The 72089-nt window shown below is 41.2% G+C and overlaps 1 long non-coding RNA gene and 6 other non-coding genes across 7 annotated transcripts in view; 1 reads left to right on the top strand and 6 right to left on the bottom strand.

The window, feature by feature from the left end:
- The window catches only part of LOC121195376, a 23738-nt gene extending 15241 nt beyond the window's left edge, over window positions 1–8497 (top strand). The window contains exon 4 of the long non-coding RNA XR_005895471.1: window positions 8371–8497. This is a non-coding gene — a long non-coding RNA (uncharacterized LOC121195376). The remainder of the gene's footprint in view (window positions 1–8370) is intronic.
- A 51309-nt stretch (window positions 8498–59806) lies between these two features.
- Window positions 59807–59921, bottom strand: LOC121196185. The gene has a single exon (XR_005895660.1). It is a non-coding gene; the product is annotated as a U5 spliceosomal RNA (small nuclear RNA).
- Window positions 59922–60279: 358 nt separating this feature from the next.
- Window positions 60280–60470, bottom strand: LOC121196681. Its single transcript, XR_005896123.1, has one exon. It is a non-coding gene; the product is annotated as a U2 spliceosomal RNA (small nuclear RNA).
- Window positions 60471–61039: 569 nt separating this feature from the next.
- On the bottom strand, window positions 61040–61203 carry LOC121196434. Its single transcript, XR_005895896.1, has one exon. It is a non-coding gene; the product is annotated as a U1 spliceosomal RNA (small nuclear RNA).
- A 1159-nt stretch (window positions 61204–62362) lies between these two features.
- Window positions 62363–62477, bottom strand: LOC121196244. Its single transcript, XR_005895716.1, has one exon. It is a non-coding gene; the product is annotated as a U5 spliceosomal RNA (small nuclear RNA).
- Window positions 62478–62867: 390 nt separating this feature from the next.
- Window positions 62868–63058, bottom strand: LOC121196700. The gene has a single exon (XR_005896139.1). It is a non-coding gene; the product is annotated as a U2 spliceosomal RNA (small nuclear RNA).
- A 577-nt stretch (window positions 63059–63635) lies between these two features.
- On the bottom strand, window positions 63636–63800 carry LOC121196445. Its single transcript, XR_005895907.1, has one exon. It is a non-coding gene; the product is annotated as a U1 spliceosomal RNA (small nuclear RNA).
- Window positions 63801–72089: the final 8289 nt, after the last annotated feature.

The raw sequence follows: 72089 nt of genomic DNA, 5'->3' as shown, positions 1-72089 counted from the left end.
TTGGTTTCCTCAGTTAAACCCAGCACAGAGGCTCTGATGGTGACTTTGGTTGAGAGAAACTGGTCTTACTCTGACTGAGGGACCAATTGTTAAAATAAAAACCGTCACAGAGTCACAGAGTCACAGAGGATGAGAGCCTGTGTTGAAACTTTCAAACAGCACAGTATCAGGTGTTTTACCTGTCACAGGTGAAGCAGCTGCTGTGACATCACTAACAAATGCTTGACAAAGAGGATATTTGTGTTTCCCAACTTTAAGGCTTCAACAACACACTCACACAACCTAACATGTCTTGAAATGCAGTTCCCAACATTTCTGAATTTTCAGTAACAGTGTCATTATTCTGTGAAGTTCCACATTAATATCTGTTCTTGAAGAACTTGTATTTGGAGGTTTTAGTGAGGGAAATGTCTCATTGTGGACTGAGGGGAATAATCATTTCTACCAGCAGTGAGCAGACAAACACTCATCAAGTCCTTCATCCCTACAGCTCTGAAGAATCCATCAGTACCATGACTCACGACTGTTACTCACCTAAAAATGACATTTTCACTGTGCGTCTCTGAGCTCAATATTCAGCTGCTGAATATTGTGGTGTCAGTTTTTGTGCAATGTAAGAATCCATCTATGCTTCACCCCTCCTCACCCTTCTGTGCTTCACCCATCTGTGTGTACTTCAGTGAGGTAAATTCCATTGGTGGTTGCCCTTGCAGCACTTGTTGCTGCCTTGTGTGCCTCTGCCTGCTATTGCTGCATCACAAGGGATAATCACTCATGCTTTGCATGCATGTGTTGGAGGTTTAGAGGCACTGGAAAGTTTTTTTAAAAACCCAATGGAAAGAAGCCCAGATTCCATTAAAAAACAAAGTGTGGTTAGAGTGTGGTTGTTAGGAGGGTGTTGTGGTACACGTGAGAAAAAACTCCATTAGACATCAGGCCTGCAAAATACCAGGAAAAAAAAGATAGATGCACACCAATCAAATGGAGGGAATTAGAAAGGGATATGTCCAGTTACGTACAGACCTTTCCTTGAACCTGGTCAACAATCTGCCACTGGTCATGTGTAAAGGCCACGTACTGTACTTTTTTGATGTAAGATGGGAAGGGCTAAATTTTAGACGTGAGTAGAATCATGCAAAAAATAACTAATGAAAGGGAAAAAGGGATGTGGTCAGACATGTCCCTTGGTCTGTAACACACCTACAATTTACAATATAAAAAGTGATGCACAGATGGTAAAAGTCATCAGTCATTTTCTGCAGGGCGGCTCAAGCTTTTGAATTCTGTATTGAAGAATAAAGCTCTATGGATTCAACTTCTCTGGTCTCCAGCGCTTAAGATGTGCCTCTTTGAAAAGAAGAGTTGAACATTTGAATGAAGAGTAAAAGAGTAAGGTGTGGGGACTCGGCCAGACTTGGACTCAGCTTCAACTGGCCCTTAGCTGGGTCTACAGCCTGGCCTGAAAAATCCACATCAAAAGGAAACAGCAAAGGACAACAAAGGACTGAGCTTTATCCACCTGCCCACATCAAACATTATCATTAACAGGAGTCTTAACACTGGAAGCAATAGCAGAAAATGTTTGGTTTGCACTGGCAGTAACATCACACACCTCTTATACAGATTGGAAATGATCAGTAAACCATGAGATCAGGCTGAGATCTCAAAGTACAAACTATAAACACAAACCATAATGTCTGGTAGACAAGTAGAGCAACCAAAAGAAGTGATCTGGACTTTCCTGTAGTTTCCTCTTGTCCTTGTAACAGCAGTAGCTCCTCCCTTCCTTGTCAATAAGTGTGCAGAAATATCTGAGTGGTTCTTTCTTCCTAAATCATGAGCAAGTCCTGTCCAGTCCAACTGTTTCTGCTCCTGTTTGACTTCTGAACTTGTCTCTGGCTGTGTGTCCACTTACTGCAGCCTGTGACATCAGACTGTAGAATGTTGATACATCAAAGGCATCAAAGGACAAACACACACACACACACACACCCATATGCAGATAGATAGATCGATAGATAGATAGACAGATAAACATAGACAGATAGATAGACACCATCAACATGAGCAGAGGTGGAAACATCAAAGGCATCAAAGGACAAACACACTCACACACACATGCTGGTACTTATGTTGACCTTCTCTTAAACGCTAATGGTCCAAGATCTCAGGAGATTGCTGAAAAGCAATGAATTGCCGACATGCTACCATACATACGCCATCGTAAAGCCCCGCCCACAGGTGAGAGCACAAACTGCATCAGCCAATCATCATTCCACTCACTTTCCTCTGACCCTTCTCTGAAATTCCCAGTGGGTGAACTTTGAATTTCCTGAATTATTTTACTGATTGTGAGAATGATTTCAGCACCAAACAATACAAAGTCACATTAGTTCATCAAAATTCTCACTCTTTGTACTAAATTCTGTCCCTTTTTTACATTACCAATTCATTAAACGTACAAAATTACATAGCTAAATCTCATGTAACAACCCAGAATCATACACAAAAGAAAATAGTGGACCAAAACTGTCCAGCAATGTTGTCAGGAACAATAGCTCAACAGGTTGCAAGAGTGAGTGGAACGTCAAAGACTGTGAGTTCAATCCCAGGGGATGTGTTGCTTTCTTTATTACCACGCGCTCCAAATTATGATACATACAAATACTATTTTTTTTTCTTTATGTACTATGTGAACACTTGATTTATTTTTTCTCTGTCTACAACCAAGAATATGACTTTTAATGAATGAATACTCTGTATGCAGGTTGCATACTCATCCTCTTAAGATTTAATGGAAAACTATATATTTATAGTAAAATTGGTAAGAATAATACATTTCTTACTTGCTAAGAAAAGCTTGTTTTGTTTCCACACATATCACTCTCACAATATAATAAAATACAAACTTTAAACATGATTCAATGTTTTATACTAACATGAATGAACTCTCTTTACCTAAATTCTCTGCCTTACAACAACATTGCTGACATCTTGGATGACATCCCTGAATTAAACAGAATCAGATGCATATCACTTCTTTTACAGCTCTCAGTCCATCCATACAAAGCAACCATCTGGATTACTTTCATTTCCATTTGTATAACTTTGCCCATCCCTGACAAACAGCTCAACTACACACTGAAAAGACCTGACTGATCACACCTGGCTGAACTGTCCCTATCACTGAGCTACCTCAGTTCACATTTATATCACCTCTTGATCAAATGACAATACACCCACACACAAGACACTGTCTGCACAGCTAGTAATTTATTTTTTTCATACATTCATAACCACAGAAAATGAGCTCTTACACACACAAAAACCAACCATGTTTCAGTAACTGAGAATATGAGCACAAACTGCCCTGTGAAGCAGAAAGGGCAATAGCTCAACAGGTTGCACGAATGAGTAGAAAGTCAAAGACTGTGAGTTCAAAGCCAAGGTGATGCCATATGTTCTTTATGACCATGCACTCCATGTTATCATACATTATTACTATTTATTCTAGTTATCACTAGTTATTCCAAACATAATAATTTTATGCTTTATGTACTACAGTCAAGCCTGAAATTATTCATAACCCTGGCAAATTTTGACTTAAAGTAACTTTTAAATGTAACTCAAAGCTGAGAAATATTTTTTTCCACAATGATGCCTCTTGTACATCGTCTTATTATCTTCTGGCAGCCTGTGTCACTTCCAATCAAGAAAACACTTGCTGGTTGAATAAAAGTAACTTTAAGTCAAAATTCGCCAGGTGTATGAATAATTTCAGGCTTGACTTTATATGGACACTTGGTATATTTTTTCTCTGTCTACAACCAAGCATATGACTTTTATTGATGCATACTCTGTAATACAGGTTGCCATTCTCATCCACTTAATATTAATGGGAAACAACATATTTCTTTCATAAACCACATATGGTGAAACTCACTCATACTCTCACATACCAAAGACTGCCTGACTTAACTTTAACCTACCTTAACAATGCAGCCCTGAGAAAAAAAAATGTCACATTGTACATTGATGCTTTGTGCATAAAAATATGTGATTAAAAGAGTGTCTGCTCTGTCCACAAACATGTGGACGCACTCCTAACACAACTCAGCCAACCTATTGTCTATGCAGTTTGAATACTTGCCAGATAAAATACACACCTCTACATGTAAATTCACTCACACAAACACTTCACCTTTACACAAGATAACCACCTACCTGTAACTTTCACTTGTTCAAATACATTCTCAACAGACCCTGACCTGACCCATTTCCTCTCACATTCTCTACTCTGACCAAACTCTGCATTTTCACACACTAAAAACAAACACCATGAAGGGGAGGAGCCACTCCATGTTTAAAATCAAATCGTGTTTGTCCTTTGATGCCTTTGATGTATCAACATTCTACAGTCTGATTTCACAGGCTGCAGTAAGTGGACACACAGCCAGAGACAAGTTCAGAAGTCAAACAGGAGCAGAAACAGTTGGACTGGACAGGACTTGCTCATGATTTAGGAAGAAAGAAGCACTCAGATATTTCTGCACAATTATTGACAAGGAAGGGAGGAGCTACTGCTGTTACAAGGACAAGAGGAAACCACAGGAAAGTCCAGATCAGCTCCAAGGTTTTCAGTAAGTCAATACATGTTAGTAGTTCATGTCAGTGTTTAGTTTAGAAGTTAATTTTTTGAAATGTTTTTTCCAAATGATGTTTGTGAAATTGGAACGAAAAGTAATCATACCCATAAGCCTTGTGGTTTGATTGTGTGCTTATCATTCATGGACGTTTTTTTTAATGCTGATCATGACTGTGAGATATTCTCATGGTTGCTCAACTTCTTAACTTTGTTTTAGTGTGATGCTCTGTAGTTTGTGTTAAAGGAAAGGATTTCTAGGAAGTCTGTACTGTCTGCAACAAGATCCTTTCTAAAGAAATTCTAATGGAAATGATGGAGCATAAAATCCACAGTCCCTGTCCTGTGGAAAAGTTGACTTCCAGAGTTGAAAAGAAGCAAACATGAGGCTTCAACAGTCTGAGTAGATCAAGTTTCTATCTTCCAGGTATTTTTAGTCCAAAATTCCCCTCTTTGTGTTTCTACACCTAATGTTTCCTTACAAAGCTGTGGTGGAGAGATGGAAACACAGAGAGGAAATTCTGCACTAAAAGACAAACATTTGAAGATACACACTTGATTCTGTTTAACAATGCTGATGAATTTTAGAATTACTATTTGCACAGAAATAGGACTGTGGATTTTGTGGCCTATCATTTCCACAGAAATTGTTTAAAGAAGGGATCTCCTGGCAGCCAGTATGGACAGCAGGAAGAATTAGATCAAACACCAGTGCTTTGAATGTGGAAATGGGAATGTGAGTATATCTTTAAGTGATTTGGGTTTTTATGCCTTTATTATGGACAGTAGAGAGATGACAGGAAATCAGGTGGAGGCAGAGGCATCAATGTTTCCAGTGGAAAGTGAATTAGGGATGTTGTGGTAGATGTTCAGAAGCTTAAGGTTGTTACAGAGGTTCCCTGAAAAGTAGCATATTATGGGCTTTTTCCATTAGCACATAAGCTGTGATGGCATGGCTGTGCCAAATTGCACTGTGTTGGTCCTGCTTGGTAGCAGAGCTGACCATTGCCAACCTATGACATTCTCCTCCCTTTAGCTGTGTCTGCAGTCGCTACACTCCTGTGTGTCTATGCTGTAGACTAGAGAGAAAGCTCTATTCTTAATTCTCTCTGTTTTCAGCTCTCAAGACTTTTGCAGCTTCTACCTGAACCTCTGTGATCTGGGGTTTACTTTCACTCCTCTGTTCCAGTTTGGACTTTCAGATATCAGCCTTATTTCACTGTTTACTGATCATTTTCAGCCACATCACAGCTGTTATGTTACTACTAATGCAAAGCAACATTTTGCTGTTTCTTTTAAACTAGGAAAAGGTTGTAAGAAACTGAAATGTGTTTCTCAGTGAGTTAGCATCACTTTATTAGTGGTTCAGATGAATAAATCAGTTTGCTGTGCAGTAAAGTGGAAGAAACACTTGCAGCGTTCCAGCACAGCTTTAGTGATAGTGGCTGTTCACAACATGGCTTAATGTGAGTACACCTCCACAATGGAAAACGCGATTTGTTAGAATGAGAAGTTGATTTTAGATGTCACATTTCCAGGCCACTCACCTTCCCAGTTTAGTACTGGGAACCACAAACATCAGCCTCATGGTGGCACTGGAGGAAAAGCCAGTGGATCACCAAAGTCATTGGGAGTCATCACCCGAGGATCATAGAAGTCTCAAAAAAATTTCATGTCATTTCAGTAGTTGTGAACCTTCCACTGTTGGTTATTACAGAGGTTCAATGGCCCATGAAAAATCTATAATGTAGAGAGGAAATGGAAGACAAAATGGACTTATCTGTATAATATTCCCCAAAAGTGATTTCACCCTCCCTCCATGTATCGCTGTTTTTGAATATATGTATCCTGTATTAAATAGCAGCGTATGAACCTCAGATAGTAACTGACAGTTGTTTCTACTCTCTATTCAGTTCAATTCAATTTTATTTATATAGCTCCTTCCACAATCAAAATTGTCTCAAAGCGCTTTACAGAGACCCAGAGCCTGACCCCAGAGTAAGCACTTAAGGCGACAGTGGCAAGGAAAAACTCCCTTTTAATAGGAAGAAACCTTGAGCAGAACCTGGCTCAGATGGGGGACCCTCCTGCCGATGGCCGGGCTGGGTGAAAGCAGGAAAAGGAGGAAGATAGGACAGCTAGGAATGGAGGAGAGGAGGAGAAGGACATGCAGCATAATACAGACAATGGACAATGTTAGAGGGTCAGCATTTAGATTACAGTTAGTGAACAGTTAGTGGATACTGTGTGCTCAGCAGATTACAGTTATGATAGGAAACAGAGCACAGAGGCAAAAAGCTGTCATGACTGCTAATTATTTACATTACAGTCTGCAGAGAATATTAATCCAATATTTATCTGTAGCAGAATGGAACATTAAACATAGTAATGTGTTAGAAATGGATCATTGTAAACAATAAACAGCAGCAGGTGGGTGGAGCCAGGACCACAGACAGAGAACATGCAGCTCCGGAGCCAGAGGTACCTGCAGAAAGGTACAGAGAAAGAGAGACCAGAGAGAAACAAACACAGGACTACGGGACAGAGAGGACACAGAGTTAATGACATGTAATAAAGGCTAATAAGTTTGAGAGTGGGTCTGAGGAGAGAAAGAGAAAGAAGAAGAAGTGTGCAGTAGATCATGGGATGTCCCCCAGCAGCCTAGGCCTATAGCAGCATAACTAAGGGATGATTCAGTTGCCTGAGCCAGCCCTACTAAGGGCTATATCCTTAACTGTAACAGTGTCTATAGAGACAGACAGCTTTTTGCCTCTGTGCTCTGTTTCCTATCATAACTGTAATCTGCTGAGCATACATTATCCAATAACTGTTCACTAACTGTAATGTAAATGCTGACCCACTAATATTGTCCATTGTCTGTATTATGCTGCATGTCCTTCTCCCCCTCTCCTCCATTCCTAGCTGTCCTATCTTCCTCCTTTTCCTGCTCTCACCCAGCCCGGCCATCAGCAGGAGGGTGCCCCATCTGAGCCAGGTTCTGCTCAAGGTTTCTTCCTGTTAAAAGGGAGTTTTTCCTTGCCACTGTCGCCTTAAGTGCTTGCTCTGGGGTCAGGCTCTGGGTCTCTGTGAAGCGCTTTGAGACAATTTTGATTGTGGAAGGCGCTATATAAATAAAATTGAATTGAATTGAATTGAATTGAACAGAACTCAAGAGTGTACAAAAAGAGCTGAAAAAGAAACTAAGGGAGAATAGAAACAACTATAGGAGAAAGCTGGAGGAAAAACTGGAAAATAATAAAGCCAGAGCAGTCTGGAGTAAATGAGGGAAATAACTGGCTGACGACGCAATTATATATCTACTGCAAAGGGCCTACTCCTCCCTGGACAGACCTAACACCACTGTTCGGATTATGTTCTTTGACTTTTCGTCCGCCTTCAATACCATCCAACCACGACTGTTGAAGGAAAAGTTGGAGAGCATGAATGTGGACCCTTCCCACATCACGTGGATCACCAACTAGCTGACGGGCAGACCTCAGTTTGTGAGGTTGCAGAGCTGTGTGTCCGTCTGACCGTCTGATCAGTAACATCGGGGCCCCCCAGGGCACTGTGCTTTCTCCCTTCCTCTTCACCACCTACACTGCGTATTTTAAGTACTGTTCCGAGGTGTGTCATCTGCAAAAATATTCTGATGACACGGATATAGTGGGCTGTGTGGAAAGGGGATGGGAAGAGGAGTACAGAGGACTGGTGGATGACTTTGTTAGGTGGTGTGGGGAGAACCATCTACAGCTCAATGTGGATAAGACAAAGGAGATGGTGGTTGAGTTCAGCTGTAAAAAGGCTAAGCCACTGCCAATTTCCATCGCAGGATCAGATGTGGAGATTGTAACATCGTACAAATACCTCGGTGTTAATTTAGACTACAAACTGGAGTGGTCCACAAACACCGAGGTGCTCTATAAAAAAGGCCTGAGTCGACTTTATTTCCTTAGAAGGCTCAGGTCCTTCAATGTCTGCAATAAAATGCTCCACATGTTCTACCAGTCGGTTGTGGCCAGTACCATCTTCTTTGCGGTGGTGTGTTGGGGAGCAGGAATCAGAACAAAGGACACAAACAGACTAAATAAACTCATAAAAAAGGCTGAGTCAGTTGTTTGCTCCAGCCTGGCTCCATTAGAAGTGGTGATGAGAGACAGAATGCTTGGAAAGATCAGAGCAATTTTGGACAATGTGTCTCACCCCCTTTAACACATCTTGGACAGTCTGAGGAGCTCCCACAGTAACAGACTGCTGCAGCCCAGATGTTCTAAGGAGTGCTACAGCAAGTCCTTTCTACCTGAGGCCATCAGACTGTATAATACACATGTAGCCTCCAGAACTGTGCTCTGAATTTCACGTGAATTTCACTTAATCTATTTATAACTATTTTGTATTTGTTGTGAATGTGTGCTGCTGGAACAAACTAATTTCCCTCTGGGATTAATAAAGTCTATCTATCTATCTATCTATCTATCTATCTATCTATCTATCTATCTATCATGTTACCAATTTAACATTCTGTGCTTGCCTAGCCAAATGGCTAGTATAACTGTCAGTGGCGTTTGCTCTAAAAAAAGAGAGCTAAGCTCCTTCACTGGCTGTTATCATTATCATCAATGGAAAAGAGTAGCATAACAAAAAATAATCAGTCCACCACCCCTCTCCACATCCAGACACCGACTGAATTAGAGCCAGATGACAGGAAGAGCTGTCGCTCTCTCTCACTTGTCGGTCTCTGCTGCTAAGGTGGGTCAAAGTGGTCTGACAGACAATTAACAGGGATGTTCACAGGGAACATTTCAGTTAAAGTGCACCATATAAAGAGTCAGTTAATGATCCAGTGTTCTCTAAGGGTCAGGCAGAAGGAGAAGCCAATAAAGAAAAGGGTCAACAGCCAAGATGTTTCAGTCAGAGAGATCAAGGAGATCCAGAGACAGAAGAGCTGCAGAAAATGGATGTACAGGGAGACGCAGACCAAACTGATCCAGACAGAGAAGGACACCAAACAGATCAAGAGAGGGAAAATGACCAAGTAGCTGCACCCACTAGTGGGTTTAATTTAGGTGATAAAGACACAGGACCCAGGCAGGTGAAACTGCGCAGTTACCCTCAAGATCATTTTGGCACACAGAGCAGGGCATTTCACCATAGCTGGTTTGAAAAGCACAGCTGGTTAGAATATTCAGGTAACCAGAATGCAGCTTTCTGCTTCCCATGCAGAGTGTTTGGCAAAAACATCAGACATGATAATTTGGTCAGTAGTGGCTGCAAGAATTGGAAGAAAGCTCTGGCTATCTTCGACAAGCATGAGAAAGCACAAACACACAAAGAGTGTTGTCGCATAGAAAAGCTATCAGGCTACTAACAGACAAGGAAACATTGCACAGCTGATAACATCTGCAAATGCAAGTGAGATAGCAGAGAGAAGGGAGTATCTCAGGTGAATTATTGCAGTCACTTCTATGTTACATTCAAAAAAATCATTTTGCCAAAACCGTAGACTTTAAGTATTTTAATTACATGTAAGTTTTCCATGTAATTTTATTACATAAGTTCAATGTGAAGGTCCTATTTACTTCAATGTGTTTCTGTCATACCAAGACAATGTGAATAAATTAAATAACTTATCCAGATCTGATTAAAGTTAATGCAAACTTATGCATAAACTTTATGTGTTTATTCAGTTATCATATATACAGTTAAGGGGAACTTTCACATAAACTCTATAAATTTATTAAAGTATCATATATACAATAGTAATGCATTTCTAATTGGCTATTCTGTCTTCTGTCATAAATCACAAAGCAAAACACAGCATAGTTGTGACAACTTTATTGCCAGAAACAAGTTCAAAATTACAGCAACGTTTAAATGTGTCTGCACTGTAGAGATGCCACTGTTCACCTATGTGCCATGTGAATTTAAACATTCTAAAAAGGCGTCACAGCTGGCACATATACCAGATGCCCCACTCAATTCATGCGTGCACGCCTACCTCAACACATGGCCCACACAAACACAAATAAGTAAAAGAAGATCAATAAACAGAAATGATGAATGCCATTCAGTCTTACACTGAATCATATTGTGATATATCACTGTCCATGCTGGCAATCATTTTTAAACTTTGAAAACTACCATGGCTTTTGGCCTGTAAGCCAACCCCTTTCCATCATGTAAGAAGCAGTGCACCGGCGCAATATAGCACAGTATAACATTAACAATGCTACAAAAATGTTTAAAATACAGCACCTTTGAACATTTAGGAACATTAATTACATTTGACATTTTGCAATTAGAAAAGTGAAAAGGTTTTCCAGTAGATTATACCAATATGGAATACAGGAACAGGGCTAAGTTATGTATTGTACCCAAAACAATATTACATAAAAGATGAAAGGCTCTACAACGTTACTACAACAGATAAGAATGAAAGTACAAGATTTGAACCGTATCAAATATTTTGCCTCGCTCACGAGTGTAAATGGAAAGAGCAAATCAGAAACCATCACTAACTCACATCATAAAATGGCCCGAGTGTATTTCACATAAAGGGTTCAACCAAAAAATACATCCAGTCACAAATACAAATATCACCATTTGGAAGTTCACTGCAGTTATCCTCAACTAATTTGAAAAATGTAAAACCAAATAAGAAAACACAAACATTAGAATTATTTTTTTTTTTTAGAAATTATTCAAGGTAAAAAAAGTGAACTTAAGTCATAATTCCAAGGACAGTCTTTTTTAGCCCCAAGCAAGCCCTGCTATTTGGCAGAAATGCTTAAAGTTTAGTGTTCAGTGATGATGTAATGAGGATGTATGATACAATCATCTGGATTACACTGGAAATGATGCAGGTTCCTCCAACAAATGCTCCATCCCTTCCAACAGCACATTATAAGAAAGATCTGCAAGTTCAAATAAAGTCAAAGTGGCAATAGAAGATCCAAATGGCAACGTCCAACAAGCCAAACTGTGGCAGGCTCAAATGTCCATCACGTTAACTTATGAGCTCATTGAAGCATCTTTATTTTAAGTGTTTGGACCTTTGGGGACAGTCTGTGACCATACAAGTTCATCAACACTTTCTGGAAGAACTCGAATGTGAACTTGTGTTCCTGGGGTAGCTCAAGTTGAGAGTGTAGATTAATCCGAAAAGCATGACACATCCAAAGGAAATACTTCCCAGGTTGCATAGCAGTTCCACACCCTCAATCACCACTCCAACATCCTCTGGCTTTTCCTCATCATCAGCACCATCTTTTCGGATCACATAAAGCCCCATGGTGGTCTGCGTGATCTCTCTCTCAGCTTCTTCACTGTTGACGTTCTAATGGTGAAAACCAATTTGACAATTTTGAAATAAACTAATAAAACATTAGAAGTTCAAGACTGAAAGGTCACAGTAAAATAAAATTACTGACCAAGTACTCCTTGATGAGAGTATTCCTGTCCATTGAGATAGACAAACAGACTTCGAATTACACAGTCCCTCTTGACTACAATGTCTTCACTCTACAAAAGAATTTATATTAAATCAATCAATTTTTCAAGACTCCTTCGACACCTTTTAAGAGGAAAGGTGTAAAGTTGATGATGAAGAGTGAGAAAGAAGAGTGGAAAAGAGTAGTAGAAAGATGAAAGACAAAAGAGGGGGATGATTAAGGTCAGATGAAGGAAAGGTTAAGTATAGAAGTTGAAGACACTAAAAAATGGGAAAGGGGTCCTACATCACTCATGCATGAAGGAAAGAAAGAATGGAGGCAAAGGAAGGAAAAATTAAGGAAATCAGACAGAGGGTTGATGGAGGAAAACAAAAGACAAATGAGGAAAAAAATTAAACAGTAGAAGGTTGATGGGAAAATGAGATTTTTCATGGGAAAAAAACATATTTGGCTAAATAATGCACAGTTTAATGCACTTGCCTTAGCTGTTGGAGCCATGAGGAGTTTGATCTTCCTTCCAGCAGCTCCTCCTCTACTGCTGAAGACCTTCATCAAATTAGCTGTGTATTTGTCAAGTTCTGCCAAGAACTGGGGTATGCTGTATATTTGAAGATCTGTTCAGCCATACCTTCAAGGATATCCATTCTTAGCTTTGGGGGAGGAGTAAGAAGAGTCCCATTTGCTCTGAATTCTGCATTTGCTCTTTGGAGTTGAATTTCAGCAAAATATGAAAAATAAGGAACAATGAAGAGTGGAGGCCAAAAAAAAGTTCTTGACTCTGGAGCTGGATCCAAAATGCTGGTGTCTGCGCTGCCAAACGAGTGGTCAGAAGAAAAACTGTCCCTGTCCAAGGATGGAGAGCTGAGGGGGTTCACAGAGCTGTGGGATGTAGTGGGAGAAGTCACTGGGGTGCTGCTGCTGCAAGGTGGTAGAGTCCCTTGAATGCTGGAGCTAGTTTCTTCACATGGAAAAAATACCACTTTCAGAGTATCCCTGTCTCTTATCTCACTGGTTGAAGTGAGATTGACATATTCATTTCCAAAGTCTGCATCTTTACACTGAAGCCTGAATTGCTGTTCAAGTCCAAAAACAGTCTTTATCTCAAGAACAAGCTGATCCACTGATGTTGGCATCCCTGACATAAGGGTAAGCTTTCTGGCGTCATCTCCGCCAAAGACGACTCTCAGATGGATGGGACTTGATATCTTGACATAAAATTTAAAAAAAAAAAAAAAATGGATTAATTCAACAATTTTTCAGATGGTTGACAACTGATCATGCAATTATTTGTCACACTCCTACTTCATAAGATTACTGAGAAAGAAAAGTGTCATTATAGACCTACGTTAAACTATAATGTGCCTTTTCAAAGTAACCATCCGTCTCACACCTACAGTGTAGTCACAGAGTGGGTAAGCATCGGTCAGGTTTTCAAGATCAACAAGCACAACCTCTCTATTAGGAGATGTAGTGAGCTCATAAGCTCTGAAATGCTCATGATACCATGCACACAGTATCCTTACAACAAAGCTCAGACTGTTTTCAACAATGCAGATTTGAAGAATTTCTGCAAACTCAGGCAGGCCACCAGTTGAACCATACGGAATTAGCATGCCAATTCTGTAGGATATTCCTTTGATGGTTGCACTTTTGGTTAGAAGTACATCATTCAGCTTGGGGTATTTCTCCCTGAAGCTTGCCACTACATCCTTGTTCAGTACATCCAGAGGAAGTGTGCAAACATTTCCAACCTCCAAAGCAGATTTAAGATGTAATGCGCTAATATGATATGCAGTCATTTGCTGATGTTTGGTTGCTAAGGTGAGTGGTATATTCTTGAAACAATTTGTATGACGAGCAACTTGCTTAAAGAAGCTATGCTTTGCCTCAAACCTCATAGTCCACTGCTCAACTAAAGGTCCGAAACATTCGATCATTTGAGGGTAATGTTCAAGAAAGTGATGCTTTGGTAAGAGTCGTGCAGGAAAAAGCTCCAAGAATCTGTCTCTGTATTCTAGGATTTTACAGTCCAGGTAGGCAATGGTCTCTTTATTATGAAGAGGGGCAACAGCGAGTTCGACAATTTCTTTTAAGTCAAGCAACACAAGCCAAGCAGGCTCTGCCTCTGGTACCAAGTCACCTATTATAAATGGGAGCAACCTCAACAAATTCCAATTTTCGTGAGCATTACCTCCTATGGTCTTTGTAGAGGCATATGTGTGTGGTATAATATGAGGTTTATTTATTTCTCCCCACAAAGTTCAGGATTAACTTGTTCAGAGTGTCAAGAGATGGAGATGATTTTTGGAAATTAATTCACGAATGCAGAGGGCAATCTCAACTGGAACAACACCCTCAAATAAGTCATGAACAATGTCAGGAGGGTAGCCCCGAGTGACATGAAAATAAGTTAAATTTTTAGTAAAAAAACACTCTCTCTTTACTCCACAACAGATTGCTGAATTCTCTCTTGCAGACTTAACATGTGTCTCATGTAGATCTTTTATCCGGAAGTTAAAATGTCCTGACTGAACAGACTTATCTTGAATATCTGATCTCTCACCTGTACAAAACCTGCAGAAGTAGACACCAGAGAAGCTTTCAGTGAAGTCTGCTATCCCGTGGGCTCCTAAATTATCTGCAATGACTGAGAACTCTCCAAGGCCTGAAATAAAAACACCATGTTTCTCTAAAATGACCAAGTCTTGTAAAAGGGGCTCTAAAACTTTTTCATACCCATATACCTTTACATCAATACTCTTGCATAATAGAGATGAATGAGATCCAGGTGGTAAATTATTCAAAATCCAGTACACACCACAAAGTTTATGAGTTTTTTTGAATGTGCCTAAGGGGTTGCAAACCTCAAAGTCATCAACATATAGTGATACTGATAACTTCAAATCCTTCCCAGACAAAAAACTATTTTCTTTAAAGTAAATCCCATCCCTTATTGATTTATACTGTACTACACCCAATGTATTTTCCTGTGTCCTGTGTGTATGGATTACACTTTCTAAAATGTCACTCTTAACAGATGCTGAAGAGAGTGCAAAAGAGGAACATACTGAAATGTCTTATTGGTCTTAGGGTCAAGAATGTACTCAACTGGGTTCATCACATTGAAATGTTCTTTATAATAATGTTTTCTTTTGTGAGCTGTAGCCAGTGGGCCATCTTCTGCAAAAGTTTTGGCCAAAGGAGAGGACTTGCACACTACTTCAGCAAGCTCTTTGACAACTGACTCATCAACTTGAACACGATGGTTTTTAAGGATGTTAGACAAGCTATTAAATGTGATTGGAACAGATACAGAGCTTAATAGATAATATAATTCCTGCAGTAATTCATGAATAGCTGTAGCTGGTACAAACAAAATATGTTCTAACTTCAATATAACTGAGGCAATATTCTGCTCAATAACTTTGGAAAGATCTTCGATACTGGAAGTATGTGCACTTATATCAGCTTCAGATTCTACATCTGTGTCTGCAGCACAAAAAACATTATCAGTAACAAAAGTGTCTGACTCCTGTGATCTAGCAACAACAGTGACAACCTCAGCTTTAAAATCGTTTAAAGTATGGTTTGCTGTTCTTATGGGTATGAAATGTACTATAGATGTTAGTTTTAAAAGCACAACCTTTGAACATGCAGGTTACAGTTTCATGTGTCCGTAAATGTTCATTTACATGACTGAAGTAATCTCATTCATTTGCAAGTTCATGACATAACTACATGCAACTGACATGCAAATACAGATAACTCAGACGGCTTTGAAGATGTGTGGGTTTTGTGAGTGCGGTATATATGGCTCAAAAGACTGTTCCATAGTCTAAATGTGCATGGACAATCAGAATATGGGCAGGGATGCCTGAACCTATTTCCATGATGGCCATGTTTTAGCTTGCAATGTTTAAGCAAATCATATCTACTTACTACTGACTTTCCACACACCTTACATTCCCATTCACCCATTCACATATTGAAAAGAAAAAAGAAAAACAGTATTAACAGATATAATGTTTCTGAAGAAAACTTTGGCTTAGTTAATAAGGCATTAACAATGCCAACATATGCACTCACCTAATTTGAGAGGCTGCCCATACAAAATGCGAGTTCTTTATTTTGTGTTGATTTGACCCTGTGATGATGTAAGTAATTGGAAAAATATTAAATTTTTAGCTTCCAATCAGGATGAGAAATAGACAGCTGCAGAGAGGTGTCCATTTGTTGTGCACAGTATCTTTCTCCAGAAGCTGTTTTTTTTGCAGCTTTAACATCTTACCATTCCTGTGAAAACAGTATTAAACACTGTTCTGAGGTATGCTCAGTAAATAATCAGATTTTTTACCATTTGGACTAGAAGCACAAGTTTGATGTTTTTTTTTTCAAATGTAATGATCTGAATTTTTAACACCCCCCCCCCCCCCCTCCTCCTCCAATCACTCAGAATCACTGAAAATAATGCTACTGGCACTGAATAAAAGAAGGCCCGCAGATAACTATGTGTGGGAGTTATTAGCTGGACAACACAATAGCACCACAGGATGAAACCATATGTAGTTAAAATTAAACAATTACTGACAACAAAACAACAGAAAATTAATATATTAATATTGCGCCCCCGCGTAGTGGAAACGGGAATACCCGGCCTCGTCTCAGCAGTGACGACACCCGCGGTATTTTAGCAAATAATGCAGCCTGACCGGGAGTAGCCCAGTCAGTCTTTTACATTTTGGTGAAATGCATTCTGCTTGAATAACCTGGGTCGGAACGGTGCTGCTAGCTCGTGCTATAAGCTAACTTCACCAGCCTCTCAAAATTATAAATGTCAAAACAATCTTTGTGAAAATCCAAAAATTTAAACATCAACACATTTTCCAAAAATCATTTTACTACCCTTAACGCAGTATAATGCAAATAATTAAACTTACCTTAAAACTTTAACACAACATCTGTCCCCGTTAATGAGCCAGAACCAAAGCAAAATCCGCAATGCCAAGTCTGCCCGTGCAGGAACTGGGCGAACCCGTAGGTAACGGTTGATGGCAACGTAACAGGCTGGCACACGCCCACTACAGGCGTGTGTGGTGGGCGTGTGCCAGCCTGTTACATGATCAGGTAAAATAAACTTTACTCGATGCATTTACATTCTGTTTGCAATAAGCATATTTACATAATGTTTATTTATTTTGGGCAAATAAAGTTGTAATTTAACACATTTCAGTTACATTTTACTTGAAAATATTGCTTCATGTTTATGAGGGCCAAGAATCTTTTTTTTGAGTGTAGGAAGACAGGGACTCCCTTTTCATGGCAATGATGAAAGTGAAGAAAGCACAAATGCTTGTAACTTTCTTTCATGCATGGAGCTTTTAAAGGAGTTTGATCCTTATCTTAAAAAACATAATGCTCCATCAAATGCAACCTATATCTCACCAGCATCTCAGAATGAAATGATTGACTGTTGTGCTCAGGAAGTTCTAAATGTGATTGTGTCTGAGATGACAGAGTCCAAAATCTATGCCATTATGGCAGACGAGGCAAGGGATGGACGGTCAGAGCAGTTGGCTGTTTGTGTTAGGGATGTGTCAGAGGGGACAGTGAAGGAACATTTCCTAGCACTAGCAGAGATAAAGTCATTTGATACCCAGTCCATTGCAAAAGAGCTGCAGCATCAGGTCCAGAATAATGGACTGGCAGAGCTAAAGTGTGTAGCACAAACATATGATGGAGCAGCTGTGATGAATGGGTCCACTGGAGGTGTACAGTACAGGCATATTGCTGTGTGAAACTGTTATTGTTGCTTTCTGTTATTCTTTGTTGTCCTGTTGTTGTCTGAGAAGGCTGTTTCAGTGACAGTATTCTTATATTTGTTGTATTCTTATGCATGTACGTATTTACTAATCTTGGACTGTAGTGTTTTGTTTTAATACTCAGTGTTTATTGTTCCTGCTCAGGGACTACAGATGAAAATTAGCTGGTAGCTAACTCTGGCATGGCTGAGAGCTATGCACTGTCCCTGTTAAATAAACAAATAAAATAAAATAAAAATAAATAAATTTTAGAAAGCTCCATCCTGAAGCTATATACGTGCATTGTTATGCTCATGAGTTAAACCTATTCTTGTGCAATACTTGTAGCTTGTTGGAGTGTGTATATTCGTTTTTCAGCACCTCCCTAGTCCATCATCATAAGTTCATAGAAGCTCAGTCCAGGCTTGGATTGTCAGCAGTTGAGCTTGTGCGACTTTCAAGCATTACCTGCCATTTTGGAGTGTCTCTCTGCCATTGGATCCCCCACAGCTGTTGGTCTCAGAGAAAAGCTCTACAAATTTTCAACAGTCTATGCACTACTGATGTTTCAGTCACTTCTGTCTGTAACTGCAGGACTCCACAATCTCCTGCAGAAAGAAACATTAGACCTGGCAGAAGCTTTTATCTGCAAGCAAGCTATATGTGACACACTGAAGGGCAAACGCACAGACGAATTTGCCACAGAGCTATATGAGAGAACTAATGCACTGTGCCACAAACACAGTATCCCAGAACCAGATACCAAGAAAAGGCATAAACAGAGAAAAATGGAGAGTTTTTGTGATGTTCAGGCACTGACCTGACCAGCTCAGACACCTTGAAAAGAGAGCTGCTTTTCCCTTGTGTGGATAGAATGGTTGGTGAACTTGAGCAAATTTTTTCAAGTGTAGATGCAGGGCTTCTAAAAGGGATCCAGGCATGCAGCCCTAAATCTGAGAACTTTTTGAGTTAATCACATTTGGATGAACTTGCAAAGCACTACAGCATTGACCTGAAAACAGAGGAGTGGCTAGAAGCTTTCTTGTCCGCAAAACAAAGGCTGGTTGTCCACCACCCCAAGATATGCTAACTGTGTACAGCCTTCTAGACACAGACATGTTTCCCTAGCTGAAGGCATCAATTCAAGTTGCCCTAACAGTACCTGTGAGCAGCTGTTGCTGTGAAAGGTCCTTTAGTGCACTGTGTTGACTGCATTCCTGGCTGCATAAAACAATGGGGCAGAAAAGGCTTCACAGTCTTGCAGTGACGGCAGTGGAAAAATGCATACTACAGCAACTGAGTCAGGACAGAATCATAGACAGGTTTGCCACACTTAAAAATAGAAGACATACTTTGATTCTTCCACCTAACAAGTAATTTTTCTTACTTTTGATTTCTTTAATTATTGCAACTGTATTGTCCTCAATTTCCCGCAAGGGAACATTAAAAGGATTTCTGATTTTGATTTCAATAAATAATACTGAATAAATTACTATTATATTTGCAGTTTTTCCTGGCAGTTATAAATGGCTTCTCCTCATAGGTGGCCAAGGCCCCTCTGTTTCCAAATCCTAGTGACGTCCCTGGCTCCGATGCAGCTGCGCCTCTCTGTCTGCAGCCACTCCTCTATCTCCAGCATTGTCCCGCCCACAGCACCATCTGATTGGTTACAAGCAGAGCTGATTGGCACGGGTAACAGCCAATGTGCAGTGAAAGGTGTGCATGCACAGTGCTCACACACATGGCAGAGAGGAGAACAAGTGTGGAGAAGCTCTGGAGCGCAGGTTCTCCCAAAATTGTAATAAACGCCCCAGTCCTCTACAACTCACAACTACTAGTAACGTTACTGTGAGTCCAATAACGTTATATAAACAGAGAAGCAACTCTGCTCGCTCGCAGTCCCTCCAGCCGTGTCTGTTAATCACTGGAAACGAGGTTGATGATAATATGGAAATAGTGATAGTGTGTGTGTGAGTGAGAAAGAGAGTAAAAACCAAATGAACTCACTTCAGTCCAGTTCTATTGCAGGGAAGCACATTGAGGTGAAGGCTGATTAGCTTTTAGCATAACACTAACCCACCGGTTCACTTTCTCCTCCTCAGGCTCCAGACACTCAGTAGACTGTAGCAATGGGCAGAATGTGTGTTATGGTAGAGAACAGTGTGTGTTTGTGTGGAAGCGACATGAGAAACTCTACAACTCACGACTACTAATGTTACTGTGAGGCCCAATACGTTAGCGGCAGCTGTCCCTATGATAAACACTGATTATAAAGGGAAGATGCTGTAGGCTGTTTAGTGTTTTTAACGGTTTAATCACTTGAAACAAGGTTGCTGATAATATTTATAGGGAATAGTCAGTGATAGAAGTAAGAAATTTGTGTGTGTGTGTGTGTGTGTATATAGGCCACATGGGAAGCAGCAGAAACGGACAGCAAAGCACAGTCTGAGAGAAAACTGTAGGGCAATAATGTCTAAGTACCCAGTTATTTTACTTTACCTTTTCCTGTGTTGATTGATCCCAAGCAGCAGAACAAGACATATTGTTAGATGAAGTGTGTCCTGAAGCTGTTTCTTTGATAGTTTCTGTGATGTTTGTTGTAGAGAGGAGCAGGATGTTGCTGTTCAAGACTTAAGACATAATGTAACTGCATCATAAAGCCTACATGAACTGCATGGTGTTCAGGGATGAACAGTCTCTCCTATTGCTATTGTACTGTTTTCAGCTATAGTAACATTAATCATTAGTAATGTAGCAGCCTAGTTTTGAATAACATGTTATCACATGTTATGACATGCTATCATATGTTGTTAAAATATAACATTTACATAATAAAATCAACTACAGGCTTCACACATGCTGTAATAAATGAAGCATGAGTTGAGCATACGTCAGCATGTGGCCCCACTTTTAACTCTCTCTCTTTTCTCAAACCCTTATTGCAGATGGATAGACTGAAGTCTTCAGTGAAGTCGCTGCAATTTATGAGAGCAAGAGAAGCTGTCTCACTGGAGAGCACGCTGAACAACTCTGCTTTTAGCACCACAGTCTGCAAATTTTATTTAACTTTGTTTTATTTACTTCATCCTTGCACTTTTTGTTCCAGTTTTAAAACAAAGATGTCTGTTGTCTAAGATAAAAAAAAAAAACTTTAACGTGTTACAAATCAGCTTTATTAAAAGCTGTTTAATAAACATATGCTTAAAGGCATTTAAACCAAGTTAAGTGTTGGAGTTTGTATTATTAAAAATTTTGACGCCAATATTTTCACTTTTTCTGCAAATGAATATCAGTTCCAAATATCGGTTATCAGCCTCCTTGACTACTAATAATCGGTGTCGGTATTGGCCCTGAAAAAAAAAATTTAAAAAATTAAATTATTAAAATTATTAAAAAATTATCTAGGGACAGTGCAAATCAACTTAGTTATTGACACAGGCCTGTCTTACCCTGTGGATCAATGATGATCTCTTCAAAATTCCTGCCTTTAAATTCAGACGGCTTTCCTTGTTCCAGGGCCATAAGAACCTTACTTAGCCAGCTGTAACGTTCCTTCTGGCAGCCTCTAATACTGGTGATGTACTCTGATGTCATGGCCAAGGAAGTCAGCAAGGTCATCCATTTCATTGTCCTTTAAGTTGAGGACCTTGGACATGGTGGCCATGCGCTTTCTTAATTTTGTGGAGGACAATGCTTCTGGATTGTCTCCCCCACAACTGTGAGCAATCTGACAGATGACATTCGATCCTCTGAAGTGACTGAGTGCTTGTGGTCTCCCAAACATGAACGGATTCACATTAGGCACATCACAGTTATGGTGAGTCTTGACAAGTAACTCCATTGATGCCAGCATTTCAGGTGTTACATCATACCCATGTTTGTTGAAGAGGTGTTCCCCTAATTTCAGTATGGTCTTCTCTTTGCGGACGACATTTATTATGTCATCTTTATTCATGCCAGGCACCAGTTTCCAAAATTGAGCATTCACACTGTCTGGGCATGGCTGAGCATATGCACAAAGGGCCTGGATTCTAGTTTTTCCTGGCTTTAAAGCTTTGACTTTCTTCTATAGTTGACATCTCTGCATGTCTCTCCATAGTGATTTCCTCTTGAGGTAAGCTTCACAGTTAACACAGTTCCTTTTCCATCTTTAATCACCTGATTATTGTAAGAACGGTTCCCAGTATTTCTCAATAAACCGAACTGTATTCTTCACTCCTTAGATCCCTTAGGAAATATAATTGCTGTTACCACTTCTGGTTTATCTTTGTGTTTTGATTCCAAATGGCGTGCCATTTTGCTGAATGGCTTAGAGCAAAGCATAGCGTCATGACCATCACATCCGAACTATGAGGTGAAGACAACTCTCCAGCATGATTTCCAGACGGTGAACTAAGACATCACTAAAACGTCTTCTCTTATGTGACTGGACACTTAATGCCTGAGAGTTATCCAGAGATGTTTTCTGTACCTTTTTCTTCTTACCCCTGTACTGTTTGCCATCTGCTGAACTATCACTTTCTGTTTCCTCCACAGATTGAGAAACATACTCATCTTCGCTGATATCAGAACTTGTCAGAGGGTCTTCTGTCATGCATCCTTCCATGTGCGTGTTCGGCTGGAAAAAGTTTTCATTCTTAAGTATTTTCTCAAAAGTATTTTATGATCAGAATTGTCAAGTAAAAGCAATAGATGGAAACTAAACACTTTTAGAAGACATTTTTCATGCTTGCCTCTAGTGAAACATTCACCGTGTGCATACTTTGCACACCTTTAATTGCCATGCACTCGACCGTATAGTTGCAGTAGCAGTAGTATAACCAGTAGCAGCACTAAAGCTTGTAGTATTAGCTGGAATTGGGATTGAAAATGCCAGCCTTGTGGTTGTGTGCACTTCCATTCATTTCCAATTAATTTTTTTAAACAGCTTAATACTGCAAAAAGTATGAGGTAGACAAAGGCTGAATAAAAGTATGTGCCAATAAAGCCCTTAACATTTTCACATTCTGGTAACATACAGAAATGGAATAAATTTAATACAACTAAAATCCTCTATGCTCTCTAAAATGTTAATCTTCTCCTCTGCAAATTAGTGCGGTCCCATTTGCACTCCACGTGCAGCAGGAGGACACAGAGAGAAACTCAGGGTTTGCTGAAGAAAACCTAGCATGGCAGGTTACTTTCACAGAGAAAATTATCATATTAAAGTCAGCTCAGTTTCTGGAACAGACTCTCTCATCTCAAGTTTTCATATACTGAGGATTTTCTATGAACCCCCTTTCTGAAACAGTGCAGGTCAGCACCACATCGGAGGTAGTTCCAGCAGTGTAGCTGCAAATGACAAAATTCCAACTAATGCAATTACTGTAATGGTATTGTTCAATGCAAGTTACACATTTGTCAAGATGGCAAAAAATGTTGCTGTTATTTTGCATTCACTGTGCTCTCTGTGGAGGAAAAATTGTGATAGTTGTGATAGATGCCATGACACTTGTTATGTTAACATCTGAAGTACACTGTCAGATGGAGTGGGGTCAAGGATAAAGGTACTGTCACTGTCACTGGGGTACTGGTCTACTTCCTGAAAAAGAAGCATCAAAATGTATTTTTTTCTAACAGTGACAGTATCTGAAGAGCACTCGAAATGAAAAAGAATACAGATCTGCAAAGATTGGGTTTGTGGAGTTGCATGCAACAGTATCACACTTAATCCCTTGACTCTGTTGCCCCTCTGAAAAAGAGGGTCATAAATCAGAGGAAGCTCCAGGATTTCAATTGTTCATTGCTGGTGTTCAAGTAAAACATCAGTGTGTGCATTCTTGCACATGCAGTCATTTTAAGCACACATGTCCCTTTTACCTGTGAAATAGAATTTTGTGGAAGTGTGAAATGTCACTTCACAAGAGGAACTGGGTTTTAATTTCTTTTTTCCTTAAATTTCCAAATGAAGCTCATTTTGAACACTGAGTAATTAACAGTGGGACTTTGTGTGTCCTCTTTGCTTCTTAAAGACAGAAAGATATCTGACATCATCGGTATCTAGTTCAGAAGCAGCTTTGGATTTTAATTTGTCTTAATGTTGTGAAGTGGTTGAGCCCGTGAAGGATTTAACACTATTTGGTCATAACTGTCAGGAAGCTTTGTTACAGTCAACAATATTTTAATGTGAGAACACACATCTGTTCAGTTAATGTTGTACTTAAGGCAACACTTCAGTGTCTACTTCACCTGTTAACCTTTGTGTTCACAGCCATGTTAACAATAAATATGCTGCTAATTTTAAACATTTATTTATTGGTCGCTCTTTAAATAGTTTGATAGTAACATGAATTTCCCTGTTTTATAAAAGCAAATACTTTTCTCACTGAAGCAATAATTGTGTGTTTATTCATTAATTATCTGTGTTTGTTGAAGGTAGAAACACATGGCACTAAAGGAAGAATTTCATTGTTAGCCTCATATGAATATTATAATTAGGTGAAGAAGAAGATCCAAAACAGCAGAACTCTTGTCTAAACTTGTAAACCTTAGTAAACAACGGTAGTTGCAAGTTGAGCAAATTCAAAAATCTCTTCCATTATGTTGCCTTGATAATTTGAGTTTTCTCAACATTTTAGTTTTTACAGTGTACCAAATCCCCTGCCTTGACCTGCTCAGCTTCCCTACTATCACCCCTACCCTCAACACTCAGATTCTGGTTTCTCCTCACCCTACCTCTGCTTCACAAAGACTCTGCGGCTCATGTCCCTTGAGTGACTCTTTGTTTGGAGTCTTTGTTCCTTGGTTTGTTTGCATTCATCATTTCCTGTTTTACTTTGAAATGACTTACCGAGTGTGTTGGTGTTTTACTTTCTGTCCCTATGTCTTTTTCCTGCTTCTGTGATTGTCTGTCCCACCCTGACGTGTTTCACTTGTTACAGAGTTCCCTTGTGTACTTAAGTCTCTGTGTTTCCTTCATTCCTCTGAGTTTCCTCATGCTTATACTTAGTTTCTGTTCATGTTTTACTGGCAACAGGAATTGTCATGTTTCATACTTTGATGTACTCGTCCTCGCAGGTTGATCAGATCCATTTAACACTAGGACAGAAAAGCACCTTGATTATTCTACATTGTGAAGCTTGTCTGAAGTCACAGTGACAGGGAGGCCCAGCCCCATTATGGCCTATCTGCACACACATCTGTCTTCATTCAAGATACAAATATGAAACTGGTGGAAACAATAAGTGATATTTATCCACATTAATGTGAAGCCTGAATGTTTGTGTTGAAGACATCACTGTTGAAATGAAGAATTTTGTTCCATTGGAGTTCAGATTATTCAACTGATCAATAATCAATAATAATGAAAACATCAAACAGCAGCAGAGTGTCTGTGTGTTCACACTGGGAGTCATGAGGAGGTTTCATGTCTTAATAACACTTCAGCATGTGAACTTCAGTCTGACTGAGACTCAGTCCAACCAGTCACACTGCATATTTGGATAATGAAGAGACGATACACACACACACACCTCTCTGGGCAAGGCCTTGGAGTTTACTTTCACTTTGACCAAACTTTGTGGCGCAGATGATTTTCTCCATCTGAAGGTAAATGTCAGCAGTTTTAATGTTTTACTAGCCAACACTCCCTGTTGTTACCTGGGATTTCTGACGTTTGACTTATTGTATTTTTTTTTCAGATTTTTTTTTTTTGTGTGTCAGTTAAAGCGCGCGCACACACACACACACACAAGAAGCTGAGTAAAAAGAAGCTTGAACTGAAGAACTAAGAGCCTTTCCTACACTGACAGGGAGAGCTGCAGAGGGATGAAGTTCATGGGAAAAACTGAGTAAGTGGAGCTCTTGATTGGTTTGATTTGTCTTCATTAAAGGGACATGGTTTTGTCTAGTTTGTGGAAAATGTTGACAGTGACGTCTCTAGTTCTTCTGGTTTTTACCAGTATTACCAGTGTTTTACAGTTGGATGGAGTTTGTTTAAATCAGGAGGAGGTTTGAAACAGTCGTCTCAAACTGAAATATCAGCTTGGAAACGAAAGCTTTAGACGAGTAGACATCTGTTCATGACATTCATGTTTGTTTATTTATTTATTTATTTAACTTTTATTTAACCAGGTAAGTCAGCTGAGAACCAGTTCTTATTTCCAACAATGACCTGGCCAAGAGGCAGAAGCATGAGGCATGTTAGACAGTAATTCAGTAAACACGATAAACAATAAACAATAATGGCGATACTGAACACTCAAGTAAACAATTACAGAGTCCACTGTCACAAATACACAATACAAACAACAAGAAGATCCCACAAGCAAATTAGAAGCAGGTGCACTGATCGGAAATTATAGATTGTAATGAGTTATTGAAGGTAGATAAAGGGATGAACGTACAGAGCTTTTGTGTTTTTTGTAACTCAGTCCAGTCGCTAGGGGCAACAAAATGGAATGAAGAACAACCGAAGGTGTCGTGTGTGTGTGTGTGTGTGTGTGTATGTGTGAGTGAGCAGGAAAAGAAACTGTGACAAGTCTAAAAAGCAGGTGAAAATCACTGAAAAAGTCCTGATGAACGTTACAGACGATATTGAACCATAGTGAAAATACAGCATATGGTCTGTAACAGACATGGACTCATGGGCCTCCTTCTCAGAGCAGGAGGAGCAGCTGATATTTCTACAGAAGAAATGATGGAGATGATGATTCATGTAAAACATCTGAAGTTAAGGTTTTAGTCTCTTGGAGATACAGAATGTTCACTGAATAAAAGCTTTGTTACACTTTTTGATCCAAGCAGATAAAAACACTGACCAACTTCAAGTTGACCAACTAAATCACCACAGTAACTGCAACTGTAACTACATTTTCTCTGTCTGAAGGTAAATGTCAGCAGTTATAATGTTTTATACGTCAGCACGACCTGCTGTTACCTGAGTTTTCTGATGTTCGTGTTTTTGTGGGGTTGTCGTGGAGTTGTTGTCAAACCTTAAGTTACTGTGCCAAACCCAAATCCTGCTTCGTGGAAAATGTTGACAGTGACTTCACTAGTTCTTCTGGTTATTTTAGCTGGAGAAACTGGTTTATTACCAGTGTTTTACAGTTGGATGGAGTTTGTTTTAAACAGTCGTCGTCTCAAACTGAAATATCAGCTTGGAAACTTTAGACGGGTAAAGATGGCCGTCTGTTCATGACATTCATGTGTGTGTGTGTGTGTGTGTGTGTGTGTGTGTGTGTGTGTGTGTGTGTGTGTGTGTGTGTGTGTGTGTGTGTGTGGTCTCTTCATTATCCAAATATGCAGTGTGACTGGTTGGACTGAGTCTCAGTCAGACTGAAGTTCACATGCTGAAGTGTTATTAAGACATGAAACCTGCTCATGACTCCCAGTGTGAACACACACACACTCTGCTGCTGTTTAATGTTTTCATTATTATTGATTATTGATCAGCTGAAACAGCTGAGCTCCAGTGGAACTAAATTCTCCATCCAACAGGAACTAGGTTCTTTATGTAAAATTGTACTTAAACGTGATCAATGATTAAATGAAAGAGATTTCCTTTAAAAAGAAGTTTTCAGATTATTGTAAAGGCTTTATTGAAAGTGTCAGTCTTTTATTTTGAAAAGCATGTACAAGTTGTTTGGAATCTAAAATTGTTGTAGTGAAAAGTAACTCAGTACTTTTATTGCAGTGCTGCACTGAAACTCCAGTGTTTCCATTTTCTGCTTCTTTATATTTTTACATCACAACTTTTCAGAGGGAAATATTTCACTGTTTTACTACATTTATTTCACAGCTACAGTTACTTTTCAGATTAAGATTTGAAATAAAAACCAAATGAGTCTGTTCTGCATGATCAGCACTTTGACTTTTGCCAGTTGAAGTATATTTTACTGATTACACTCGTGTACTTTTACTCAAGTGAAACTAGAAAGCAGGATTTTTAGATTGTGTCAGATAAAACCAGTGGATCTCAGTCTGTCTGTGTGTCAGTGAATGGAAATGCTTGTCCTTGGATCCTGTGTGTGCTGCTCTGCACTTCACTGCAGCTTCATGACCCCATCTAGTGGACTGACAGTGGAAGTACAGCAGCTGATGGCAGCTTCCTCTGCCTCAAACTGCTGTCTGACTGCATTCAACTGACACTGATATGAAAGAGGAAAGAAGAGCCAATCAGTGGAGGAGCAGCTGATATTTCTACAGGACAAATGATGGAGAGGAGGATTTCAGTTGATGTGCAGATGAATGATTTGTGTTTTCTCTCCACATGAAGGTAGAAAGTGTGTGTGAGCTGATGTGGATGTGAATTCAGCATCATGAATCAGTGTGAGGACAGAGAGGAGGGAGCCCCTCCCCCTAAAAGCAGTCTGTGTGGGGACCATGAGATCCAGACCAAAGCTCAGAGGTGAGATGAGGATCTCTAACTGTCCATGACTCTTCTCCATGTCAGAGCTCAGCACTCACATCACTGCACCATCATTATTCACACTCAAAGCTCTGTGTGTGTTGTGTTGAAGGCCAGAGCAGCAGCACACACCAGACTCTGCTGGACCTGGACCTGAACATGGACCTGAGCCCAGCTGTGTGTCCATGAAGAGTGACAGGTCAAAGCGTGGCCTCATTGATTTCAAAGGACAGCCTCCCTCTGCTGCAAAGAAGTGAGCTGCAGCTGAGTTTAAAATATCTCAGACAGCTGTCCTGTATAACTGGTCTTCTATGAAAGATGAAGTGATTGTGTTTTGTCTCCAGGCTTCATGAATGACACAGTATATGAACATGATCAGGCTGAAACACAGGCTTTAGTGACAAAGTTGATGTTTCTCTTTTCAAGAAAAGCACTTCTTATGTTCTTATATGTGTCATTCAGATCAGAACTAAAACTCCCTGTAACTCAGCACCTATCCAGTTCCAGTGTTTGTGTTAGTGTCCTGTAGCAGAGGTGAGACTTCTGTCAAACCCAGAGTGAGTCCTTAAAACTCATCATTTAAAAGGTGGACTTGTTGTGATGACTCTAGGTCATGAGGTGCAGAATTGATTGCTTGTTTCCTCTCATTGAGAATGTCACAGCACAGTAGTGTTTGCTTTAATCAGGACAGTCACCACAGAACATAAAAGCAGCTGTTGTTTGTGTACAAAGCATAAAACTCTCACAGATGCTGCAAACATAATGTGAGCTAATTCTTCATGATTCCTCCACAGAGTGGACCAGGAGAGCTCAGAGGTTCCCAGTGCTCAGTCTGCCCAGCAGCATCAAACACACCTGGACTCCATATTTATGGTCTGTACATGGACAACAACTACTTTGACGTCTGTTGTGTTGACAATAATCTCCATGCTGCACTTTTTACACCAGTGGATTGTCAGTGTGTCCAACATGGATCTGATGTTTGGCTCCATGGTTTTACTTTGATTGTGTCATTCATATAGTTTTCTGTTCCAGCTGCTGGAGGAGAACATTGTCACTTTTGTGAAGAAGGAGCTGAAGAAGATCCAGAAGGTTTTGAGTCCAGATTACCCAGAATGCTCAGAGAGTCAGAGGGAGGATGAGGAGGTGTTGGACGGTGAGGGTGAAGAGCAGAGGAGGAGCAGCAGAGAGGCTTTTGTGAAGATCACAGTGAACTTCCTGAGGAGAATGAAGCAGGAGGAGCTGGCTGACTGTCTGCACAGCAGTAAGAGGATTTCTCTAAAGATTCAACATGATGGACAAATGGGACATTTACTAACGTCTCAAGACATGGAGGGAAATATGTTCATGTGTGTTCTTTAGGGGGATGAACATGTCATGTTTTCTTTATGAATCAGTCATTGATGTTATTTCTTGTTTGTTCATTCAGGACATGTTGCTGCAGTTTGTCGACGTAAACTTAAATCTACTCTGAAGAAGAAGTTCCAGTGTGTGTTTGAGGGGATCTCTAAAACAGGAAACCCAACCCTTCTGAATCAGATCTACACAGAGCTCTACATCACAGAGGGAGGGACTGGAGAGGTCAATGATGAACATGAGGTCAGACAGATTGAAACAGAATCCAGGAAATCAGACAGACCAGAAACAAGCATCAGACAAGAAGACATCTTTAAAGCCTCACCTGGAAGAGATGGACCAATCAGAACAGTGATGACAAAGGGAGTGGCTGGCATTGGGAAAACAGTCTTAACACAGAAGTTGACTCTGGACTGGGCTGAAGACAAAGCCAACCAGGACATACACTTCACATTTCCATTCACGTTCAGAGAGCTGAATGTGCTGAAAGAGAAAAAGTTCAGCTTGGTGGAACTTGTTCATCATTTCTTTACTGAAACCAAAGAAGCAGGACTCTGCAGGTTTGAAGAGGTCCAGGTTCTGTTCATCTTTGACGGTCTGGATGAGTGTCGACTTCCTCTGGACTTCCACAACACTGAGATCCTGACTGATGTTACAGAGTCCACCTCAGTGGATGTGCTGCTGACAAACCTCATCAGGGGGAAACTGCTTCCCTCTGCTCGCCTCTTGATAACCACACGACCTGCAGCAGCCAATCAGATCCCTCCTGAGTGTGTTGACATGGTGACAGAAGTCAGAGGGTTCACTGACCCACAGAAGGAGGAGTACTTCAGGAAGAGGTTCGGAGAGAAGGAGCAGGCCAGAAGGATCATCTCCCACATCAAGACTTCAGGAAGCCTCCACATCATGTGCCACATCCCGGTCTTCTGCTGGATCACTGCTACAGTTCTGGAGGATGTGTTGAAAACCAGAGAGGGAGGAGGGCTGCCCAAGACCCTGACTGAGATGTACATCCACTTCCTGGTGGTTCAGTCCAAACTGAAGAATGTTAAGTATGATGGAGGAGCTGAGACAGATCCACACTGGAGTCCAGAGACCAGGAAGATGATGGAGTCTTTGGGAAAACTGGCTTTTGAGCAGCTGCAGAAAGGAAACCTGATCTTCTATGAATCAGACCTGACAGAGTGTGGCATCGATATCAGAGCAGCCTCAGTTTACTCAGGAGTGTTCACACAGGTCTTTAAAGAGGAGAGAGGACTGTACCAGGACAAGGTGTTCTGCTTCGTCCATCTGAGTCTTCAGGAATTTCTGGCTGCTCTTCATGTCCATCTGACCTTCATCAAGTCTGGAGTCAATCTGCTGTCAGAAGAACAATCAACCTACAACTGGTCTAAACTGTTCACGAACAAACCTGATCCAACGCAGCTCTACCAGAGGGCTGTGGAAGAGGCCTTACAGAGTCCAAATGGACACCTGGACTTGTTCCTCCGCTTCCTCCTGGGTCTTTCACTGCAGACCAATCAGACTCTCCTACGAGGTCTGCTGACACAGACAGGAAGTGGCTCACAGACCAATCAGCAAACAGTCCAGTACATCAAGAAGAAGATTGAAGAGACTCCCTCTGCAGAGCAAAGCATCAACCTGTTCCACTGTCTGAATGAACTGAATGATCGTTCTCTAGTGGAGCAGATCCAACAGTCCCTGAGTTCAGGACGTCTCTCCACAGATGAGCTGTCTCCTGCTCAATGGTCAGCTCTGGTCTTCATCTTACTGTCATCAGAAAAAGATCTGGATGTGTTTGACCTGAAGAAATACTCTGCTTCAGAGGAAGCTCTTCTGAAGCTGCTGCCAGTTGTCAAAGCCTCTAACAAAGCTCTGTAAGTGTATAGATTGGATTTATTGGATTTATTCATCATTATATAAAGACTCTGCTATTTTATTCAGCAGGAGGGAAAATAAATTCCTCTCTTCTTTAATTCCTTACCATCATCTCTGAGCTCTGAGCTTCATCACATTGAATCTGAATTAAAATAATGGATCCTACATTAAAGAGCCAAGTCTCAGCTTTAATGTGAGCAGGTTGACATCAGTAAAGAAAGAACTGTGTGGGAGTTTCAGCCGTTTTAGTCATTCAAAAGTAACTGGACAAATACACATGAAGTGAAACAAACTCCTCAGATTTAAAATTTAGAGTAAAATCCTTTGCAGTCATTGACTGTAGTATCCATTATTACATTTTAAAAACTTAAAGACATAAAGGCCTGGATGACTTGTAACTTTCTTCTTCTGAATTCAGACAAAACTGAGGTTATTGTGTTTGGTCCTAAACACCTCAGAAACAGACAATCTAACCATATATGGATGGCATTCATTTAGCCCCCAGTACGACTGTGAGGACCCTTGGAGTTATTTTTGATCAGGATTTGTCCTTTAACTCACATATAAAACAAGTCTCTAGGACCGCCTTCTTTCACCTGCGTAATATCAGTAAGATTAGGAACATTCTGTCTCAGAGTGATGCTGAAAAACTAGTCCACGCTTTTGTTACTTCTAGGCTGGATTACTGTAATTCCCTATTATCAGGATGTCCAGTTAACTCTCTAAAAAGCCTACAGCTGATCCAAAATGCTGCAGCGAGAGTACTGACTGGAATTAGCAAGAGAGATCATATTACTCCTGTATTAACTTCTCTTCATTGGCTTCCTGTAAAATCCAGAACTGATTTTAAAATCCTTCTCCTTACATATAAGGCCCTCAATGGCCAGGCTCCTTCATATCTCAAAGAGCTGATAGTACCATATTATCCCAACAGATTGCTTCATTCCTAGAATGCAGGTTTGCTTATGGTTCCCAAAATCTCTAAAAGTAGAATGGGAGGCCGAGCCTTTAGCTATCAGGCCCCTCTCCTGTGGAACCAATTGCCAGTTTGGGTTCGGGAAGCAGACACCCTCTCTAATTTTAAAATTAAGCTTAAAACCTTTTTGATTGACAAAGCTTATAATTAGTTGTAGTTCCAGTTTGAGTTACTATGACTAAACCTATAGTTAGTCACAATTATCTTCATAGACACTGTTACAGTTAAGGATAAAGCCCATAGTAGGGCTGGCTCAGGCAACTGAACCATCCCTTAGTTATGCTGCTATAGGCCTTGGCTGCTGGGGAAATTCCCATCATCCTCTGCACACCTCTTTTATTCAATTTAATTCAAATCCATTTTATTTATGTAGCGCCTTCCACAATAAAAATTGTCTCAAAGCGCTTTACAGAGACCCAGAGCAAGCACTTAAGGCGACAGTGGCAAGAAAAACTCCCCTTTAACAGGAAGAAACCTTGAGCAGAACCTGGCTCAGATGGGGGACCCTCCTGCTGATGGCCAGGCTGGGTGAAAGGAGGAAAAGGAGGAAGATAGGACAGCTAGGAATGGAGGAGAAGGGGAGAAAGACATGCAGCATAATACAGGGTTGGCAATGGACAATGTTAGAGGGTCAGCATTTAGATTACAGTTAGTGGATACTGTGTGCTCAGGAGATTACAGTTATGATAGGAAACAGAGCACAGAAGCAAAAAGCTGTCATGACTGGTAATTATTTACATTACAGTTTGCATAGAATATTAATCCAATATTTATCTGTAGCAGAATGGAACATTAAACATAGTAATGTGTTAGAAATGGATCATTGCAAACAATAAACAGCAGCAGGTGGGTGGAGCCAGGACCACAGACAGAGAACATGCAGCTCTGGAGCCAGAGATACCTGCAGAAAGGTACAGAGACAGAGAGACCAGAGAGAAACAAGCACAGGACTACGGGAGAGAGAGGACACAGAGGACACAGCCCTACTAAGGGCTATAACTGTAACAGTGTCTATAGAGATAATTGTGACTAACTATAGGTTTAGTCATAATAACTAAAACCATAACTACAACTAATTATAAGCTTTTTCAAACAAAAAGGTTTTAAGCTTAATTTTAAAATTAGAGAGGGTGTCTGTTTCCCGAACCTAAACTAGCAGTTGGTTCCACAGGAGCGGGGCCTGATAGCTAAAGGCTCGGCCTCCCATTCTACTTTTAGAGATTTTGGGAACCATAAGCAAACCTATGTTAGTGCCAATCAAAGGCAAAACATCTTGAATATGTCTGGTTGGGATAGGATCCAAAAGACATGTTGATGATTTAGATTTAGAAACTATTGAAGTCAACTCAGCGAGGTCTATGAGAGAGAGACAAATCAGGACTGGCAGACATTTCTAAAGATGCTGTTCTAGACATACCTACATCATTAACAGTTGTAGGCAGGATAAGATGGATTCTATCTCTAATGTCTACTATTTTGTTGCTAAAGAAGCTCATAAAATCATCGCTAGTTAGAGCTAGAGGGATGGTTCAACAGAGCTATGGCTCTTTGTCAGCCTGGCTACAGTGCTGAAAAGAAACCTAGGGTTCTTGTTTTCCTCTATTAATGATGAGTAATAGGCAGTTCTAGCCTTACGAAGGGCTTTTTTATACGGTATGAAGCTGTCTTTCCAGGCTAGGCGGAATTCCTCTAAATCAGTGGATAACCACTTCCTTTCCAGCTTTCGTGATATCTGCTTTAAAGTACGTATTTGTGAATCATACCATGGAGCTAGCTTCCTCTGATTTATGACTTTCTTTTTCAAAGGGGCAACAGAGTCAAGGGCTGAACGTAATGAAGCAGCAGTATTATCAACTAGATAGTCTATATCTGCTGGAGTAACGTTTAGGCCATTGCCCTCTGTAAAACTGGCACATGGCAACGGAGATAATAAAGATGGAATAGCTTCCTTATATTTGATAACAGCATTATCAGACAAATATCTACAGAAGTTAATTTTTTTCCCAGATGCTGTGCAGTTCATTATTGTAAATTCAAATGTTACTAGAGAATGATCAGATAAAACAGGGTTCTGGGGGAATACTGTCAAATATTCAGCTTCTATGCCATAGGTCAGTACAAGATCAAGGGTGTGATTAAAACAGTGAGTTGATTTGTTAACATTTTGTAAAAAGCCAATTGAGTCTAATACTGAATAGAATGCAGTCTTAAAGATGTCATTGTGGGTATCTGCATGAATATTAAAGTCACCCACTATAATTGCTTTATCCGTACTAAGCACTAAATCAGATAAAAATTCAGTGAATTCAGACAAAAACTCTGAGTAAGCAGCAGGTGGACGATACACCACAGCAAATAGTACTGGTTTTTCTGTCTTCCACTTTGGATGTGAGAGGCTGAGGATAAGGCTTTCAAATGCTACAATGCTATAATTCGGCTTAGGTCTAGGATTAATTAATAAACTTGAGTGGTAGATTGCTGCCACTCCTCCTCCTTGGCCTGTGCCTCTCTTCTCTCTTTGTCTCCTCAGACCCCCTCTCACATGAATTAGCCTTAATTCCATGTCATTAACTCTGTGTCCTCTCTGTCCCATAGTCCTGTGCTTGTTTCTCTCTGGTCTCTCTTTCTCTGTACCTTTCTGCAGGTATCTCTGGCTCCAGAGCTGCATGTTCTCTGTCTGTGGTCCAGGCTCCACCGACCTGCTGCTGTTTATTGTCTACAATGATCCATTTCTAACATATTACTATGTTTACTGTTCCACCCTGCTACAGATAAATATTGGATTAATATTCTATGCAGACTGTAATGTAAATAATTACCAGTCATGACAGCTTTTTGCTTCTGTGCTCTGTTTCCTATCATAACTGTAATCTGAATGCTTGCCCTCTAACACTGTCCACTTCCAACCCTGTTTGTATCATGTTTTATATTCTTCATGTCCTTCTTCTCTCGTCCATTCCCAGCTGTGCTGTCTTCCTCCTTTTCCTCCTTTCACGGCCCGGCCATCAGCAGGAGGGTCCCCTATATGAGACAGGTTTCTTCCTGTTAAAAGGGAGTTTTTTGTTGCCACTGTTGCCTTAAGTGCTTGCTCTGGTTTCAGGCTCTGGGTCTCTGTAAAACACTTTGAGATGATTTTGATTGTGGAAGGAGCTTTATAAATAAGGATTTGGATCAGAGCCAATGAAATATGATCTCTTCATTGGTTAGCAGGTGAATAAAGAGCTGATATTTCTGCTTCACTCAACAAATGATGTTTGGCCCAGTTTTCAAATGCAGGTCTGTTAGTTTGCTGTGAGCTGCAGAGCAAACTGGGAGTTTTGTTCCTTTGATTGTCCTTTCAACACAAATGTTATTTGACTTTTTCTTCATTGTTTCCTCTTCAGACTGAGCAGCTGTAACCTCTCAGAGAGAAGCTGTGAAGCTCTGTCCTCAGTTCTCAGCTCCCAGTCCTCTAGTCTGAGACACCTGGACCTGAGTAACAATGACCTGCAGGATTCAGGGGTGAAGCTTCTGTCTGCTGGACTGAAGACTCCACACTGTACCCTGGAGACTCTCAGGTCAGGATCCATCAACCTGTTTAGCTGATGATTTGCTCATATCTGATTTACATCAGTGGATAAACAGCCAACTTGTGTGGGATTGTTCAAAGTAAATTTTACTGAAGCTCAGCAGAACTTTCTAGACTCAGAAAGTTATTCATCATTTTCTCTTGTTTTTGCTTCAGCTGTTGATTTTTTTAATCCTACAGATGATGTTTAAGGAATTTGCCTGAAATACATTGAAACTGGACCAAAATGGACCAGAACCAAAAACAAAAAAATTACAAAACAGACCAGCAGGTGTTGACAGAGGGTTCCTGTGTGATGTTGTGTGTGTCTGCAGGCTGTCAGGATGTCTGATCACAGAGGAAGGCTGTGCCTCTCTGGCCTTAGCTCTGAGCTCCAACCCGTCCCATCTGAGAGAGCTGGACCTGAGCTACAATCGTCCAGGAGACTCAGGAGTGAAGCTGCTGTCTGGACCGAAGGATCCACACTGGAGACTGGACACCCTCAGGTATGGAGAGGCCTGCTGCAGCCACAGACAGTGTGTGATAGAGGAGGAAGAACTGGAAACATTTAGTGTGTCACAGCTGATGACAGATCTCTACACAAGTGCTTTGAATTCAACAACAACACAAAGAGGGGTTTTCTCTAATTGACTGACTTCAGTATCTCATCATGACTCACTGTGTCATATTTAATAGAAAATATGTGACAATCATTAAATCAGGTGTGGTCAGCTGTTTTCTGTGACCTGAGCAGGACTTTCTCAGACTGGATTTCATGCTGCATCAGCACAAAGCCAGCATGGAAACATTTGAGCTGCAGCTGGTTGAACTGCTCCTGAACCAACAGAGCCACTTTGAGCACTCAGAGTGCTTTCACCACAACAACCCCAAAGACTTTAGATACCTGTTCAGTGCTGACACACTAATAATAACATCCCAACAATAATAAGAGCATCTACACTGCTCAGAGACATTCATCTGCCAGTGTCTCAGACCAAGGAGGAAATGAGATCAGGTCTCTGATCATGTCTCTATCTTCTAAAACATCCATGATCATTAATCAGCTGAACCTCTCTGAGATCCTGATCTTATCATTCTGAGATCTTTTGTTGTGTCTGACACCAAAAGTGATATCAAATGGAGAAGACAAAGGATGAAACCTTTCCTCCATGTCACCTCCCTGCTCCGTATCATTCCAAGATAAGGACTCCAGGTCCTTTGTCTCTTTGCTGAATGAACAGAATAATCAAAACATCTGTATATGAGAGCCATGTAATGTCCATGTTTGCATGCTGAAAGAGAACGTGCTGGTCTGACCCCCCTCCTCCTTTCAGGGTGGAGCCTGGTGGAGTCGAATGGTTGAGACCAGGTCTGAGGAAGTGTAAGTGTGGTTTTCATTTGATTCCTGAAAACAAAGCAGCTCACATTCAACCATCTTCAAAGTGTCAATCAATGATCAGGTGATAGATCAATAACTGCAGCTGTGTTGTGTCTTCTTCTCTCCATCAGATTTCTGTGAACTCACCATCGACACAAACACAGTGTACAGAAACCTCAAACTGTCTGACAACAACAGGAAGGTGACACATGTGGAGGAGGACCAGTCATATCCTGATCATCCAGACAGATTTGACCAGTGGCCTCAGCTGCTGTGTAGTAATGGTCTGACTGGTCGCTGTTACTGGGAGGTCGAGTGGAGAGGAGGAGTTTATATATCAGTGAGTTACAGAGGAATCAGAAGGAAAGGAAACAGAGAAAACTGTGTGTTTGGAGAGAACGATCAGTCCTGGAGTCTGAGCTGCTCTGATGGTGGTTACTCTGTTTGGCACGATAGCAGAATAACACCTGTCTCCTCCTCCTCCTCATCATGTTCCTCTGTCTCTGACAGAGTAGCAGTGTATGTGGACTGTCCTGCTGGCTCTCTGTCCTTCTACAGAGTCTCCTCTGACTCACTGATCCACCTCTACACCTTCAACACCAAATTCACTGAATCTCTGTATCCTGGGTTTGGGTTTGACATCTGGTCGTCTGGTTCCTCAGTATCTCTGTGTAGAGTGTAGCAGAGAGAGTCTCCTCCTGTTAGAGAAACTCTCTCACTGTTGAACAGATAGTTCAGTCTGTACATGTCTGTCTCTTTCACTCACACACACCTTTTCAGATTCATGTATTAAAGCAGTTTATTTGTTAAACTCTTCTAAATGATTCCTTGTAAACTTCTTCCTCTTCCAGTCCTTTAAAGATGGAAGCTACGATTATTACAGGAGAAAAATGTTGCTGACTTTTACTTTTTTAAGATTCTAATCATGATCTTGTCCTTTCACATTAAAAGCATCATCGTGAACATCAGTGTTGTGTCTTTCTCTGAATCTTTGGACAACTGAGCTGATTCAGTTCAAACTAAAATGCTGCCACAGTTTATCTGAAAGATCTGAGAAAAAACAAAGATAGAAACTTGTCAAACTGTCTTTCAGAGGTTCACAGAGTTAGAAACCTCCTGACTGCTCTGAAGAGTTTGAGCCTCGATTCTATGAATTTTGAAAGTCAACTACAGAGTTGTAGTTACTGACAGTGACCACTGAAGGGCAGAAGACTCCTGTTCAGTCAACACTAAAGACTGAGAAGCAACAATAAATAAACAAAACAAATCAGATCAGACGATCAGTCAATAAACATGTTTACATGTGTTGATGGAAAAATGTGGAGTCAACCCTCCACATTTTTCCATCAACACATGAACTGCATGAGGAGAAGGAGCCTCAGGGGAACTGATGTGACTCTGGAGGATTCTCACTCTATTTCATTTGTGTTTAGGTGAATTGGATGAATAATGTAAAGAGATCAGTGTTGCATTGTAGACTCTGAGCTGGACCACAGAGGAGCATCTGAATTTCATCTGCGGATCCAAACATTGTGGTTGAAGAGGTTATAAAGTCACTTTGAGAGAGCCTGTCACCAAGTGGGGGCATTGGAGCATTGTGTGCCCCCCATTACACCCCTACACCTCCCAGAATGACTTTTCAAATAAAAGAAGAAAATGATGATACATTAACAGTCTGTGTTCACTGCAGAATGTGAAAAGCCTTCAGGAGCACTGAGGAAAGCTTTCACTCGAGCGCTTTGTTGGCCAGAGCATTATAAACCCTAAGCTCCTCCCAAGACCAACCAATTTACAATCAATGCATTAAATCTCTGGTCACCACAGCTTCATAATCAGGTCCCACATTAAACCAACAACAAAACACAAATCTTTTCAATAATTCATTCATACATGAATCTGCTTCATCATATCATCCATTATATTAAAGCCAAACCAAAATCCCCCCTCCCACTCAGTGGGACCTGGTATGGCAATGAAGCAGCTGTACAGGTTCCTCCTACCACTATATAAGGCAGCCTTCTTCAGCTGCTCTGGTTCAGCCCCCAGGCACAGACAAGGAGAGGACCCAGATGGCAGCAGCACTGGTAAAAGCATATGAGTGAATAAACCATCTTGAAATAACAGAGCTGGTGTGTAGTGTGTTTCTTATGTTTTACTGTGAGGGTTGGGTATATGGTGTATGAACATTTGTCCAATGTGGTGCGTGCACTCACCAGGAAAACAGTGGGGAATTATTTGTTATGAATCATGAATGGGTACAGGGCTGAGTGTCTGTCCTACCATGTGCTACCAGTGAGCAGTGACACGGTCTTCATCGCAGAGGGAAAAAGGAAAAAGACAAGAAGTAGACAGAGGACAGATACACAAGGGCTAGGGTTTCAAAGGGTCTGGTCACAATGCAGGAAGAACTGAGAGACAGGAAGAGGGAGAGAGATGCTGAGAGCAGTGGTCAGATGGACATGTGCTCTGGAGATGCAGATGATCAGGTGAGAAAATCAGCTACAGCATCAGATGTTGTTCCAGGGATCAGTAAACTTTCAAGTGGACTCATCCTGAGGTTTAAAATCCTTTCAGATGATATTGTGTCCACATGGTGTCATATGATGAACAGGGACCTGTTACAGTCACTGCTGTGGCCAAGAACACTAAGGGGGAGGGCACAGGTGTAGAAACCCCAAGACTGATGGACGAGTCAGTTAAAGTCCTCTTTATTAAACTCAAAATCACTGGATCAAAGTCCAAAACCAGGAAACAAAACTTACACAACTAAATCGTCCAAGAAGGAGAAAAACTTCAGAAGTTCAAGTCCAAAACTTTTAAGTCTTTACTTGGGGTGAACAAATGAAAGTGAATCCAAAGGGAACAGAGGACAAATCCCGGAGGTGACAAAGACAGGGAAACGGGTAACACCAAGGGCAGGACAGCAGGTGAACACAGTCCAGGATGAGAAAGGCAGGCACAACCACAGCAAGAACAGACTTGGACAAAACACTGGTGAACACAGGCTAGGACTCAGACACACTGACAAGGAGACAAGGGAAGAATGAGACTTAAATACACTCGGGCTAATTGACAACAGGTGACACACATTAGGGCGGGACAGACAATCAGCAAAGGAGGTAAACAGGAAAAAGACAAGAAGTAGACAGAGGACAGATAAACAAGGGCTAGGGCTTCAAAATAAAATGGGAAAAGCAAAACCAAAACTCAAAACACAAAACAATAGTAACATGTTTTAACAAAAACAGGAAACTACTAACAAAACCCAAGAGTCCTCAAGAGTCCAAAAGGCGCAAAATAGAGTTTAACAAAAGTCCAAAAAGAGTTGAAAATATCCTCATGCACAGATCCTACAGTTCTTCATATGTATTCAGTATTGTATTCACTTAGTATTGGCCTGTCTCCATTGGCTGGCACTGGAGTTTAGAATGAAACATGAAATCTTAGTTATTACCTAACACAGTGAAACCACTGAGTACATTTGTGAATAGTTGTCTCCGTTCAGGAAGCAGCCTGACTTCCTCTAGTAAATAATAACAAATAAGGAGCTCTTACATGGACTTATACAGTAAACAATCATCACAATCATTTCAAGTTTCCATCATATTATTCCTGAGATAATATGAAACATTTCCAAATCAGCACTTCAGGAGCTTTGGCACCTTCTAGAGTCAGTTAGTGGAAAGAAGCTCAGGTGAAGAGCGGATTTCATTGTTGACTCTCTTTAATATCACACTTTGTGAATTTGTTCCTCTTCTGCTCTCAGCTTTCTTACCCTGGACTTCATCTGTCAGCCAGTGATGATGTTTAACCCAGCACGTGCTTCATGGTTCACTTCTGTTTATCTGAACATCTCAGCTGCCATCCCTGGTGGGGTGAGTGCAAAGAGGTTTGGAAACAATATAGAGATGACATTTCTGGAAATCAGATTCAAAATGATCAACTTTACTCAGTACCCTAAAACAGCTCCTATTGGCCCACATTTTCTCTGCTCCTCCTCTGTTTAGGGGCCAGGAACCATGGTCAAGCCCTAAATGTTACATGGACACTTTTCTTCATCACTACAGAAGTGTTCATTTTTGTAGAAGTTCATGTGTAAAGCTGGAAATACTGCACACACAGCAAATTTTATCCTCTGGAATAAACTCTGTGAGTTAAAATAACTCTGTTCCTGGAGTTGAATTTTTAACTCTGAAACAGAGTTAACTTGAACTGCTCCTGGTGTTAAAATACTCATCCCTCACTGAGTGTGACTCTAAAATTTAGTTAATTTCAATATTAACTCTTCTCCAGTGCTGACACCTCACACTCAAAATGTGTTTCATTTACAGTTTTCAGAATTAAAATTTATTCATTATTACATTATTCAGTTTTATGAGAAAATGACCACCAAACACCATCCTGTTGATTTTTTTTTTTGGCTTTTATTTGTGAAAAATACATTGAAAAATTCAATACATGACACTTTGAAATAACTGCTGTCTTAAAACTGTAAAATTTAACAGCACACAGGCAGCAAATAATGTCAATGAAAAACATTAGTGAAATTGCACAAAACACTGTAAACAACATATTACTGCATAATAAAATGTCTGTACCCACAGATTACAACGAGCTCTGAGCAAACCAAGGATCGCAACATGGCCAACTGTGGATTATTATGGACTCTGCTTTTGTATTTTTGTGGTTATCAGCGGACACGATAATGGCAAACCACAAACTGTCTGTCTCCATCGAGCCCACTGACAAAGACACATTCCCTGAGGAAATCCGATGGGACATTGACTCCACAAACAACACGAAAAAGAAGGTAACCAGGAGGGAGAAGAAAAAGGGCGGAATTAGAGCTAGACTGAAGAGGGAGAAACACAGATATTGTGCGCTCACGTCTGTCATCCTGGTGAATGTGCGCTCTTTGAGCAACAAGGTGGACGAGCTGCAGGCCGATGTTAACTACATGCACGGATATAGAACTGCATCAGTGCTCGCTTTCACAGAAACTTGGCTTAGCAATAATGACAGTGATGACACGCTGCACATCGACAGCTTTGTCCCCGGATCCGACTCGACCGGGACACAGAACGCACCGAGAAGCTACATGGCGGAGGTGTGTGTTTCTACGTAAACACACGCTGGTGCTCCACGGTCGTCGTCAGAGAGGAGCTGTGCAATGCAGACATTGAGCTTCTGGCCGTCTCTCTTCGCCCCTTCTATCTTCCAAGGGAGTTCCCCCAGCTCTTCTTCATCCTGGTTTACATTCATCCCAGAGCAAATGCAACTGCAGCTGCTGAACACATAAAGGACACTGTAAACAGACTAGAACTCACGTCACCAGACTCTCCTAAATTCATACTGGGTGACTTCAATCACTGCACAGTTGACAAATCCCTGAAAGGATTTCAGGAGTACATCACCTGCACGACCCGACTAAAGAAAACACTGGATAAATGTTATGGATCTATCCCCAATGCATATAAGTCTATTGCTCTTCCTCCTCCAGGCTCCACAGACCACCACACCATCCTGTTGGCACCAGCCTACATCCTGGTCATAAGGAGAATAGAGAGGACAGTCAAAAACATCAAGCAATGGACTAATGACAGCATTGCCACTCTGCAGGGATGCTTTGAAACCACAGTCTGGGACAACATCCTGGCATCCACCAGTGACATCAGAGAGCAAGTGGATGCCGTGTCGTCATACATTTCTTTCTGTGTGGACAATATCATTCCCTCCAAACAGGTCACCATCTTCCCCAACAACAAACCCTGGATAACCAAAGAGCTCAAGGAAATCCTCAACAAAAAGAATCTTCTTCACTGGCACTGAATCTGAAAAAAGGAGGTGAACAGAGAGGTGAACAGAGAGGTGAAAGCTGCCATCAGAAAAGCCAAGACAGAGTATAAGACTAAGGTGGAGGCAAAATTCACTGAAGGAAATCTACGCTCAGCTTGGCAGGGGATTAAGAACATGGCTGCTGTAAATAATACACACACCACTCACAGGAAGACACCCCCCACACACACCCCAGATGGAAGGCAGCAGCCCAGCATCCCTCCCAACGACCTCAACTCCTTCTTTTCCAGATTTGAAACAGACAACACCTCCAAAACAGAAACCTTTATCTCCTCCCTCACTAATGCTGAAGTGGAATTATCCTTCAGCACAGTGGAGGTAGTAAGAGCTCTGAGGAGGACCAAAACAACCACAACACCTGGTCCTGACAATATCAGTGGACATGTCTTACGGCACTGTGCAGAGCAGCTGGGAGGCGTGCTGCAGCTGCTGTTCCAGATTTCTCCTCTGCATTCAACACCCTGCAGCCACACATCCTTGCAGAGAAACTACACCACCGTTTCCACCTGCCGGAGCAACTAATCCATTGGGTCATAAACTTCCTGACCAACAGATCACAGAGAGAGCTGGTCAATAACAACCTCTCAGACCTCATCTTCACCTCCACCGGTTCCCCTCAGGGCTGTGTCCTCTCTCCTCTGCTTTTCATTCTATACACCGATGACTGCAGGTCCACCCACCCAGAGTGTCATCTGGTTAAATACGCTGATGACACAGTTCTCCTGTCCCTGCTCTCTGGCTGCTCTCACCACCATGGCCCAGCACTCCAGCAGTTTGTGGACTGGTGCGACAACTCTGCACTGGAGCTGAATGTGGAGAAGACAAAGGAGATGGTGGTGACCTTCTCTAGAAAGCAGAGGGAGCTGGCTACAACATCTGTCAGCACAATCCACGGGAGGCCAATAGAGATAGTGGAGGACTACAAATATCTGGGAACAATATTTGACAACTCCTTCACTTTCACTGCTAACACTGAGGAGATCCTCAGAAGATGCCAGCAGCAACAATACCTACTGAGGAAACTTAACTCCTTTGGGGTCAACAGCACCATTCTGAGGACATTCTGTCACTCCTTCATAGAGAGTGTCATGACATTCTCTATAACCTGCTGGTTGCACTCCATCTCTCTTCAGAACAGGAACCATCTGCAGAGCACAGACAAGGTCTGCTCCTAAATCATTGGACTTTCACTTAGATTACTGAACAGTGTGTGAGCAGCAGACACTGAGGACAGCACATGCAGGACTCAGAGGAGAAGAACAACATTCGCAGAGCTGTTCTGCTCCTCAACTCCCTTGCTGAACAGTGGCATGTTTTCATCAGTACCAGTGCACACAAAGAGTCCAACACGATACTCAGCTCCACAGCATTTCACCCACTGTGTGACACAGACGATGGCTTCAGAATCAAGGTGAAGAGATGCTGTTATATCTTCAGAAAAATCCAGTGTTTCAACTGAACACATTTTAACTGGACCAGACTCAACTGTTTTTAAGATTCAAGATTCAAGAGTCTTTATTGTCATTATGGGAGCATAACGAATCTCAGCTTAAAGGCACACATATAAATAACACAAATACTTAAAAAAGAACACAAAGTAAGTAAAGTGATAAAGTGCAGCTTAGTGCAGTCCAGTGTATGGAATGCTGTCAGTGTTGATTGTCTTCTGTGTGGTTGTCACCAGGGATGTGTGTGTGTGTGTGTCTGTCTGTCTGCGTGTAAGTGTGTGTGTGAGAAGGTGGGTGTATGTGGCTGGAGGGGGGAGGGTGCCTGTGTGAGGACAGGCATTCCCACTGATAGCTGCTTGATAACCTGCTTGACAAACTCCTCTACATTTCCAGTTGTATAAAGAACTACAGTATTTGGTTCACCACTCCCCAAAAGCTTGGCTATAACTGAAGCACATGTCTTTGTTGTGAGTAGAACCTGAAGGACCTGCTTCAGTATTTTGGAAATGAGATGAAGTATTTCATCAGTTACAGACTGAGAATTGTTTACTGTCTCTGTGTCGTTGTTGAAAGGGATCTGGTTAGACACACTTGTGTTATCAATGGAGCTGTGTATCTTAATGAGATGTCTCCTGAATCCACAATAACTAGAGAGACTTTTACCTGGGTACATGGCATGAATTCATTTGAGGTTCCTGAACAAAAGCAACACTGAACCAAAGGATGAATTACAGAGGAAACATCTCAACATTTTGGCTAAATAAGCTACTTATGGTTTGTTTAACAGCTTTGCTCTGAGCTCTTTTACTCTGGGAGTTTCTTCAGTTGTATCAATATTGTACAGAGTTGTCTGCAAAAATGTGTACAGGCTGGAGAGAGCGTCATCATACTTCACAGCGAAAACAAAATGTGACTTGAACAGCTCATCAAAAGCACCAAAGGATGTACATGACTGACATGACAGAAGCTTTTTGTCCAAGACAATATAAAAGGTGAAAACCTGGGTCTTTGAAGTTTCTGTGGTAAGAAGATATGGCTGATGGGTTCCTTCAGTGGTCAGGAGATGATCCTCAGGGCTTTGGGATGACTGAAACAAGAGAAATATGTTTACAAAAATGTGTTTCTAAAACTCAGCAACATCTACAGTATTTGGAAGTTTTGACAAACCTTCTGAAATTTTACCAGATGATCCGTTGCCTCTCCGACGCTGATCTTTGTGGGACGCTTTCTTCCAGCTTGTTGTGGAGTGAGAAGATGAAGCAGCACCAGAAGAGAAGCCATGTTGCTGTCCCACTCTGGGGACAGAGTGAAAAAGTACTTTTACACTCATTATATATATTAAGTAGTGTGTTTATGATATTGCTCTGTGCATTGTTCTAATGGTTTTACTATGATCTTAAACATATACACATATAACAACTATTAATGGCCCAGTCATTATAAATCTGTGCTGGAGAGCAAAGCAATGTTCAGCCCTCACACTGTATCTTAACTGCAGACTTAAGTGGCCTATTTAGACTCAGAGATGCTTTTGTAAAATAAATCAATAAAAACACAATAAACTGATGACTGTTGGACGACTCACATAACTGCATTACTATTTTGATGATAACTGTACCTGCTTCATCAGCAGTGTCAGATCCTTCATTCAGGGCAGCTTTCAGTTTTTTAAGAATTATTTCTAATTAATAATGATTAAAATCTAGTTGTATACAAGTTGCAGGAACACGGTCCATCAAAGGCTGGCATCCAGAATCACTTGTGTCTCTGCTTAAAGTGCTTGAGACTGACAGTGTATCTGTCAGACTTGGAGAGGAGGAGCCTTCACACCTTTGCTGCAGGACACTTAGATCTGAAGATCACACACACACAAGTATAAGGCAAATAAAATCTAAAGTCCAGCACATTAAAACTATATCACATACCTGGCTGGATATCACCTGTCTCAAGACAAAACATTACCATTACCTATAACTCTGCTTACCACAAGTAGTGAGGGTCACATATTCTGTCAGGTCTGAACGATCAGCCAGGTTCATAGATGCTTCAGTAGATGGGAGGTCTGAAATGCAGACAACACATACAGCTTAATATGAACTGATTAAATACTGTACTTTGGAATTCTTATCATCCACTTCTCACAATCACATATTTTTGTCTGTGTCAAGATACAAATCTCTCAAAATATAAGTGCAGCAAAATATGAATTTTTAAATGTCCTACCATCATCACTGTAGATGAAAAAACACAGATCTTTGAAACATCCTCATCCACCTCTGCTCCCTGTTGATCTGTGACTTTCAGTGTTGTAGTCTCTGGGATAAGAAACTTCTGCTGGACTATACCATAACAACTCCACGTTACAACATGTTTACATCTTTATTCATTTAATACTAAACATCTGACTGACCTGCACTGAGAAAATCTGAGAAGCAAGCCTCTTCCAGTTTAATGTACTTCTTCTTCCCTCCATGTTGTACTTTGATCAACATGTTGGCTTGACATGAAGGAAGAAAATGTCATATGTCTGAGAATAACATGTTCAAGTTAAAGTTTATCCCAACTACACACTGTTAAAATACACGTTTCTCACCGCTGTTCAAAACAGCAAGGCTACAGTTTATAAGCTCAACTGTTAGCATGCTAGCCAAAACTGACTTTTCAGCTGCGTCTGCGCCGTTGAGCCAGAAATTATTCTCTTAAAACACCGACATGCGGTTGCATTGTTGGATGGTTATTTCCAAAACAGTATTAATTACCTTCAAGATGCGCGTCGTCATTAATTTGTGAAGCTTATCAAACAGTTTGTCATTACCGTCATACAGACACATCACACGCCACAGACAGTATGGCCGACATTAACGTTTGAGTGAAAGCTAACAGCTCCACAATGGCAGCTAAGGACAGTTAGCTAACTAATGCTGTGGGAGCTACTTGCTCTAAATAATGGAGTAAAAGCAATGGGGTTACGTTCAACATCAAGTTCGCAGTCATTAGCGGTACTATGTAAGTAGATAAAGTGAAAACAATGACAAAATATCACGCATTTAAAGTACTTTCTGATAAAAATCATGCTCTTACCAGCCTTGTGACGACGTTCCTTGTGCTGCTCATGCCGCGATAAAATGCGTCGTGAACTCCAGGGACAGAGTTAAAACCAGATCCTGAACACCAGGGAATAAACTCCAACATTCAACTCGGCCTGGGTGTACACCTTAACACAAACTGTAGTCAGAGTTATAAAATAAACTCCAGAAATGTAACTCTTTCACACTTTTTTGCCTGACTCCAGATTTTAGTACTTTGTGAATTTGCTGTGTGTTAGTACATGTAGTTGTGTACAGTTCAGCTGCTGCTGTCCTTGGTGCTGAATTCACCAACCCAGCTGAATGGTCCTGAGTGCTTATTGTTGTAATTCATTTGGTATTTTTGAGAAGATTGAATATCATTAGTATGGGTTATGTTTTGGTTAATGTTAGGCTTTTAGTTATGATGGTTAAGGTTAGGTTAGGTTAAGGGGGTGGGGAATGCGTTATGGTAACATGTGTCCTCACAACTATAGTAAGAAAATAGAGAGAGAGAGAGTGTGTGTGTGTCTGGCTTCTTAGGTTGCTCTTAGTTGGGTGTTGTAGTGATCGACACCATCCACTATCTGCTACAACCCCATTTTCATCTATCTCATCTCTCTCACTCGCCACACTCAGATCAACAACTTCATTTGCTGTGCAGTAAAGTGGAAAAACCCTTTTTTTACTGTTCCAGCACAGTTTGAGTGTTAGTGACCATTCATATCATGACTTGATGTGACTACAACCAACACAATGGAAAATCCTATTTCTATCTCTAACACTGAAATATCACATTCAGTGTGCAGCTCACACTGTTGGTGGTTGGCGTCTTCAGACTCCCTGAAAGCTGACATACAGTATTAGTTTAAGAAGGTAGTATTTTTATTTTGGATGAAACACATCCAGGTGTATCACTGTCCCTGTATAATGTGCTGACTTCAAAAAATTAAATTCCTAAACCATCACTGAAGTTCATTGTGCAGAAGTGACTGTTACATGTCCAGGCTCCACAGTATACCATGGACCTTCTGCACCCCCACACCATGAGCTGATCTCTTAGGTCAGGACTTTCTAAATGTACCTTGGACATGTTTTAAGACTCAGGAAGATTGTGCTTTCCAGTTTGCAGCCTCTAAACTTTGGAATAATCTCCCAGTAAGTCTGAGGTGTGTGGACTCTGTGGACTCTTTCACAAAGAAGATACAAATCCATCTGTTCAGACAGGTTTTTAGGTAACGTAGTATTTTCTGTTTACACTTGTGTTCTATATCTGCTCCTCTCTTGTATTTTATCTGCTGTTCTTATTGTTTTATTTATTTGTTTCTCTCTCTTTGACTGTGAAGCAGTGTGTGACTAGATTAGAGCCTTTGTGGAGGCAGAGTGATGAGTCTGTGCTTTAAATGACAACTGGGATTGTGGCCAAAAACTTCTTACCTAAAAATACAAAATGCTGCTTCATCCTTGACAGACTTGATAATGAGCTCACAAAGAAACTAATCTCACTTAAGGTCTCAATCATTGTTCTCCTTCAAATCTTATACCAACAGCCTGTTGGCTTTTTAATTAGGTATTGAATTGAATGTTTTATTAGTGATATGATTGTCAGTTGTTAATGTGAATCACAGTATGTTGCCTCTTAAATACAGTCACAGCAGTGTTTGTCCTTCAGAGCTGTGCAGAGGCTGAACTGGGCTGTGTCTCTTTTGTCAGAGTGAGGTGTAAAGGTGCTCTGTTTGTCTGAGTGGTGAGTGTTTGTCTGCTGACTGCTGGTAGAAATGACTGGAAAGTGTCTTTCTGTCTCCTGTCAGTCCATAATAAGTCCTCCTTCAAGGACTCCAGGACTGGTTTCAGAGGGTTCTTCATCTCTCTCTGCTCTCTGTGCTTTGCACCACCTACATTCCAACTTTGAGAAGAGTTTTTGTCCATCAGATCTTTTTATTTTTTTTATCAATACAGTAATGTGATCTTTCCTCACACTCTGGTTTTCCTGTGACTTTGCAGTAGACATTATTTTCTGTCTTCACCTCTTTATTGAAAGTGAGGAGTGATATTCACTATCTCTCCATTGCCACAGACAGTTTTAGTTGTTGTTTCTGCAACAGATCAGCTGCTGCACAGAGAATCATTTGGACTCATGTTTCTTTTAGATCTCGTTCAACTTATCTTGTGCTGTTAGACCTTAAATCCACAGAGTCCTGCTGTATGTTGGTCTCTTCTCTGCATCACACTGAGATAACAGTTACACCTGTCACCTGAATCAAGTAGGAAGCTGATGGTGAAAGTTAAAGCTGACACTATATCATCATGTTCTGGGAGTAGAAGCTGTAAAATAACCAGGCTGGATGGAAGGAGGAAGCATTTTGTTTCCTCCAACATTATTTCATCATTATTTTCAGTTACTGGTATTTTCTCAGTCTGGGTCCAGAAACAAAACTTTGTTTACTACAATGACTTTAAGGTGATTCTTCATCTGTTTGTAAGTTTGTGTTTTAATTGTATTTCTTTTATTTCTCTGTCTTCTGTTGTGGGGCTCCTGTCTCCTGATGTCCTTCATCCTGGATCTTCTTCTTCAGATCCTAAAACAATGACTTATTTTTATGCTGGTGTGAGAGTTTACATGCAAGTGTGTTTGTTACCTGTGAATCACACTGTGGTTAAGTTTGTGTTTGGGAGATTTCCTCCATGTGTTTATGGAAACAGATGAAGGTATCAGGTCATTCCATTATCTGATGATCTCTACCTGTTAAACCATCCAAAGCAGCTCTGCAGTGTTTCCATCTGTGTTCATGTTGCTGTTTGAGGGTTAAGACTTGGTTTCAGGGTTAGAATTGGGTTTTGGTTAGAGTTAGGGTAAGGGCTAGGGAATGCATTATGTCAGCAAGTGTCCTCATAAATGAATAAGTACAAGTATGTGTGTGTGAGTGTGTGTGTGTGTGTGTGTGTGTGTGTGAGAGAGAGAGAGAGAGAGAGAGAGAGAGAGAGTGTTTGTCCTTTGATGCCTTTGATGTATCAACATTCTACAGTCTGATGTCACAGGCTGCAGTAAGTGGACACACAGCCAGAGACAAGTTCAGAAGTCAAACAGGAGCAGAAACAGTTGGACTGGACAGGACTTGCTCATGATTTAGGAAGAAAGAAGGGAGGAGCTACTGCTGTTACAAGGACAAGAGGAAACTACAGGAAAGTCCAGATCAGCTCCAAGGTTTTCAGTAAGTCAATACATGTTAGTTGTTCATGTCAGTGTCTAGTTTAGAAGTTAATGTTTTGAAATGTTTTGTCCAAATGATATGTTTGTGAAACTATGACGGCAAGTAATCATACCCATAAGCCCGGTGGTTTGATTGTGTGCTTATCACTCATGGACAATATTGGTTTTTTTTTTTTTTAATGCTGATAATGATTGTGAGTTATTCTCATGGTTGCTCAACTTCTTAACTTTGTTTTGCTGTGATGCACTGTAGTTTGTGTTAAAGGAAAGGATTTCTAGGAAGTCTGCACTGTCTGCAACAAGATCCTTTCTAAAGAAATTCTAATGGAAATGATGGAGTTGGATGTCACAGCACAAAGTGGAGAGTGCTGTGTGTTATTTTAGGAAGTTACATCAATGTACTGTAGGTCAGGTCTGTGATGTATTATGATACTTGATGGAGGACTTCACTTTAAGTGCTGTGAACAGGAAACAGTTTGATGTGTTGGTAAAATCTTCTTATTTCCAATGTGTGAATCATTTTCATCATCTCTCAAGATTTGGCCCAAAAACAAAGAAGCACAGTTTAAGACTCAGGAGAAATAATCTCCCAGTCCAATGCAAACTAACCAGCACACACTGTTTCCATTTCTACAATCATCTACTTATTATTGTGCTTTAAAGTTTCAGCCTTCTTACATTTACCTATCACTGAGTCCAATTGTGTCTTATACTGAACACTAGGTTCAAATCTCCTTTTGGCTTTGAGCCTTGATTTTTAGTTCATTTCCAGTGCAATACAATTATGTCCTGTAGTAAATCTCCAGAATGAGTCGTAGGACTTAAAGCTGGATCAGCTGTTGCATGAAGCGTTTCAGGCTGTGCTCATGTTCACCCTCTTTGGTTAAGGGACAGTAAAACAATCAGTGATTTCCTTCCTGCCTTGAAAACCTTAGTCCTGAAACTGGAATCTAAAATATGTTGATGTGTTTGAGGTGGCATGTGATGCATTTGGATGAGTGTTCATTTGCAGTGTTTTGAGTGTAGGAGGAAAACTGTTGATGACTGTGAGGACAGAATAAGTTTGGAAGTTTAACTCTGCCACTTTAGACTCTCAGCTCTGATTCTTGTTTTCTGCTCCATGCAGCTCATCTACAGGACTGTATTAAGTCCTAGTTGTTGAAGGATCTTAATTATTAAGCAGTGAAACTATTTCATATGAGGAAATGGTGCATTCATTCTTTGAAATGTTTCCTTTCTTCTGTTTCCTTGTCTTTTGATGATGGTCACTAAGCTCCAAATCTTGTAGCTGTTCAGAATTCAGCCTCAGTCAGTGTGAGAGAGCTGATATGTTTAAAGGTTCATAGACTGAAAAGGTTCTGAGAAGTTCTCTTGAAAAATGGATCCTAAATTTAACTCTAACAAACTGTACAGTCCTGAAGCACTAATGAAATATTTGATTGGTGTGTTGGAGTAAAGTGAGACACACACACATCTTGTTTAGATGTAACAGCCCACAGTCATTCTGAAGAATGACACAATCAGAAAATACATTTGGCCTTTGAGGAATTTAATTGTGAGCCTGCTCCAAATGCTATGCTAGGTCTATGTGGAGCAGCTTGTGTGATACATTATGTTTCTGTTTGTTTTCTATGAGACTGTGAATATTATTAGCTGACTGGATGAATAGAACACAAGAGAGATTTGTTTGTGCAGATAGATGAGACCTTAATGTGTCGACTAACCCTTATTTTAATGCACACACACACTTTGTTCTGCAAGTAGTTATAGTTTGTTATGTCAGAGCAGCATCAGGTAAAACAATGAAGAATGATCAATACAGATCCTGATTTGCTGTAAGTCCTATATTCTTCATGATGGTGTGTGTGTGTGTGTGTGTGTGTGAGAGAGAGAGAGAGAGAGAGAGAGGTGTTTATGGAACTGACAAAATCATCTTGACATCTTGATGGGAAAAGAAGGATGAAGGAAAAGTTCTCACTGCAGCAGCTGTAGAATTTTATTATTATGACCACAATTACACCACAAGAGCCAGTTTGACTCTGTCATTTACAGGCTCTGTGTTTCCAGTTCACCATTCACCACACAATGATGTACTTTATTTCTTCATGATGACTCTTGAAAATTTTTGAAGAGAGAGGAGAAAATTTCTTGTCATTTTTCCCTTTTTTTTCTCACAAAACAAGTTTTAAAGATTTTCAAGATTCGAAGAAAAACACATTTTCTTGGTGGTCGGAGAAAATGATGAACTGTTCCATCATTTATCCAGAAGTTTCTATAGTAATGTGATCATTATTCTGTGACTGTGACAGGAGGAGTTCAGTGAATTGATGTGACTCGTCTGTGCTCTGTCACTGCTCATTTTAATGAAGTATATATTCCCTCTCTGTATTATGATATTGGATTGTAACTCAGCTTTACCACAACACTGTCATTGTACACCTGTATGTTTTGTTCACCGTGTTGATCCATCTGTCTTCCTGTATTCATTCTCTCACTCCCTCGCTCACTACAACCACATACACTAAATACACTAAACTGTAGTAAAGTGTGGAAAAGCAAATCCATTATGTGTGAAACATAATGTGGCTGGATGATGTTCAGAGGAAACAGATTTTCTGAATGAATGAGGTAATGAAGTTTATTAACAGCAGTGGAGGTGGGAGACTGGGGTTTGTATCCAGAGTCCACTCTGTGGTTAGGTTTGGTATTTACAGCTATTTAACAATACACACAAGCTAACTTGCATACGGCCTAATACAAATGTCCCACACACACATTTCATCAGAGAGACCAGCTCTCAGAAATAAGTCCAGCAGTGGAGACAGTCCAACAGGTTCCACATGTTTCTGCACTACTCTACTACTGTGCTGAGAGGAGACTGTACTGAAGCTGTCAGCTGTACCATCAGCCTCTGAGGCTGCTCTGCTCTCTGTGTCACACACTGCTACTGTACATGAAGACTGCTGTCAGCTCGGCTCAGCTCCACTCATCACTAACTTCATTTAGAGCAAACAGAGCTCTGCTGTAACAGGAAGCAGCAGAAAGTCAGAGGCTTCGCCGTGAGGAGCGCAGACCTCTCTGTCATGTCAGGTGTTTTCAGGAAGGGACGTCACTTCACATACCTTCACAACTCGAGTCAGCATCAGACGGACACACGCACAATAAACATCCACGGTAGCTGGAATTTCCCTCTCAGCTCCGGTGTTTCCTAGTGGAAAACGCCAGGACATGAAATGAAAAGAGACGAAACGACGTTTGCCTTGAAATCAAAAGAGGAAAGCGACGGCGGGGATCCACACGGTGTGTATCCAGAAGTAAAGCATGGTGTCCTTTAATCAGCTGCAAAAGCTCCGCGCTCTTCCCGACGAAGCTCCGTGTCCAGCGGTTCATTTCCAGAAGAGAAAGCGCTGCAGATGAAGCCGAGCGGAGGAAGAAATCCCAGTGTGAACGCTGCTGATGAACACAAGAGCTGGAGACTCTGTCGCTGCTTCTTCTGCTGCTTTCACACGGACATTAGCGACCCCTACCGGAACTGTTATCCAGAGAGGAAGAGACTGTGTCTGTGTGTGAGTCCTCTGTCTCTGTCTCTGCACCGTTAAACATTCATACTTAGGTGGACAGTCACAGTGGACACTGTCTAATGTCCAGAGGAAAAAAAAGTTCTTTTATCACATATTAAAGCTGTGTGATGTTCACTGACACTGACCATGTGTAGTTTAAATACATGCGTGCAAGTTTATTTAAGACAGAAGATGAGCTGATTAATGCAGGAAACAACATGAGTCAGACTCAAGTATCTGCCTTTATAATTCTAAATGAGCTGAGGACAAAAGGTGAAGACGACAGCTCATATGGAAAATTGGCACATTAAGAAAAAATATATTTTGTGTGTGAATAATATTAGTTCATATTTTCCACTTTTGATATATGATGGTATTATAAAAATATATATGTCTTTTCAGTCTAAAATCCTTCTAGTGTATCTACAGGAGCTGATTAGTCCCATATATACAGTGGTGTTCCAGTATATGTCAGAGGTCAAAGTGAAGACAGTCTAGTTGGTCTCATTGGATAAAGCCAGTTATCTGTGTGCAAACAAGCGTGACAGCAGATTTATTCCACTTAGTTCTGTCAGAGCCACTGAAGCTGTTTCTTTACTTTTTATTCTTCCCTCCAGCTGCAGTGAGAACATCTACAGAAGAAACATTATTATTATTATTTACTGTCCAACACAGTAAAGTGTAAATGATGGACATTTACTCAACACAACTTTTTATTTCCACTGTCACAGGATAGAAAGAACAAAGAACTTCACTAAGAGCCTTGTTTCATAATTCATTTCCAGCCCACAGTGTTTCTGTCCTCCAGCAAACCTTTGGATGTCAGTGTGTCAAGCTGATGTTGGTGAATCTGAGGCTGTGTTGACTGAGAGAAGAAGCTGTGAGATCTTTTAGACCCTGAGGACTCACTCTGGACTGATTTGATAGATGCTCCACAAATAGAAGTGCTTCTCCACTCAACTAACTACTACTCCTCATAGGGACTGTCTGCAGGAACTGAAGCTGCTTTTGGTCAAAGAGATATTCATGTGTTCACTGTTCACTCAGGACCATTCAGCTGGGTTGGTGAATTCAGCACCAAGGACAGCAGCAGCTATTACAGTGTGAAGTGCAGCAGCTTCAGAGTCCTTCTCACCTCACTATGGCAGCAGAGAAGCAGCTAAAGGAGACGCAGCAGCCACAGATGTGTTCCATGCTGCTTACACACTAATTGTTCTCACACTTGTATGAACTAATTACTTCACTTTTTTCCTTGTAATTAATGTGACTGACTCTCAGAGACTAACAGAACATTTACCTCCAAGCAGCAGTTACTCCATCAGTATAGAGTCTCATTATTCAGTCGTGTAACAGGACGGATTCTCACACACTCAGCAGCAGAGGACAGTGGAATCATCTTCCCTGATCCATCCTGTCTGTCTCATCCACATCCTGTAAGACTTTCTGCTTGTCAATAATCCAACCATCATAAATGATTGTCCCTCATTGCTTTCACTGTAAAAACAGCCTGTGTGACACCATGAGCCTCAGTGAGAACTGGACATAATGTCAAGTTGTTGCTGTTTAATGTGATAACAAGTTGTTTTGATGGTGAAAGTGGATTAAATAATATAACAGCAATAAGAGACAGAGGACCACCTGACAGCATTAATGGACATGGACAGATATGTGCTCACACACTGCCGAGCTGCACACACTGTTAAACACTGTCACAGCTCATTAGCATCACGTTCTACCAGCAATTCAAGATCAACGAGTTGGTTCAGGATGGTGCAAAACACGAGACAACAAACAATCAGACACCAGACATGAACTGCATCATGTTAAAATCAGAGCAAAGCAGCAACGATTACAAAAAGACAGAAAGTCAAACATGTGAGAGCACGATTGAATGTGGAGGAAGAGACAGAGATGATGGTTCTACTTCAGTCCAGCTGCTGAAAACTGTTTCCAATGCAGTTCTAGTCCAATGTGTAAAAATGCAGAATATTACCTGACACTTCTAACAGACAGGAGCTGAAAACTTCACACAGACAATACAAGTGTCTGAATAACAAAGAGAGGAATGAGAGGAAGAGAAAGTGGGTGGACAAAGAGAAAAGAAGGAGCTGAGAGAGCAATGGAGGACAGAAACTTTAAAGTCCAACAGTGATTCATCATAGTTTGTGAAAACTACCTGATACTTGTCCTGAGAGTTCAGTCAGTGAAAGAAACCATGAAAACAAAGCTGATTCTTCATTTTACATTTATCATGAATGACTCAGGGACTTTTTTTTGGATCACTTGATTATTCATCTGAGAAAAGCAGTAAGTTCTTTGAGTTACTGAGTCACTGCAGTGTGTTCAAAACAACTATACTTATAGAAATGAAGGCACTGATCACACAGTCTAAAACATAAGCTTCAGAAAAAAATGAATACATTTCATATGCTGAAGGAAATGTTAGGTTTGTGTCATGTCCAACAGTCGACAATCAACCAAATACCCAACAAATCTAAGTCATTTAGCTTTGTAGCTCTGCACACATCCTTCTTCAAACACTGTGGTTTATGACACAGCCAGTTAAGTCTGGACTTCAAACCAGTTCAAACACAGTCATGCAGCATGTAGATGCAGAATGTAAATCATTTTCTCAAACATCTGCACCAGCACTGAGGAATAAACATCAATGATAATTCATCATGATTTATGAAGTTTAATGTTTCTGTTGTTTTACTGTTTGAAAGAGGAGAAACAATGTTTGTATATTTGAAGCTGTGAAGAACATTTTCCTTTGTTTTCTTCGTTTCAGAGGTTTTTGAAAAACAGATAAAATGAATCAGTGGATGTATCAGAATATGGAGAGAATCTTCATCGACTACAAACTTGTGACTTTTGGAAATTTCCCAAAGCAAAACTCTGTTCATGTGACTCAAACCAGTAAATGTCTGGTTTCAGCTAATTTAACCTTTGGGCTGATGAATGAACGACTACCTGCTGCATAATCAGACTCATCACTACATTATTCACTGCACAAGCAGCTGCACACTGGTTCACACCTGAGAGAATAACGTCTGTCACTGTTCAGTTAGAAGAGCAAAGAAGAATCTGGTGGTAGAAGAAAAACTGATGAGAGGAGGAAACGGAGGAGGGTGAGAAAAAGATGAATAATTACTGAACCTGCAACATCAACAGACGCCTGTCAGTGCCAAAGAAATGACTCTTATCAAGAAAGGCAGAGATTAAAGCAACTAGCCTCATCTTCATGTTCCAGATGCTCACACAGTTTTTGAAAAGTAAAGTAAACCAGATGAAAATAAATCATTCATGATTTGACTCAAGATGAAGAAAACATATCTCTTTACCTGGATGCATGAAATAAAAGTAATAAATCAGTGAAGGTTCAGAATGGTTTCAGTAAAATATCACAGATCTTATTTAAAGCTCTGTTACTCTGTCACAGCAGACAGCAGGACAATGACAGTGAGAAGACTAAAGGAGACATGGAGCTTTGTCCTGGTTTGAAGGACAGAAGACAGAGGACAGTCTGTGTGTGGCTGCTCTGTCTGGGGAGACTGGTGGAGAAGAGACTGAGGTCCAAACTCTGACAGGACACAAGAGAGCAGCTCCAGCCCTCTGACAGAAGACAGGCTGGGAGGGAGGACAGCTGTCCAGCTGTGGATCAGCTACTGGACACTGACGGGACACACACCATCGCTCTGGCTGTCCCATAGAACAAACTCTGACTTCATATCAGGTGAGGATGTGTCCATTTAAACTGAGGACTACAGGAAAAGTATAAGCTTCATTTCTTCAGAAGCTGTTTACAGTTACTGGAATTTTAAAATAAATAAAATCTCAGTTTGATCACAAACAAAACAGATTCTAAAATTCCCTTGACAGAAATAAAAACCAATCTCATTTCTATTATCAGCTGATTAAATGTTCATTTTCTCAGCTCACCATCTGCTGGGCTACAGAGTTGATCAGCTCAGCAGACGTGTTGTGATCTAATAGGATCAGACAGGTGGAGACATGAAGGATGAAAACAGCTCTGCTCCAATGAAGGAAGCAGAACTAGAAACAGGCAGAGACACCTGCTGTACTGATTTCATCAACACTAACAGAGAAACACAGAGATGGAGTGAAGTTTCATTCGTGCATCTTAGTTTAATCTTTAAAGTTTATTCTGGACCATGGAAAATAAAAGCCCCAGAAAAAGCTAGTACTCCTGACATCGGGAATGAATTTTAAAATGACTCATGAGCTGATTTAAAAATCTCAAATGTTTTGATGTGCATTTAAAAATATAAAGTATGAGGGAAAGCTGTGTTTTTATTCAGTGTATTGAAAACTCACCACTTCAAGCTTCTCCTTCCTCCACCTGTTTCTCTCCCTCCTTTCATCTGTCTCTATGTAGACTCACTCCTTCCTGTACTGTCTCTCTGCATCTCCTTCATTTCGCCGTCAGCTTTACTTTTCATGTCAGTATCATCCACATACAGAGACTATAGAAGCAAAAGGGTCATTTAGCAAAGACGAACACGTCAAAGATAAAACACAAACTTTCTACATGCTCCTAAAGTCAGAAACACACTCAAACAGCAAAATTCTCTGGTTGTTTCTCAGGCAAACACATGCACACCCTCCTACAGACTGTCCACACTGCTGCTCTCTGTGTCTGTGAGATCACTCGTCACCACTTTGTTCCTCCAAATATAACAGTAATAATATTTGTGTCTGTGAAAGGACACATATACACACACTGTTACACATTCTCCACCTGCTTTGTGGTTGTGTGAGGAGTGTGTGAAGTGTGGAGGCGAACGTCACAATGACTGACTTCTCCTCTCTGCTTGGTTCCACTCAGCTGCCTGTCACTGACTCTTCAGAGCAAAGTGTTGGAGGTTAAAAATCTATTTACTGAAGCTGGAGCTTTTAACAGGCCACATTCGCATTCACATTCAAATTCGCAGGGGTCAGCACAGCAACACAGCCAGGTAAGTATGACCTGCAGTTGTATATGTCAGCTTTTGCAGTCTGTCCACAAAGCCACTAGTCAAGCTGTCTCTTGGGAAAGAAAGCAAAGGCCCACGTGGTACACTTTTCTTGTCTCAAAGACGGCAGCATCCCCACCAAAGCCTAAAAATAAAGTATACCAGCGAAATGACATCTAGCACACATTTCTTCCACAAAGAAAGGGCAATGTCGGACAGGGGAGCTCACACTTGTGGCGCTCTATAAAGACGTTTGACTTTTCACCAACTCAAAAGGCTCAGCCATAAGGCCAAGCCAGCCAAAAATAACTTCAACTCATTGGTGTTCCTCTCCACGGAAGTCTTTAGTAAAAGGCGAAAGACTTGTGCGTTATGAAGAGAAACAAGAGTCAGAACAGGCCTGTCTCAGAGAGCAGCTGAGGACCCTAGTCGTCCCAGCTACCACCGTCGCAGTGCGCCTCCCTTGGCTTGCCGCGTGCTGAATCCCAGCCTCCCCTCCAGGCCTGGCTTTTACATGGAGACTACAACGTCTGGGAAACGATCAGGCGTCTTCAGGGAGTCCGCGACCAATCATTGTAGCTGAAGTGCACTGTGTTGTTGAGCGGGGTTCCCTGGGTGATATCAGTAAATCAACTGACTGGTTGTGCACAATTCACTTGATAAAAACTATGCTGCATTTTCCTTCAGCCACTGTAAAAGTTGGACTCCTAACTAAACGTGTGTCAGAGCTTGATTTTCTACAAAGCAAGAGAAAGGTGCACCGTTCCCGGTGGCACTGCAATGCCAGGTCGATGCGTGGAGTGAGCGGAGCAAGCTCCCTTTTCAGCTCCCTCTCCTAAAAATGGGTTTAATACGTTGTCCCCATATAGGGGACATATCAGATATTAAACTGATAAGAACAGATACTACACTTGTTCTTAGCCAAAAGGCCGAGAAGCGATGAGGCCCAAGCGTTTGACGTCCAAATCAAGTTCTTGGTACAACCGTCACTTGTCGCATTTGTAAGCCAGTTTATCGATTGCCGCCACTTAGCAACTCCGCCCATCTGTCTGCTGTGTACCTTTCCCTGCCGCTATACAAAGATGTTTGACTTTTCACCAACTCAAAAGGCTCAGCCATACGGCAAAGCCGGCCAAAAATAGCTTCAACTCATTGCTGTTCCACACCAAAGCCTAGAAATAAAGCATACTAGAACAACATCTAGCACACATTCCTTCCACAAACAAGCAGCACAGTCGGACAGGAGAGCTCACACTTCATTTTGTCATGGAAAGGCCACGCCCACTTCCCCAATTGCAATTGGAACACGGGGAATTGTCATGACTAAACATGCCACTCTGTAGCGCACGCCAGAGAGCTTCTGCAGAGCAACACTGCCGCTTTGTGGACAGACTGCAAAAGCTGACATGTAACTCCAAATCAACAAAGCCACTTCACAAAATGGAGAGCCTTCAACAGGTTAGCACATGGGCATTCCTGACACATTGTGTTTTCTTCTACACGCACGCAACAGGGGAGAGCGCAAACGCAGTCCCCCACTACCAGAAATTATGCAGTCGAGATTCCCACATATGGGGAATTCACAGGGGTCAGCACAGCCGGAGTGCAATGGCTGAGCCTCACCCTGGGTGAACCACCTTGTTGATTATGGTATCTCCCCTGCCAGGTAAGTATGAGCTGCAGTTGGAAGAGAGCGGGTGGTGGTCACCAGGCACAGCGCTCTGGCTGACGGTGCCTACAATGCATAATCCCACATTTCAGTGCCTTGAGCATCAGCTCCCCTTTGTCTGTTACATTTATGGCTGAAAAGACACAAACACTGCTGCAAATAGGCTGCGGCGTGCGGCAAACGCGCTTTGTTGGATCTACCCATCATGCACTGCTCTGCCAAAAACAAAGGAACACTGTGTGAAATGCCACTAGTCAAGCTGTCTCTTGGGAAAGAAAGCAAAGGCCCACGTGGGACACTTTTCAAAACATTTGACTAAATGAACTAAACACTGACATGAACTACTAACATGTATTGACTCAGCGAAAACCTTGGAGCTGATCTGGACTTTCCTGTGGTTTCCTCTTGTCCTTGTAACAGCAGTAGCTCCTCCCTTCCTTGTCAATAATTGTGCAGAAATATCTGAGGGCTTCTTTCTTCCTAAATCATAAGCAAGTCCTGTCCAGTCCAACTGTTTCTGCTCCTGTTTGACTTCTGAACTTGTCTCTGGCTGTGTGTCCACTTACTGCAGCCTCTGACATCAGACTGAAGAATCTTGATACATCAAAGGCATCAAAGGACAAACACACGCTCACACATACCGGTACTTATATCTTTGTGAGGACACTCTCTGGCATAATGCTTTCCCTCGCCCTAACCTCTCTCTCTCTTAGCATCTCAGACCTATGTCAGTACCAGTGCCTCTGTCAAAGAATACAAAAAAAAAAACACTAGACCTGTACACACATAAAGTCATGTATTCATGTAGTCGTCTGTGAATGTGTGTTTGATGAGTGCAAAGTGAAAATGCTGCATGAACCTTGTTTTTGTAAAAGCTTCTCTTGTTTCCTTTGCTTCTTACAACTGTATATTTTTCAAGCATCATCTGTCATATTGAAGAAATAAGTTCATTCAGTAGCGTTATTTCTTTTTTTACTGTCATCATGTACACTTTTCTTGTCTCAAAGACGGCAGCATCCCCACCAAAGCCTAAAAATAAAGTATACCATCGAAATGACAACATCTAGCACACATTTCTTCCGCAAAGAAAGAGCAAAGTCGGACAGGGGAGCTCCCACTTGTGGCGCTCTATAAAGATGTTTGACTTTTCACCAACTCAAAAGGCTCAGCCATAAGGCCAAGCCAGCCAAAAATAACTTCAACTCATTGGTGTTCCTCTCCACGGACGTCTTTAGTAAAAGGCGAAAGACTTGTGCGTTATGAAGAGAAACAAGAGTCAGAACAGGCCTGTCTCAGAGAGCAGCTGAGGACCCTAGTCGTCCCAGCTACCACCGTCGCGGTGTGCCTCCCTTGGCTTGCCGCGTGCTAAATCCCAGCCTCCCCTCCACCCCCCACCACCTCCAGCCTGAAAAATCCAGGCCTGGCTTTTACATGGAGACTACAAAGTCTGGGAAACGATCAGGCGTCTTCAGGGAGTCCGCGACCAATCATCGTAGCTGAAGTGCACCGTGTTGTTGAGCGGGGTTCCCTGGGTGATATCAGTAAATCAACTGACTGGTTGTGCACAATTGACTTGATAAAAACTTAGCCGCATTTTCCTTCAGCCACTGTAAAAGTTTGACTCCTAACTAAACATGTGTGTCAGAGCTTGATTTTCTACAAAGCAAGAGAAAGGTGCACCGTTCCCGGTGGCACTGCAATGCCAGGTCAATGCGTGGAGTGAGCGGAGCAAGCTCCCTTTTCAGCTCCCTCTTCTAAAAATGGGTTCAATACGTTATCCCCATATAAGGGACATATCAGATATTAAACTGATAAGAACATATACTACACTTGATCTTAGCCAAAAGGCCGAGAAGCGATGAGGCCCAAGCGTTTGACGTCCAAATCAAGCTCTTGGTACAACCGTCACTTGTCGCGGTGTCCCATTTGTAAGCCAGCTTATCAATTGCCGCCACTTAGCAACTCCGCCCATCTGTCTGCTGTGTACTTTTCCCTGCCGCTATACAAAGATGTTTGACCTTTCACCAACTCAAAAGGCTCAGCCATACGGCAAAACCGGCCAAAAATAGCTTCAACTCATTGCTGTTCCACACCAAAGCCTAAAAATAAAGCATACTAGAACAACATCTAGCACACATTTCTTCCACAAACAAGCAGCACAGTCGGACAGGAGAGCTCACACTTCATTTTGTCATGGAAAGGCCACGCCCACTTCCCCAATTCCAATGGGAACACGGGGAATTGTCATGACTAAACACGCCACTCTGTAGCGTACGCCAGAGAGCTTCTGCAGAGCAACACTGCCGCTTTGTGGACAGACTGCAAAAGCTGACATGTAACTCCAAATCAACAAAGCCACTTCACAAAATGGAGAGCTTTCAACAGGTTAGCACATGGGCATTCCTGACACATTGTGTTTTCTTCTACACGCATGCAACAGGGGAGAGCGCGAACGCAGTCCCCCACTACCAGAAATTATGCAGTCGAGATTCCCACATTTGGGGAAATTCGCAGGGGTCAGCACAGCCGGATTGCAATCGCTGAGCCTCACCCTGGGTGAACCACCTTGTTGATCATGGTATCTCCCCTGGCAGGTAAGTATGAGCTGCAGTTGGAAGAGAGCGGGTGGTGGTCACCAGGCACAGCGCTCTGGCTGACGGTGCCTACAATGCATAATCCCACATTTCAGCGCCTTGAGCATCAGCTCCCCTTTGTATGTTACATTTATGGCTGAAAAGACACAAACACTGCTGCAAATAGGCTGCGGCGTGCGGCAAACGCGCTTTGTTAGATCTACCCATCATGCACTGCTCTGCCAAAAACAAAGGAACACTGTGTGAAATGCCACTAGTCAAGCTGTCTCTTGGGAAAGAAAGCAAAGGCCCACGTAGAACACTTTTCAAAACATTTGACTAAATGAACTAAACACTGACATGAACTTCTAACATGTATTGACTTACTGAAAACCTTGGAGGTGATCTGGACTTTCCTGTGGTTTCCTCTTGTCCTTGTAACAGCAGTAGCTCCTCCCTTCCTTGTCAATAATTGTGCAGAAATATCTGAGTGCTTCTTTCTTCCTAAATCATGAGCAAGTCCTGTCCAGTCCAACTGTTTCTGCTCCTGTTTGACTTCTGAACTTGTCTCTGGCTGTGTGTCCACTTACTGCAGCCTGTGACATCAGACTGTAGAATGTTGATACATCAAAGGCATCAAAGGACAAACACACGCTCACACATACCGGTACTTATATCTTTGTGAGGACACTCTCTGGCATAATGCTTTCCCTCGCCCTAACCTCTCTCTCTCTTAGCATCTCAGACCTATGTCAGTACCAGTGCCTCTGTCAAAGAATACAAAAAAAAAAAAAAAACACTAGACCTGTACACAAAGTCATGTATTCATGTAGTCATCTGTGAATGTGTGTTTGATGAGTGCAAAGTGAAAATGCTGCATGAACCTTGTTTTTGTAAAAGCTTCTCTTGTTTCCTTTGCTTCTTACAACTGTATATTTTTCAAGCATCATCTGTCATATTGAAGAAATAAGTTCATTCAGTAGTTATTTCTTTTTTTATTGTCATCATGTACAGTGGACTGGTAACCTCGCTCACAGCTGCTTCTTAGTTACACAGTTTACATTTCCTGATTTGAGAGGAATACACTGTGGAGGGTGTGTGGAGGAAAAACAAAGCAGTAGCTCCCTCAGAGAGGATCAATGAATGAGGCCAACTGATTGTTTGAATAATAACCATCTGTGGTTACACACCTGAGAGCAGAATGATAAATGAATGACATCTACTTTGCACCTATGTTGCTGGGACAAAAGATGATGAAAGAATGATGAAGAATTATACCATGATCAGAATTATTTTCTTTCTGGTAAAGAATAGATTGAATATGGAGGCTCCATTTGTAGCATCTGAAAAGGATATTTTGTTTTTTTTATGTAACACATGCCTGATTGTGTTCAACTGGGCATTTCGGTCAGTTATATGGTTTGAGCGTGTGTAACAATGCTCACCGGTAGGGGTCAGGCTAACGTGGGCAGAACATTTCTGTAAAAAAAAGTGCAAGGGGTTTTTTTGGCGGTTTTGGAGTCGGATGAGCGGAGAAGAGTGTGTGGCTGGCGATACCGACATCTTGGTTGTATGCTTCGGGCTCTGCGGCGAACAATAAAAAACGTTTTTTTTTCATACACCATACTGTTGTGGGCTGAGTGGTGTAACACATTGGACATAATAGCTGTTTATCAAAAGGCTGCTGGTGTTATTATGTGTTGATTTTTCTAAACATTGGTTTAATAAGAATCTCTCTGCAAAGTGAAACCAATTTTGTGGGAAGGCTGAGTTACCTTGAAGCATTTCACCACCTGACAGCAGCAAAGCTGGAGCCTTTTTTTCACCTGTCTGATGATTTAACAAACTGATATTGAAGGGTCACTGCCCTCCAGAATGACCTTTGACCCCATTATAAACTACTAGTGGAGTCAAAGCATCTTCAGCAAGCAGCTGAACTCCTCCTCTTCTTTCTCCTCAGCAGTCCTGCCTCTCTTTCTTCCCTCTGAGCTCCTCAGGCTGCTGAGCTGTAGGACTCTTCAGACTAACTGCTACAGACGGCTCCACTATGGCTCTGATTTGTCTGCTAAATAAAGCAGTTTGACAGTTGATTTAAACACCATGTACAGTTCAGCAGCTCTGAGGAGAAGAAGTGAATCAGTGTCTCAGTGTCTTTGTCTCTGTGTCTTCTGCGAGCCAGTGGAGGAGTTTCTGTGGATGAAGATACTGAATGTTAGTTGGAACATCTGCACAGATTATAGTACAATGTGACTCACAGAGAAATACATCAGATCAATGAAGCAGATGCATCATGAAGCAATAAAACTGTCAATTGTATCAATGTCAGTGTTTCAGTATATAGAGTTTTTCTTGTCAGTGAGGTTGTGAATAATTTTCAGTGTTGAAAAGTTAAAACGCTTTCAACAGTAGTTTTCAACATCAGTTCTAAAATCAGCAGACTAACACAGAGGCCACAGAGTTTTCTCTGAAAATAAAGTTGCTGTGAGCATCTTTTGTATTTTCAGAGAAGCTCACCAGGTAGTCCAGAACTGTACCAAGGCATCTGAAGTTTTCCTCAGCTTCAGCATGTTGGCTATCAAGTGAAACTGGCTCTGTGTTCAGATCTTGTTTTGTACTGATAAATAATTATTTATTGATTTCCAGCTGGCTAATGAAACAGCATGTTTGAAAGTTGACAGTACAGTGATATTCATTTTGTCTTTTCAGATCTCACCAATCACTGAACACATTTGTTTTTATTGTGACATTTATTCCTAATTGCAGCTTTGAACTGATGATCCATCACCTCAGAGGATGTTTCTTTTCTGATTTGTTGTTGTTGTTCCAGATTGTTGAACACTGACACCAACAGTCGCTACAAAGATCCCATTATTCTGTGTTGACTGGCTGTGGATCATCTTTCTTCCTCCTCTAACTCTTCTATGAACAGACACTGCAGCTGGTGTCTCTGTCCACAGCAGAGTGAACTCCTGTAAAGGAGAATAAGTGAAGTGGAAAGAGAAGATGGAGACTCACTTCTCTTTCTGCCAGGATATTTAGGACTGTTTCCATTAATGATGAGATCCAGTTCTCTCTGTGGAGTAAAGGCCCAGTGACAGAGACCAACACACTTTAAAGTGGATCTGAACCAGAAAGTGATGCTCTGCTCTACAGTCGCTTGGCTCTCAGTCAGAGGCAATGTGTTATTAAAACCAGGTAAATGAGGGAAACTTTCACAGGTGTTACATGATGAAACAATGAAAACCACTGGGATGGAGTCAGCAGAAATAGGCGGAGGAGCTCTTTATTCAGGACAGAGACCAACAGCAGAGGAAAGTAGAGCTCCAAGAGTCATTAGCATCAGAGAACAAGTATCACAGAGTGTCTGCAACTTTACTGTGAATCATCCACTGCTGGAGGTCACAGCTCAGAGTGGAGAGAGAGCTGTGTAATGTGCTGTCACAGTCAGAGCTTAAATCAATACACATCTTTTCTCAACTGTATCCTGATACTGGATGGATGGAAAGTCACGTTGGCACTTTCAGACTTTCTATTTGTTTTGTAACTGACAAGAGTCTGTGGAAAATCATGATGCAAAGAGGAAGAAGCATAATAACTCTACAAACCCTCTGATCAACCCAACAGCAAATTCACTAAAGGACCAGTGTTCACACATTTACAGCGTGAACCATGTGTGAATGCATTACACCATCACACTGAAGCTCCACTCTAGCAGGTGAAAAGTAGCAGCTGACCTGCAGCATGTGGACAGAAGGAGGAATATATCTGTCTACACCCTGCAACAGTAGAGTCAGTGGAGACGAGGCTGCAGTGCAGGAGAACTGGACTTGGGATCTGGAGGAAAACAAAGTGTAGGATGGAAATAAGAGATGATAAAGAGATGACTGTACAACTGTGATTTCATCAGTTTGAAGTAACACAAGAGTGTAAACAGTGATAATTGTTTTGTACTGTAGAGAGAACAGCAGTCGTCTCTGCCTCTTTCCATGGTGCTGACTGAGAGCTTGTTAATGCTTCACAGTCCACATTGTTTGGAGTTGAGGAAAATCTACAGCAACAGGATTAAAAATAAAGTAGCAACTCTCATAAACCTTCAAATGATTCTTTTTTAAACTAATTGTCTTCATCCTGTGTTGCAAATAATAATATGTGTGAACTTCATTATAGAGGCTAATGGGCTCATTATTGGCTAATTGCAGCAGGTTACTGCCATCAGCCTGGAGGACACTTTATGCTACTTCCAACAGGATTTCAGCAGATACATTAACATGAATGTTGTACACACTCCTTCTATCTGTTAGTAGTTGTGTACAGTTCAGCTGCTGCTGTCCTTGGTGCTGAATTCACCAACCCAGCTGAATGGTCCTGAGTGAACAGTGAACACATGAATATCTCTTTGACCAAAAGCAGCTTCAGTTCCTGCAGACAGTCCCTATGAGGAGTAGTAGTTAGTTGAGTGGAGAAGCACTTTTATTTGTGGAGCATCTATCAAATCAGTCCAGAGTGAGTCCTCAGGGTCTAAAAGATCTCACAGCTTCTTCTCTCAGTCAACACAGCCTCAGATTCACCAACATCAGCTTGACACACTGACATCCAAAGGTTTGCTGGAGGACAGAAACACTGTGGGCTGGAAATGAATTATGAAACAAGGCTCTTAGTGAAGTTCTTTGTTCTTTCTATCCTGTGACAGTGGAAATAAAAAGTTGTGTTGAGTAAATGTCCATCATTTACACTTTACTGTGTTGGACAGTAAATAATAATAATAATGTTTCTTCTGTAGATGTTCTCACTGCAGCTCGAGTGAAGAATAAAAAGTAAAGAAACAGCTTCAGTGGCTCTGACAGAACTAAGTGGAATAAATAAACAATAAATAAACACTTTGTGTTGCTTCCTCCTCCCATTCCCCTCCTCTTCACTGGCTTCACTTCGCTCCATGTGACAAATCATGGTTGTGGAGCTGAATGAAATGAGTTGGACTTGTCCACATTAGTCCTGCTGTCAGTCCTGAACCATGAAACGCTGCTTCAGTAGCAACATACTGAGCACACAGACACAGAGACAGAGACAGAGGACTCACACACAGTCTCTTCCTCTCTGGATAAAAGTTCCGGTAGGGGTCGCTAATGTCCGTGTGAAAGCAGCAGAAGAAGCAGCGACAGAGTCTCCAGCTCTTGTGTTCATCAGCAGCGTTCACACTGGGATTTCTTCCTCCGCTCGGCTTCATCTGCAGCGCTTTCTCTTCTGGAAATGAACCGCTGGACACGGAGCTTCGTCGGGAAGAGCGCGGAGCTTTTGCAGCTGATTAAAGGACACCATGCTTTACTTCTGGATACACACCGTGTGGATCCCCGCCGTCGCTTTCTTCTTTGGATTTCAAGGCAAAGGATCGATTCACTCTTTTCATTTCATGTCCTGGCGTTTTCCACTAGGAAACACCGGAGCTGAGAGGGAAATTCCAGCTACCGTGGATGTTTATTGTGCGTGTGTCCGTCTGATGCTGACTCGAGTTGTGAAGGTATGTGAAGTGACGTCCCTTCCTGAAAACACCTGACATGACAGAGAGGTCTGCGCTCCTCTGACTTTCTGCTGCTTCCTGTTACAGCAGAGCTCTGTTTGCTCTAAATGAAGTTAGTGATGAGTGGAGCTGAGCCGAGCTGACAGCAGTCTTCATGTACAGTAGCAGTGTGTGACACAGAGAGCAGAGCAGCCTCAGAGGCTGATGGTACAGCTGACAGCTTCAGTACAGTCTCCTCTCAGCACAGTAGTAGAGTAGTGCAGAAACATGTGGAGCCTGTTGGACTGTCTCCACTGCTGGACTTATTTCTGAGAGCTGCTCTCTCTGATGAAATGTGTGTGTGGGACATTTGTATTAGGCCGTATGCAAGTTAGCTTGTGTGTATTGTTAAATAGCTGTAAATACCAAACCTAACCACAGAGTGGACTCTGGATTCTGGACTCTGGACTCATTCATTCAGAAAATCTGTTTCCTCTGAACATCATCCAGCCACATTATGTTTCACAAATAATGGATTTACTACAGTTTAGTGTATTTAGTGTATGTGGTTGTAGTGAGCGAGGGAGTGAGAGAATGAATACAGGAAGACAGATGGATCAACACGGTGAACAAAACATACAGGTGTACAATGACAGTGTTGTGGTAAAGCTGAGTTACAATCCAATATCATAATACAGAGAGGGAATATATACTTCATTAAAATGAGCAGTGAAAGAGCACAGACGAGTCACATCAATTCACTGAACTCCTCCTGTCACAGTCACAGAATAATGATCACATTACTATAGAAACTTCTGGATAAATGATGGAACAGTTCCTCATTTTCTCCGACCACAAAGAAAATGTGTTTTTCTTCGAATCATGAAAATCTTTAAAACGAGTTTTGTGAGAAAAAAAAGGGAAAAATGAAAGAAGAAATTTTCTCCTCTCTCTTCAAAAACTTTCAAGAGTCATCATGAAGAAATAAAGTACATCATTGTGTTTAATAGTGAACTGGAAACACAGAGCCTGTAAATGACAGAGTCAAACTGGCTCTTGTGGTGTAATTGTGCTCATAATAATAAAATTCTACAGCTGCTGCAGTGAGAACTTTTCCTTCATCCTTCTTTTCCATCAAGATGTGAAGATGATTGTGTGTGCTTGCATCTTAAAATAAGGGTTAGTCGACACATTAAGGTCTCATCTATCTGCACAAACAAATCTCTCTTGTGTTCTATTCATCCAGTCAGCTAATAATATTCACAGTCTCATAGTAAACAAACAGAAACATAATGTCTCACACAAGCTGCTCCACATAGACCTAGCATAGCATTTGGAGCAGGCACACAATTAAATTCCTCAAAGGCCAAATGTATTTTCTGATTGTGTCATTCTTCAGTGTGTGTGTGTGTGTGTGTGTGTGTGTCTCCCACTTTACTCCAACACACCAATCAAATATTTCATTAGTGCTTCAGGACTGTGCAATTTGTTAAAGTTAAATTTAGGATCCATTTTTCAAGAGAACTTCTCAGAACCTTTTCAGTCTATGAAGCTTTAAACATATCAGCTCTCTCACACTGACTGAGGCTGAATTCTGAACAGCTACAAGATTTGGAGCTTAGTGACCATCATCAAAAGACAAGGAAACAGAAGAAAGGAAACATTTCAAAAAATGAATGCACCATTTCCTCATATGAAATAGTTTTACTGCTTTAATAATTAAGATCCTTCAACAACTAGGACTTAATACAGTCCTGTAGATGAGCTGCATGGAGCAGAAAACAAGAATCAGAGCTGAGAGTCTAAAGTGGCAGAGTTAAACTTCCAAACTTATTCTGCCCTCACACTCATCAACAGTTTTCCTCCTACACTCAAAACACTGCAAATGAACACTCATCCAAATGCATCACATGCCACCTCAAACACATCAACATATTTTAGATTCCAGTTTCAGGACTAAGGTTTTCAAGGCAGGAAGAATTCTCAGCAGCCTAAATTTACTCCACAGTGAGGAAATCACTGATTGTTTTACTGTCCCTTAACCAAAGAGGGTGAACATGAACACAGCCTGAAACGCTTCATGCAGCAGCTGATCCAGCTTTAAGTCCTACGACTCATTCTGGAGATTTACTACAGGACATAATTGTATTGAACTGGAAATGAACTAAAAATCAAGGCTCAAAGCCAAAAGGAGATTTGAACCTAGTGTTCAGTATAAGACACAAGTGAACTCAGTGATAGGTAAATGTAAGAAGGCTGAAACTTTAAAGCACAATAATAAGTAGATGATTGTAGAAGTGGAAACAGTGTGTGCTGGTTAGTTTGCATTGGACTGGGAGATTATTTCTCCTGAGTCTTAAACTGTGCTTCTTTGTTTTTGGGCCAAATCTTGAGAGATGATGAAAGTGATTCACACATTGGAAATAAGAAGATTTTACCAACACATCAAACTGTTTCCTGTTCACAGCATTTAAAGTGAAGTCCTCCATCAAGTATCATAATACATCACAGACCTGACCTACAGTACATTGACATAACTTCCTAAAATAACACACAGCACTCTCCACTTTGTGCTATGACATCCAACTCCATCATTTCCATTAGAATTTCTTTAGAAAGGATCTTGTTGCAGACAGACTTCCTAGAAATCCTTTCCTTTAACACAAACTACAGTGCATCACACCAAAAAAAGTTAAGAAGCTGAGCAACCATGAGAATATCTCACAGTCATGGGTATGATTACTTGTCCTAATTTCACAAACATATCATTTGGACAAAACATTTCAAAAAATTAACTTCTACACACTGACATGAACTACTAACA

Source organism: Toxotes jaculatrix, chromosome 16, assembly GCF_017976425.1.
Source record: "Toxotes jaculatrix isolate fToxJac2 chromosome 16, fToxJac2.pri, whole genome shotgun sequence".
NCBI lineage: Eukaryota > Metazoa > Chordata > Actinopteri > Toxotidae > Toxotes > Toxotes jaculatrix.
This window is presented reverse-complemented; position numbering and strand designations above follow the sequence as displayed.